Source organism: Balaenoptera musculus, chromosome 14, assembly GCF_009873245.2.
Source record: "Balaenoptera musculus isolate JJ_BM4_2016_0621 chromosome 14, mBalMus1.pri.v3, whole genome shotgun sequence".
Taxonomy (NCBI): domain Eukaryota; kingdom Metazoa; phylum Chordata; class Mammalia; order Artiodactyla; family Balaenopteridae; genus Balaenoptera; species Balaenoptera musculus.
This window is the reverse complement of record NC_045798.1, coordinates 75,281,040-75,353,128: the sequence shown is the minus strand read 5'-3', so window position 1 is coordinate 75,353,128 and position 72,089 is coordinate 75,281,040.

Genomic DNA, 72,089 nt, shown 5'->3' with positions numbered 1-72,089 from the left:
CTAAGAATTGGCTAGCTCCACGATGGGCAGTCTCTCCCATCCAGAAAAGCTTTCTGAGGATGTTAAAACATCATAATACACAGAAAATTTAAAATATGATTACTACACTCTTGAATTGTAATGTGAGACAGAGGAGGAGGAAAAGAATAAGTGGGGAGAGTCAAGTTCTAACATCTAGAAGGAAATTTGAGCGGCTCACATTTTTGGACTCTATAATCTCTGTAAAGTAGGAAAGCAAGTCAGCTGCTAAGAGAGCCCGACTACTAGGCAAGGAGATTTGACAGTAGAGAAGATTGTTTTGAAAAGGGGCTTTGGAGATTAGGGAAAAGAACTGTTGGTAAGAGAAACGTAGTAGGATTGCTGTGCAATCAATAACAAACTTTCTGCTTCCACTGATTATTTGCTTTCTCCTAATCTCATAAATAGCAGGTAGTTTTTGTCAGTCACAGCAAGTATTTTCAGCTTATTCATGTGGGCATCTATTTGCCATCCTTTGCCCCATGATTATTTTAATAAATGAACACAAAACAACACTCCAGGGCAAATCTGCCTCACGAAATCTGAAAGGAAAGTTAAGTCCAAGAAAGTGGTTTATAATGTTGCTAAAGAATAGAGTTCATAGACTCGCAGGGGCCACAAGCATTGCCCAATCCAATTGTCCTCCTATTGCCACCTCAGAGGAATGGTCATCAATATAAGGTGTCTCGTAAAGTGCATCCAAGAGGTTGAATTTCTGAAGTACCAAAATAGCTTATCGAAGGAGATTTCAATATAAGAAGCCCCCTGGCAAAAAAATCTCAGGAAAGTTTCTTCATGAAGTCATGAGTCGTATTTAGTAAATCAACACAAATTCTAGCGGACACTATAATTTAAAACTTCTCAACTATAGCTTTCACTGAAATGATGCTATGTACAAATGGAATTATAAATAAATAAATCATGGAATATAAATATCTATGTCTCATGAAAAACTGCTATAGAAAATCTGAATTTATAAAATAAATGAGTTAGAAGATGGTTATTTATTCTCTGAAATGAAAGCTTGCCTTTTTACAAATCTCCTACAGGTGCATATTCTTTTAGTAAAAATGTGAACATATTGGATCTAATGGACTCTCCTAAGGGAATTTTATCCTCAATCATCCCCTCTCTTTCATCTTCCACCTCCCTTGCTCTTGTTCCCATCTGGCTCCATCCCTTTCTACAAAAAAAACCACAACAGTTCAATTATGACCCATATTAAAATAAAACCAACAAACAAAAAAGTTTGACTTCTATGTAGATCAACAGAGACAGAGAGGTAAGCGGTTAGGTAGAGAGATGAATGGATAAATAGAAGGAGGGATAGATAGATGATACGTAGATAGACAGATAGAGTCTCATATTGTCTTTCATTTACTCATAAGCTACTTTAAAATATCTTTTTCTGCCACCAATTTCTTACTGCCCACTGAATTTCCTCTCTCTAGATTGTTATTGGCCTCCAGATTGTCAAATCTAATAGATACTTTTCCATCTCTACCTGAATCTGACAAAGTTTATCACCATTTCAACAGCGTTTCTTCGCACTTCCAAGATTTTTTTTAAGAATCAGGAGACCATATGCTTCATAATTGCCTCATCCTCTTTAGGAAATCCAATTCCCCTTGACAGTGAGTACTTTAGGCATGGGTATATGATGCAGTTCTGGCCAATGAGATGTGTATTAATTTTCTATAGTTACTTTAACACATTATCACAGACTTAGTGGCTTAAAACAGCATAACATTATCTTACAGTTTGGGAGGTCAGAAGTCCAAAATGGGTCTCACTGAGCTAAAATCAAGATGTTAGCTGGGCTCTATTCTTTCCAGAGGCTCTAGGGGAGAATCCACTTCCTTGCCTTTTCCAGCATCAAGAGGCTGCCTGCATTCCTTGGCTCATGCCCCATTCCTCCATCTTCAAAGCCTATAGCATTGGACCAAGTCTCTCACACTGCCATCTCTCTGGTTCTCCCTATTCTTTCTCCCTCTTCCACTAATAAGATCCCTGGTGATTAAACTGGGTCCACCCAGATAATGCAGGATAATATCTCCATCTCAAGATCAGCTGATTAGCAACCTTAATTCTATCTGCAACTTTAGTTCCCCTTTGCAAAAAACCCAACCTATTCACAGGGTCCAGGGATTAAGACATGGACATCTTTGTTGTATTCTTCCTACAACAAAATGTGAAAGTCTGTTGGGCACTTTCTAGAAAGGTTTCTTTTGCTGATGTAAGAGACATGGGGGAAGAAACACTCCTCTTTCCACCTCTGGAAGTTGATATTTGCATGTGCTATCTAGAACTGTGGTCTTCATTTTAGATCATAAGATGAGCTGGTCTAGGTTGGTAAACCTTCATCATGAGAATAGTATATCATGAATTTATATATATATATTCATGATACTAATGAACCACTAAGTAAACCAACCCAAGGCAATTCTAACTCTATTTCTTGTTAGATAAGATAAAATTTGATTTTGTATATTCGTTTTGACTTGTGTTTTCTGTTTCCTGCAGCCCAAACATCCTGATACTTAACCTTACTACACTTTTCTGTTTGACAGATTTCCTTTTTGCATTTTGAAATGGTCACCAAGCTTCTGTGGGATTACTGACTTCTGATTTCCTCCTACCCCTGAAGCCATTTCATCTGTTTCATTCAAAGCATCTTCTCTAGTAAGTCAGAAAGAGAAAAACAAATACCGTATGCTAATGCATATATATGGAATCTAAAAAAAATGGTACTGATGAACCTAGGGGTAGGGCAGGAATAAAGACACAGACGTAGAAAATGGACTTGAGGACACAGGGTGGGAATGGTAAGCTGGGATGAAGTGAGAGAGGGGCATGGACATATATACACTACCAAATGTAAAATGGATGGCTAGTGGGAAGCTGCTGCATCGCATGGGGAGATCAGCTCAATGCTTTGTGACAACCTAGAGGGGTGGGATAGGGAGGGTGGGAGGGAGGCTCAAGGGGGAGGGGATATGGGGATATATGTATACATATGGCTGATTCACTTTGTTGTACAGCAGAAACTAACATACCATTGTAAAGCAATTATACTCCAATAAAGATGCCAAAAAAAAAAAAAAAAAAGGATCTTCTCTGCTTACACTTTTGAGTGTTGGTTTCGCATGTGGCTCCATTTCAGCTCTTCTCATCTCTATTCTCCCTAAGTGGACTCATTCTCTTCCAAGACTTTAACTATCCTTTCCACCCATATTCATATTTTCTACCTCTATTCTAGAAAATTCTGCTGACTCCGGAGTTGTGTTCCCACCTATCTGCTGCACATGTCTGCTTGGACGTCCCATGGCCTCCCCTCCGCAACTCAAAACGTGACTCTGCCTTTTGCTCCTCCCTGAACTTTCTGATGTATCCCCCCACACCAATGAATGATTTCAAAACTTAATTCAGTTTCCACAGTTTCCACTCCTCCTTCTCACCCAGACACTCTCCATATTAAATTAATTATTAAATCTGTGCCCTCAACCTCCTTAAAATGCCTTTATCTTCCCCCTCTCCATACCTAGAGTCAAGAGTTTGGTCCCACATTTCTCACCCTACAAAAGTCATCTCATCGGCCCTCCCTGTATTCAAACTCCGCAATCCCTCCACCACAGCCCCATGTCTCTATTGCTCATCCAGTGACCCTTCTGCAATTGAGATAAAGTCACATCCCTCCTTGCTTAAAATCCTTCCATGGAGTCCTGCAACTTTTAGGCTAAGAATAAACATCAACAAATGAAAGCAACAGTCGTGTAATGTAGATTCATCATATTATCTTATCTCATTTACTTTTCCAACCATCCTGTGAATTAAGTAGTATTACTATCCTTATTTAACAGATAAAAAACTGCAATTTAGAGAGCGCTTATGACTCTCAAAGGTCACACAGCTGGGAAGTGTGAGAGTTGGGTTTCATCCTAGTCATTCTAACTCCAAAACCCGTGCTTACATGCTGCTTCTGCCTATCAAGAATGTCCTTCCCTTTTTATTTTTATTTTTTTTCATTTTCCTAATTGGTACCTCAACCTTCTACACTCAAATATTTCCTCTTCCTTGCAGGTTTCTGCACTCTCCCTCTAACTAATTTACAAGTTTCCCTCTTCAGTGGTCCCCTGGCATCCTGTACATACGGCTTAAAGTAATAACAGCTACCATTTCTTACCTTCTTTGCTATGTGACAAATATAGCAAAGTGCTTTAGATTCATAAACTTAATTCCCATAGAAAGCTATTAAGATATTTCAGCTTACAGATGGAAAAACAATGCCTGAGGTTATATAATGTTTTGGACAATTTGTTCTGTAGTCTGTGTTTGCTATGGACTGAATGTTTGGGTCCCCCCAGAGTTCATATGTTGAAAGCCCAGTGTGACAGTATTTGGAGGAGGTGTCTTTGGGAGGTGACTAGGTCATGAAGGCACAGTCCTCATACCTGGGATGAATGCTTTTGTAAAAGAGGCCCAAGAGAGCTCCCTTCCCGCTTCTGCCATGTGAGGACACAAAGAAGAGACATCTGTCCATGAACTAGGAAGCAGGTTTCCTCCAGACACCGAATCTGTCAGTGTCTTTACCTTGGACTTCTAGCCTCAAGAACTACGAGAAATAAATTTGTTATTTATAAGTTACCCAGTCTATGATATTTTTTTATAGCAGCCCAAACAGACTAAGATAAAGTTCTACGTTCTTTTTTCCTTTAGAATACTTTGAGAGCGGGAACCATGCCTTATATGATTTTGAAGACCCAGGACCTGGGCAAAAATCAGATTGTTTCCTGAATATTTGATAACTGAATGGACCATTTATTAAGAGATCTGTGACAGCACAGATGTATACGAATATAATAAATATGCTTTTGACATTTTATGTTCTGTTCTGGAAAACACAGAGCATGAAAATTTGATACAATGATGTATCCATTTCTGTCTCCACCATCCCTGCACCCCACTTTCCTGTGAGCTTATTAGTGCCATGAACCATGCCATATTCACCCTGGATTTCAAATGTCTAGCGAAGGTACTCAACGAACAAACCCAAAAGTTAAGTGAATCATCAGAAATCAATGTTGACTTTCTCTCTCCATTTTATTATGCCACTAAGTGCTCAAGACGTAAGAAATCTTCATTAAATCTCCAGTACAACATGCAGCACAGCAAAATTGGAATTACTACTTAGCTAAGTTTATTGTAGTTCATCACCATCCACCACAGTTCATCTGGTTTTTCAGAGGCCATATAGGTGAATTGAACAGGGATATGATCTAAGCACCACTCAATTATCCCAAGGCAAATAACGTGACAATATTAGCACCTTTGACCCAGTTTGGAAAAAGCAAGATAAGAGTTCCACTTCAAAAAATATCAAAAAATATATTTCCCATAATGTTATTTTTGTAGCATTTATTTATCTTTATTTCTTATACTGGCATGCTATCAGGATGCTGATTTGTGAATTTATATCATACTTTGCCAAAATGGTTATTAGCACTTTGATGGAGATCACACCTCATTATGAACTGTGCACACATATGAATGCTGTAAAATTGTTACAGTATTTCTGAGATATTCTAAATGTATACTGGAAAGTGGGATTGTCTCTTCAAGCAGAATCTCTAAAAGGTATCCAAGTTAGAGGCATTCTGAACACCTCAAAAATAATAAATGTTAATTGGGTATCTGGGCATTGTGTACTAAGCAACTTTTAAGAATCCCGAGGCTGGCAGAGTTGGAAAGCAGAACTAATAGCTCTTGAAGAAATAAAAAAACAAAAGCACTTTTTGAGAAAAGAGGCACTGGTTATTGATTTACAGTTAACAGAATTTTTACTTTATTCCAAAGGAGACCAAAAGGGTAACAAATACAGAGAAGGACTTTTGTTCCCAGAATAATGCTGGTGAAGCCGTCCGATAGATAGTGTGATTAGACCTGAAGTCCAGCATTTAGAAAGGTTGGAAGTTTGACACTGAGGAGGCCGTGTGCATTATCACCTTGAAGGTGCAAGATTACACAGGAGCAAGTTCAAAGGGAGTTCAGCAGAGAAAAATGGCTGTAACCTCAAAGGTCTGCAAATTGGTCCTAAGAAGTATCTATCAGTCAGTTGAAACAACCTAAATTGAGGAAAGGAGGCTTGATTGACATTTGATGGCTTTTTTTCTTTAACCTTTCCTTACAGGGAAAGGTCCTTTCCTTTCCTTCTTGTCTCTGCTCTTTTTCTCCAGTTCTTTATTTTTCTCTGCCTCTCTCCCATTTTGCCTTCTCTCTCTCCCTTCTTTTCAATTCACCATCCTTTTTCCAATCTGCATCCTCTTATTTGAACTGTCCCAAGGTACAACTTTAAAGATTTTTAAATAAAATAAATTGACAATGAAATAAATTATACATAAGTGTAAATAAAATAGATTTGTAATAAAATGGAGATTTGTAAATAACCAAAGTTGCATTCATTTAATAGTTTTCACTCTTCATTTAAAAAGCAGGTGAGGGACTACCCTGGTGGCACAGTGGTTAAGAATCCGCCTGCCAATGCAGGGGACACAGGTTCAATCCCTAGTCCGGGAAGGTCCCACATGCCACGGAGCAACTAAGCCCATGCGTCACAACTACTGAGCCTGCGCTCTAGAGCCCACGAGCCACAACTACTGAAGCCCACATGCCTAGAGCCCATGCTCCTCAACAAGAGAAGCCACCGCAGTGAGAAGCGCGCAAACCACAGCAAACAGTAGTCCCCACTCGCCAAAACTAGAGAAAGCCCGCGTGCAGCAATGAAGACCTAACGCGGCCAAAAAAATTTTTAAATAATAAATAAATAAATAAAAATAAAAAGCAGGTGAAACTAATGTATATTTTCCTACCACTAAAAAATCTACAGCAATTTGCAAGTTAAAAAAAATCTTATCTACTTCAATTTAGATTTGAAAGCTCATTTTTTTTACAGATCTAAGAAAATTGATTTTTCTGCTTGCAGACCTTCAAGGGAAATTGCCCTGAATTATCCTGTGTTTTAGTATATGTTATATAACAAAAATGATCATTAATCAACACTGATTTCTTTCTTTGCTCTTTACTTCCAACATGATTGTACTATTTTTGAGTTTGCGTTCTCTTCTTCAATACAGGGAGTTGAGTCTTGAGTTATTAATCAATATTTTAAGTCTATTTAAAACATATTAAGTTGAGCTCTTACAGAATTAGTTCAAATTCAACTTACAGATAGGTGTTGATTAGATTGAAAAACAACCAAAAAAATGACATAAAATATGTGTAATAATTGGCTTACAATTTTTCATGCAACAGGTAAATTTTAAGACCTAATTATCATTCTTTATATATTTGTGTTTCATCAATGAACTTGTAGAGTTATTATCGTAGAGTTACTATTTATTGAACAATTTAATAGGCACGTACAGGAACTTTCCGCTACTTACTCCTGCTCCAGACTGTATAAGGTATTCTGAAGTGATGGCAATCCTGAAAATACCCAATCCTACCCCCAAATCTGGAGAAAAGAAAACTGTACACTTTCTATATCTTTTTTTTCCTTCAGCTTGGGGAAAAGTGTAAATGGTGATGAGGGAGGAAAGTGAGAATGTCAGAAAGTAAACAATGGGGTGACTTTCTCTGAAGGAAACAACAGCTTCAGTAGTATATGCTGTATAAGGGGCACATCTATCACGGAAATGGGACACACTCCATACTAGGAAGTGTGAATTCTGGTATCCAAAATTTTTAAAAATATCATAAAAGAGCATCACTAGAGCTCCTAAAACACAAATAAAATGAAAACAAGTGGCATGGCACCAAAACAATAAGAAAAAACCAAGAGATTGTAAAAACCAAACAACTAGTAGAAAACTGAAAGATATGCAAGACTGACCCCAAAAAAAGAAAGAAAGGAATGAAAAAACATTTGGAAACTTGGTTTCCTTAAGATAAACCATTCAACAAATGGAAAAGAATGTGTATATATTTGAGGACATGATACAAGAAAATTTATCTGAAATAAATAAAAGAGATTTTTTCCTTCTCCTAATCTTTGTAGATTAAAAGAGGACATTGTGACCTATAAAATTTAGTACAAAATGTTCGATGCTAACATGTGTCCTACTTGCACTGCCAAACTTTAAAGAGGAACAAAACATGCTTTACTCTTTCAGGCAAAAATATCAAACCTATAAGAGGAAAAAAACCTTCTCCCTTCTTGGGGAGACCACTTTTCTAAACACTAACTGTTGAAGACAATGGAAAAATCTCCACAAAGATAGAGGTGGAGGGGGAGAGGAAGGGAAGAAATAGTGACCCATTGTTATATCCAGGCAAGACACGATTTAAGAAATTTAACAGCATGAAAAAAAACTAAGAATAAATACTATCCATATATCCTCCTTGAGGAAGGGAGGTGAGGGTGTGACAACTACTGGGTCAAATCAGTAAAGAATTCAGTGTGGGAGCAGCTGTGGCAAAAGCACTGATAGTCAGTAATGAGTCCATTTAAATACTATACACTAAACAACTCTAGGAATTATGGTTCAGGAGCAGTTAACGCTCATATATCTGTACAATGTAAAATATTGATAGAACTACTAAAAAGAGAGGTGAGGGAAGTGGAAATGGGAAAGTATGTAAATGTTAATGACCTGTTTATCAGAGCAGGAAAAAGTTAAAACTCTCTAAAAATGAAATATATGTGAAAAATATTGTCGCTACCTCTCAAGTTCCTCATACATTTTTTCTTAACCTTAAAAGGATCTTTCAAGAAATAATAAAATTAAGAAATAATAATCTTTTAAGAAATAATGATTAAGAAATACTTATTAAATTTAATCATTTCTTTAGCTTTACATAGGCCTTTTTCATTGTGTTAAATTCAGGTAAAAATAAATATAACATTTTATTTAAGAATAGTGTCTTTAACATAATACCATTATTTATGAAAGCATTTCTATCCACTCATCTATCCCTGTGACCACTTCTCTGCATAAATCTCCAGAGAAAGATATCTATGTTGATATACAAGTGATAAAACATGAACAACATTTCTATGTGGGTGGTGAAATTTGAGGGAGTACTTTGTAAGTTTTTACCTTTGTGCTTTCCTGCGCACACACACAGCCAAGTATTCTGCAACATGTGAAGCCCATGTAAAAAGTTCTAAAATGCAAGGATTTAGATGATGTTTAGTCCATGCATCTTCATGAAATAATTGTTGGGGGAGTTTTACTAAGTGACTAAGAGTGAAGCAAATAAATGGGGGAGGGGAGGCTCTAAATAATTGTTGCAAAATGGCTCACAAAAGTGAATGGGGGGGGTTTCCCTGGTGGCGCAGTGGTTGAGAGTCTGCCTGCTAATGCAGGGGACACATGTTCGAGCCCTGGTCTGGGAAGATCCCACATACCGCGGAGCAACTAGGCCCATGAGCCACAACTACTGAGCCTGCGCGTCTGGAGCCTGTGCTCCGCAACAAGAGAGGCCACGATAGTGAGAGGCCCGCGCACCGCGATGAAGAGTGGCCCCCGCTTGCTGCAACTAGAGAAAGCCCTCGCACAGAAACGAAGACCCAACATAGCAATCAATCAATCAATCAATATATAAATTTTAAAAAAAGAAAGAAAGATGAGAATCCTTGGGCGGAGAAATAGATGCCGTCTACTGCAAAAAAAAAAAAAAAAAAAAACTGAATGGGAAGGTCAAAAGCTCAAAAAAAAATAAACTGAAAGGAGAAAATATTTGTATTAACTTTTTACAGAATGTAAAATAAGCGAATCTATAACCATGCATTGTATTTATGAAGGTCAAGAATTTGGTGGTACAGAGATGGGAGAAAGTAGAAGTGAAAATGTGTAGAACACACTTCATCTTAACCAGGTAAATATAGCTATGAATATACAGAAAATGGTTCAATAATTCATCTTGATTTTACAATTAGAGAAAATAATGTGAAATAAAGTTTTGAAATTTTTTGATTTATCACTAACAATTTAAACTGGCATGAAAGTGTAAATTGGGAGTCAATCCAGAATTATCCAAGCAATAGAATTATACTAAAAGGTTTTTTTTCTAACTAAAAATAGAGTTGCCATATGATCCAGCAATCCCACTCTTGGGCATATATCTGAACAAAACTATAATTCAAAAAGATACATGTACTGCTATGTTCATAGCAGCACTATTCACAACAGCCAAGACAAGGAAACAACTTAAATGTCCATCAACAGATGAATGGATAAAGAAGATGTGGTACATATATACAATGGAGTACTACTCAGCCATAAAAAAGAATGAAATAATGGCATTTGCAGCAACATGGATGGACCTAGAGATTATCATACTAAATCAAGTAAGTCAGAAAGAGAAAGACAAACATCATATGATATCACTTATATGTAGAATCTAAAATATGACACAAGTGAACTTATCTATGAAACAGAAACAGACTCACAGACATAGAGAACAGACTTGTGGTTGCCAAGGGGGAGGGTGTTGGGAGGGGGATGGAGTGGAAGTTTGGGATTGGCAGATGCAAACTACAATATATACAATGGATAAACAACAAGGTCCTACTGTGTAGCACAGGGAACTATATTCAATATCCTGTGGATAAACCACAATGGAAAAGAATATAAGAAATAATGTATATATATGTATAAATGAATCACTTTGCTGTACAGCATAAATTAACACAACATTGTAAATCAACTATACTTCAATAAAAACTAAAAATTAAAAAAAGGATTTTTTAAGTGATTCTTCATTTTTTAATTATGCCATTATTTATTATTAAAGAATGCTTTGCTCTCAGGTGTGACACATGAGGATGATGTGATCTGACAGGTTGCATATAACTAGCTGCTAATGTCAATAGCAGCCTGATTCATGAGCTATTCAGGGTTGAAGATAATAGATGGGTCTTTCAGCCGCATTTAAAATTTTAATAGTCTCATAAAGTCCGTGCTACAAACATCGCTTCCAAGTAGAACATATTTCAGATGTACAGTCAGAAAATGAAACTGAAAGAAAAAGTCATCACAAACAAGTACGTATCAGTGATGGATCTTTACAAATGAGCTATTATGTCTACATCTACTTCATTTTCTCTAGATGTTGTCTTATAGAGAATGGACTTGAGGACATGGGGAGGGGGAAGGGTAAGCTAGGATGAAGTGAGAGAGTGGCATGGACATATATACACTACCAAATGTAAAACAGATAGCTAGTGGGAAGCAGCTGCATAGCACAGGGAGATCAGCTCGGTGCTTTGTGACCGCCTAAAGGGGTGGGATAGGGAGGGTGGGAGAGAGATGCAAGAAGGAGGGGATATGGGGATATATGTATATGTATAGCTGATTCACTTTGTTATAAAGCAGAAACTAACACACCATTGTAAAGCAATTATACTCCAATAAAGATATTTTTTAAAAAAAGATGCTGTCCTGAAAACTCTTGATAAATGATTTTGCAACCTCCCTATCTGTAGAACAAAATAGAATTATCAGTAAATAAAAGGGCAATATATTAATATTAATGAAACTGTGCCATTTTAAAAGAAACCAGTAGGCTTTTTACCTTGTAATTTTTCTTGAAAAAAAAATCAGTAAGTAAAATCTACTTGTTGCCTGAAACATGTAAGGATTTATATAATTATTTTCCATTTCATGTAAACTCACATATTTTTAGTTGACATCAAAGGAGGGTATATTCATATTCTGTAATGGATAACTATGATATGTGCAATAATTTTATTGAACAAGCATGATCATGGAATAAATGATAATGCAACTTTGTTTTCATCTCTCATTGTCTCTTAAAATTAATTTCATGAAGGTAGATTTTTCCTGCTATCTACACGAAATTCAGGGCAAGGTCCATGAATTCATTACTTTTAAATAAGAAAAGTGATACATTTGCTTCTACTCACAAAAGAGTTCAGTAATTTTTATGTTCAGTATAGTACAATAATCAAAATATTCAAAATTCATTTAAGTGATGGTGTCTCTCCTCTGATTTAGGCCTGCTGTAGCAGTAAATGTAAATAAGGAGGACGTGGTCGGGTTTTCCTTTTTCTTTCACCTGGCATTTTTACAATCAATTTTTACTCTCTCCTTCTCCATTTGCTATTGCATTTTCTACTACCTGCAGGATGAGAGGAGGCAAGAGAAGGAAAAGAAGCAAAAAGTTCTTACTTACAGATATGGCTGTGAAACGAAGCAAGTCCACTTCAGTCTTTGTTAGTGTTTAAAGCAGTCTAACATGGCACTATTTTAGGGTTTTCCCCCCCTTCCTGCTTTGCTATAGTTCGTTTATATCCAGTTCCTCTGTTGCAGGAAAATGCACATTTCTGACTGATGAATTTTGCCTCTTTCATCAACCATGTTAACAATCTACCTGTATAGATAAAATTTATAAATGGAGGAAAATACTTTTTGGATTTTCTACATGGTGGTGTTGAAAAATCTGCACTTTATTTAAACACATCTACTTTCCTAATGTAGTAGAATCATCAGAAGCATGATTTTTTAAAATAAATTTATTTGTTTTTGGCTGCATTGGGTCTTTGCTGCTGCGCTTGGGCTTTCTCTAGTTGCAGCGAGCAGGGGTTACTCTTCATTGCAGTGCGGGGGCATCTCATTGTGGTGGCTTCTCTTGTTGCGGAGCACAGGCTCTAGGCGCACGGGCTAAGTAGTTGTGGCGCATGGGCTTAGCGGCTCCGTGGCATGTGAGATCTTCCCGGACCTGGGATCGAACCGGTGTCCCCTGCCTTGGCAGGCGGATTCTTAACCACTGCGCCACCAGGGAAGTCCCCAGAAGCATGATATTATCTCAGGTTTCTTTTCACTTATAGTCTTCAGAAAACATGATATTGAATTGTCTATGACTAATGATCTAAATTAAAGGGGCAGAATAAAATGTACTGACAATGAGCTTTTTTTCCTGCAAAATTGACCTGTCACATCTACTTTATAAGAAATAGTTACTCTTCCTGTGAATCCCCAAGAGAATGAAGACATCAGAACTTAGTCTTGTGCTCTTTAAGTTGACTTCAAGAACTGGAACTCTGTTACTAGCTTCCAGTTTTTAAAGTCATATTCTGATAGAAGCTTACTCATGCTAAGAAACACATGGAATTCTCCATGTATTTATTCCAGCTTCTGAGTAACAAGAATATTATCATTAATAATAATGTTGACATTCATCATACTGTGTAAACGTAGCTGGAGTTCGGTCTTTGGCATAAATTATAAATACATCCTGATAATGGTGATAAAACTAATTAGTCAAATTCTTAAAACTCAAAAATAAGAAATCAAACAACCTCATGAAAAAGTGAGTCAAAACCCTTAACAAGACACCTTACCAAAGAAGATACACAGATGGCAGATGGCAAATAAGCATATGAAAAAATGCTCCACATCGTATGTCATCAGGGAACTGAAAATTAAAACAATATCACTGTGTACCTCTGAGAATGACCAAAATCTAGAACACTGACAACACCAAATGGTGAAAAGGTTGTGGAACAATAGGAACTCTCATGCATTCCTGGGGGAGTACAAAATGGTACAGCTACTTTGGAAAACAGTTTAGTTGTTTTCTATAAAACTGAACATACTCAACATACAATCCACCAATTTCCATGTCCTGGCTATTGTAAACAGTGCTGCAATGAACATTGTGGTGCATGACTCTTTTTGAATTATGGTTTTCTCAGGGTATATGTCCAGTAGTGGGATTGCTGGGTCATATGGTAGCTCTATTTTTAGTTTTTTAAGGAACTTCCATACTGTTCTCCATAGTGGCTGTATCAATTTACATTCCCACCAACAGGGCAAGAGGGTTCCCTTTTCTCCACACTCTCTCCAGCATTTATTGTTTGTAGATTTTTTGATGACGGCCATTCTGACCTGTGTGAGGTGATACCTCATTGTAGTTTTGAGTTGCATTTCTATAATGATTAGTGATGTTGAGCATCCTTTCATGTGTTTGTTGGTAATCTGTATATCTTCTTTGGAGAAATGTCTATTTTAGGTCTTCTGCCCATTTTTGGATTGGGTTGTTTGTGTTTTTTTGATATTGAACTGCATGAGCTGCTTGTACATTTTGGAGGTTAATCCTTTGTCAGTTGCTTCATTTGTGAATATTTTCTCCCATTCTGAGGGTTGTCTTTTCGTCTTGTTTATAGTTTCCTTTGCTGTGCAAAAGGTTTTAATTTTCATTAGGTCCCATTTGTGTATTTTTGTTTTTATTTCCATTTCTTTAGGAGGTGGGTCAAAAAGGATCTTGCTGTGATTTATGCCGTAGACTGTTCTGCCTATGTTTTCGTCTAAGAGTTTTACAGTGTCTGGCCTTAAATTTAGGTCTTTAATCCATTTTGAGTTCATTTTTGTGTATGGCGTTAGGAAGTGTTCTAATTTCATTCTTTTACATGTAGCTTTCCAGTTTTCCCAGCACCCCTTATTGAAGAGGCTGTCTTTTCTCCATTGTATATTCTTGCCTCCTTTATCAAAGATAAGGTGACCATATGCATGTGGGTTTATCTCTGGGCTTTCTATCCTGTTCCATTGATCTATATTTCTATTTTTGTGCCAGTACTATACTGTCTTGATTACCATAGCTTTGTAGTATAGTCTGAAGTCAGGGAGCATGATTCTTCCAGCTCTGTTTTTCTTTCTCAAGATTGCTTTTGTTATTCGGGGTCTTTTGTGTTTCCATACAAATTGTGAAACTTTTTGTTCTAGTTCTGGGAAAAATGCAATTGGTAACTTGATAGGGATTGCAATGAATCTGTAGATTGCTTTGGGTAATATAGTCATTTTCACAATGTTGATTCTTCCAATCCAAGAACATGGTACATCTCTTCATCTGTTTGTATCGCCTCTAATTTCTTTCATCAGTGTCTTATAGTTTTCTGCATACAGATGTTTTGTCTCATTAGGTAGGTTTATTCCTAGGTATTTTTTTCTTTTTGTTGCAGTGGTAAATGGGAGTGTTTCTTTAATTTCTCTCTCAGATTTTTCATCATTAATGTATAGGAATGCAAGAGATTTCTGTGCATCAATTTTGTATCCAGCAACTTTACCAAATTCATTGATTAGCTCTACTAGTTTTCTAGTACCATCATTAGGATACTCTATGTATAGTATCATGTCATCTGCAAACAGTGACAGTGTTACTTCTTCCTTTCCCATTTGGATTCATTTTATTTCTTTTTCTTCTCTGATTGCTGTGGCTAAAACTTCCAAAACTATGTTGAATAATAGCAGTGAGAGTGGGCAACCATGTCTTGTTCCTGATCTTAGAGGGAATGGTTTCAGTTTTTCACCATTGAAAACGATGTTGGCTGTGGTTTCATCATATATGGTCCTTATTGTGTTGAGATAGGTTCCCTCTGTGCCTACTTTCTGGAGAGTTATTATCATAAATAGGTGTTGAATTTTGTCAAAAGCTTTTTCTGCATCTATGGAGATGATCATATGGTTTTTCTCCTTCAATCTGTTAATATGGTGTATCACGTTGATTGATTTGCATATATTGAAGACTGCTTGCATTCCTGGGATAAACCCCACTTGATCATGGTGTATGATCCTTTTAATGTGCTGTTGGATTCTGTTTGCTAGTATTCTGTTGAGGATTTTTGCATCTATATTCATCAGTGATATTGGCCTCTAGTTTTCTTGCTTTGCGACATCTTTGTCTGGTTTTGGTATCAGGGTGATGGTGGTCTTGTAGAATGAGTTTGGGAGTTTTCCTCCCTCTGCTATATTTTGGAAAAATTTGAGAAGGATAGGTGTTAGCTCTTCTCTAAATATTTTATAGAATTCGCCTGTGAAGCCATCTGGTCCTGGGCTTTTTTTTGTTGGAAGATTTTAATTACAGTTTCTATTTCAGTGCTTCTGATTGGTCTGTTCGTATTTTCTATTTCTTCCTGGTTCAGTCTCGGAAGGTTCTGTTTTTCTAAAAATATATTCATTTCTTCCAGGTTGTCCATTTTATTGGCATACAGTTTCTTGTAGTAATTTCTCATGATCCTTTGTATTTCTGCAGTGTCAGTTGTTACTTCTCCATTTTCATTTCTAATTCTGTTGATTTCAGTCTTCTCCCTTTTTTTCTTGATGAGCCTGGCTAGTGGTTTATCAATTTTGCTTATCTTCTCAAAGAACCAGCTTTTACTTTTATTGAGCTTTGTTACTGTTTCCTTCATTTCTTTTTCATTTATTTCTGATCTGATCTTTATGATTTCTTTCCTTCTGCTAACATTGGGGTTTTTTTGTTCTTCTTCCTCTAATTGCTTTAGGTGTAAGGTTAGGCTCTTTATTTGAGATGTTTCTTGTTTCTTGAGGTAGGATTGTATTGCTATAAATTTCTTAGAACTGCTTTTGCTGCATCCCATAGGTTTTGAGTCGTTGTGTTTTCATTGTCATTTCTTTCTAGGTATTTTTTTATTTCTTCAGTGATCTCTTGGTTATTTAGTAGTGTACTGTTTAGCCTCCATGTGTTTGTGTTTCTTACAGTATTTTTCCTGTAATTGATATCAAGTCTCATAGCATTGTGGTCGGAAAAGATACTTGATACAATTTCAATTTTCTTAAATTTACCAAGGCTTGATTTGTGACCCAAGATATGATCTATCCTGGAGAATGTTCCACAAGCACTTGAGAAGAAAGTGTATTCTGTTGTTTTTGGATGGAATGTCGTATAAATATCAATTAAGTCCCTCTTGTTTAATCATATAAAGCTTGTTTTTCCTTATTTATTTTCATTTTGGATGATCTGTCCATTGGTGAAAGTGGGGTGTTAAGGTCCCTACTATGACTGTGTCACTGTAGATTTCCCCTTTTATGGCTGTTAGCATTTGCCTTCTGTATTGAGGTGCTCCTATGTTGGATGCATAAATATTTACAATTGTTATATCTTCTTCTTGGATTGATCCCTTGATCATTATGTAGTGTCCTTCTTTGTCTCCTGTAATAGCCTTTATTTTAAAGTCTATTTTGTCTGATATGAGAATTGCTACTCCAGCTTTCTTTTGATTTCCATTTGCATGGAATATCTTTTTCTATTACCTCACTTTCAGTCTGTATGTGTCCCTAGGTCTGAAGTGAGTCTCTGGTAGACAGCATATATATGGGTCTCATTTTTGTATCCATTCAGCCAGTCTATGTCTTTTGGTTGGAGCATTTACTCCATTTACATTTAAGGTAATTATCGATATGTATGTTCCTATTACCATTTTCTTAATTGTTTTGGGTTTGTTATTGTAGGTCTTTTCCTTCTCTTGTGTTTCCTGCCTTGAGAAGTTACGTTAGCCTTTGTTGCAAAGCTGGTTTTGTGGTGCTGAATTCTCTTAGCTTTTGCTTGTCTGTAAAGCTTTTGATTTCTCCATCGAATCTGAATGAGGTCACTGCTGGGTAGAGTAATCTTGGTTGTAGGTTTTCCCCTTTCATCACTTTAAATATGTCCTGCCACTCCCTTCTGGCTTACAGAGTTTCTGCTGAAAGATCAGTTGTTAACCTTATGGGGATTCCCTTGTATGTTATTTTTGCTTTTCCCTTGCGGCTTTTAATATTTTTTCTTTGAATTTATTTTTTGACAGTTTGATTAATACATGTCTTGGCGTGTTTCTCCTTGGATTTATCGTGTATGGGACTCTTTGTACTTCCTGTACTTGACTGACTATTTTCCATGTTAGGGAAATTTTCAACTATAAGCTCTTCAAATATTTTTCAGACCCTTTCTTTTTCTCTTCTTCTTCTGGGACCCCTATAATTTGATGGTTGGTGCATTTAATGTTGTCCCAGAGGTCTCTGAGACTATCCTCAATTCTTTTCATTCGTTTTTGTTTATTCTGCTCTGTGGCAGTTATTTCCACTAGTTTGTCTTCCAGGTCACTTATCCGTTCTTCTGCCTCAGTTATTCTGCTACTGATTCCTTCTAGACTATTTTTAATTTCATTTATTGTGTTGTTCATCACTGTTTGTTTGCTCTTTAGTTCTTCTAGGTCCTTGTTAAATGTTTCTTGTATTTTCTCCATTCTATTTCTGAGATTTTGGATCATCTTTATTATCATTACACTGAATTCTTTTTCAGGTACACTGCCTATTTCCTCTTCATTTGTTTGGTCTTGTGGGTTTTTACCTTGCTCCTTCATCTGCTGCATATTTTTCTGTTTTCTCATTTTGTTTAACATACTGTGTTTGGGGTCTCCTTTTCACAGGCTGCAGGTTTGTAGTTCCCATTGATTTTGGTTTCTGCCTCCCAGTGGGTGAGGCTGGTTCAGTGGCTTGTGTAGGCTTCTTGGTGGAGGGGACTGGTGCCTGTGTTCTGGTGGGTGGGGCTCTACCTTGTCCTCCTGCTGGGCAGGGCTGCAACCTGTGGTGTGTTTTGGAGTGTCTGTGAACTTAATATGACTTTAGGCAGCCTCTCTGCTAATGGGTGTGTTTGTTTCCCTGTCTTGCTAGTTGTTTGGCATGGGGCGTCCAGCACTGGAGCTTGCTGGCCATTGGGTGGAGCTGGGTCTTAGTGCTGAGACAAAGATCTCTGGGAGAGCTCTCATTGATGATATTACCTGGGCCCAGGAGGTTTCTGGTAGTCCAATATCCTGGACTCAGCCCTCCCACCTTGGAGGCTCAGGCCTGACACCCAGCCGAAGCACCAAGACCCTGCCAGCCACATGGCTCAGAAGAAAAGGAAGAGAGAGAGAGAGAGAAAAGAACAAACAGAACCCTAGGACAAATGATAAAAGCAAACCTATACAGCCAAAATCACACAAGGAAGCATACATATACACACTCATGAAACAGAAAAAGGAAAAAAAAATATATATATATATATATAAAAGAGAGCAACCAAACCAATAAACAAATCTACCAATGATAATAAGCACTAAATACTATACTACGATAAATATAAAACCATAAACAAATTAGTCACAGAAAGCAAACCCCAAGTCTACAGTTGCTCCCAAAGTCCACTGCCTCAATTTTGGGAACATTCATTGTCTATTCAGGTATTCTTCAGATGCAACATTTATTAAGTTGATTGTGGGGATTTAATCCGCTGCTCCTGAGGCTGCTGGCAGAGATTTCCCTTTCTCTTCTTTGTTTGCACAGCTCCTGGGGTTCAGCTTTGGATTTGGCCCCGCCTCTGCATGCAGGTCGCCTGAGGGTGTCTGTTCCCCGCCCAGACAGGAGAGGTTTAAAGCAGCATCTGATTAGGGCTCTCTTGCTCAGTCAGGCTCGGGGGAGGAAGGGGTACAGTAATCATAATTGGAATGCGGGGTGAGCCTGTGGCTGCAGAGGCTGGCATGACATTGCAACAGCCTGAGGCACACCATGTGTTCTCCCGGGGAAGTTGTCCCTGGATCTCAGGACCCTGGCAGTGGCGTGCTGCACAGGCTCCCAGAGGGGTGTGTATGGTGACCTGCACTTCCACACAGGATTCTTGGTAGCAGTGGCAGGAGCCTTAGCGTTTCATGCATCTCTGGGGTCCAAGCTGATAGCCATGGCTTGTGCCCGTCTCTGGAGCTTGCTTAGGCAGTGCTCTGCCTTCTGTGGGAACACTGGGAAGGAATCCCCTTTCCTTGTGCACCCTGAAACAAAGGTATCTTGCCTCTTCAGCAGCTCCAGACTTTTTCCCGGACTCTCTCCCGGCTAGCTGTGGCGCACTAGCCCCTTCAGGCTGTGTTCACGCAGCCAACCCCAGTCCTCTCCCTGGGATCCGACTTCCGAAGCCTGAGCCTCAGCTCCCAGCCCCAACCTGCCCCAGCAGGTGAGCAGACAAGCCTCTCAGGCTGGTGAGTGCTGGTCAGCACGATCCTCTGTGTGGGAATCTCTCCGCTTTGCCCTCTGCATCCCTGTTGCTGCGCTCTCTTCCGTGGCTCCAAAGATTCCCCCCCACCCTCCTCCCATCCCCACCAGTGAAGGGACATCCTAGTGTGTGGAACCTTTTCCTCCTTCATAGCTCCCTCCCAGAGGTGCCGGTCCCGTCCCTATTCTTTTATCTCTGTTTTTTCTTTTTTCTTTTGCCCTACCCAGGCACGTGGGGATTTTCTTGCCTTTTGGGAAGTCTGAGGTCTTCTGCCAGCATTCAGCAGGTGTTCTGTAGTTGTTCCACATGTAGATGTATTTTTGATGTATTTGTGGGGAGGAAGGTGATCTCCACGTCTTACTCCCCCGCCACCTTGAAGGTCTCTCTGTGCCTTCCTCTCAATTTTCTGTGAACCTAAAACTTTTCTAAAGAAATGTCTTTTTAAAAAACTAATCAGTCATACCACATAGAAATCGAAATAATAACTTTAGAGTTAACAGCTATAGAAACTTTTGACTAAGTTTACTTATAAAGCTAAATAGCATTATAAAAAAGAATATTTATTGTGCTCCCAACTTTTATGATGATATCTAAATTCAAAATGACAACTTTATTTTTGCTAATAATCACAAATTTATGAAGCTTTATTGATATAGGTAGGTAGATTCATTTATTCATGGAAATTTTAAGGTGAAAAATCTTAGGTGATTTTATAATGCATGTAATATTATAGCTGATATTTTCAGGCTGTGGAAAGCTGCATCTGCAAATAAAACCATTAATCAAGTTGTCCTTGAAAACGGCAAGTTTTACACCTATAGCAGGAATATTTACTCTATTAATCAGTCAAATGTGATCTTTCTTAAAACTATCAAAATATGTTGCAAGGAATACTGTTGTTTGTTTTTGTAAAAATCTGCTTTGTATCATTTTTTTGTTACCTTTTTAGTAAGAATATTTACCATAACATTTTAAAAGTGAACTTGAGTGAACAAAACACTGGAACGAAAATTTTTAAAAATGTGGGGTCTCTCGTTTACATGTTACCTTTGAGGGAGGATCCATTAGACTACAGTCTATCCAAAAAAAGGGGAAAGAAGGAAGGGAGGGAGGGAAGAAAGGCAGAGGGAGGGAGAGAGGGAGGAAGATATGATAATCCCAGGAAATAATCTCCATGTGATAATCTTCATGTCACAGAGTACAAGGAAAGCCAGACCAGATATGACCTGAAGACTCCCATCATACCTTTTGTCTGTGGGAAAATTCACTCATCAATTTCTTAATTAGAGAATATCTCAATAACTAAAATGTTATTAAAATAAAAATATTAACCTAGGAATTCACAAAGAGAAAAATAAATCACAAATAATTCTAGAGTTGTCTCATAGACAGCAGAGCTTTTCCAATTTCATCAGCACACTTAATCTTTATATGCCAATCTCTACTCCTCCCCCATTAATGCTAAAAGTACTCAGGAAAGAATCAAAAGAATGAAGAACAAAAAGAGGGAGAAAGTAGGAGGGAGTTAAATGGAGAAGGTAGAGGGAGAATTTTAGGAGAGGACAGTAGAAAAGAAGGAAGGAAAGAAAGAAAGAAAGTAGAGAGGCTGGGAAGGAGGAAGGGAGAGAGGAAGGAAATGACCCTCCAAGAAGGAAGGAATGGACATCAATTTGGCTTACTCTTTGTAACTCAGAATTTAACTAAACACTTGATGGACTGTAAGGAAGGGAGGGAGGAAGGAAAGAAGGAAATACTAGAAAATCTCTTTATCTTGCAAGTTGTGTCTTATGGAGAATTTAAAATGTAGCTAAAACTTTATAAAGTATTTGAGAGGTCTTAGATTAAAACTAAAATAAAGCGACAGCACCAAGGAGTTTTAAGGGTTATACATCAGAATTTTAAATCAATAGAAATTGCTGTTGGGAATGTATCTGTTGCTCTAGAAAGTAATTACAGCTCTGCGTCATCTTGTCTTATGAAGTACCTTGGAGGATGGAGTCTGAATAAACTATTGTGATTGGGTTTTTATAAAATATGTTTAAAGGTAAATTTTAAAGCAGTAAAATTTTACTTTATTCTAGCGCTCTTAGAAAAATCTTTTTTCCCACAGCCAGTATGCAATCAGCCAGTAAAAATGCAAACATGTACACAATTATTGATGGTTCATTTCCTACCCTTCTCCCTGGCATGCAAGCCACTCAAACACACTAACAGAGGTCAAATCCTTTGCAGTTACCCCAACCCGATGAGCTCATCCTGCAAAATATCTCTCTCTTCCCAACCCAATAGCATAGACACTTAGAATTTAACTTCAGTAACTTAGTAAAAGAGAAATTACCCTAAATGTTTGAGAGATAAGACATTCTTATTGACTATATTTTCCAAATAACTTAGTAGTAACTCAGAAAGTCCTATTTTAATCCAACTCTGTAACTGAAAATCTTCCAAATGTGACACAATATCATGGAAGCACATTGCAAGACATTGCTGTAGAAGTGAAGAGTGTTAGAAATTTTTATGAATCCTACTTAGGACACATTTGCTTTTATTCCCATCCCTGTTAGTTCTTTCCATTGTTTGCCCCTTCTGTGGAATTGAGTCTGCAGGTAACTGAATCTTTATTTTATGAGTAGAAAGAAAGTACTCTGCAGAAAGGGATTTGCAGAGTACAAAAAAGGGGGGCTATAACTGTATTTGTTTGTGATTATTGAGAAGTGAATTGCTCCTTAATGATTTATCAGATCTTATAATATATCATTATGTAATATATCCCTCTTTTTACAGATGAGGAAACTGAGGAACAAAGAGGTATTTACTGCTAATGGATAGCAGTGGGCTTTTCTTCCTGTTCTTTCTACCAGTTCAAAAAGTAAGGGCTTTACATATACACACTGCTATCTATAAAATAGATAACTAATAAGAACCTGCTGTATAGCACAGGGAACTGCAGTCAATGCTCTGTAATGGCCTATATGGGAAAAGAATCTTTAAAAAAGAGTGGATGTACGTATATGTATAACTGATTCAATTTGCTGTACACCTGGAACTAACACAACATTGTAAATCAACTATACTCCAATAAAAATTTTAAAAAAAAAGGAAGGGCATTAGCCACTATTGAAATCAAAGACAGCCTTTTAAAAAGTTTTTAAATAATAATATTAATACTTAATAGTTTTGATTTTTATTATTTGTTTAAAATAGAGTTATTTTGGGTTCCTGGATTCAAATTGTGTGTGGGTGGGGGGAGGGTTTCCACCAGCACCAGCAAGCAATGCTCTGTAGGTATCCTCCAGCTAGGTGTCCTACAATTCAACTCAGTTCAACTCAATTCTGACACTATCTTCCCAGAGATAATGTCAGATCTCACAATTTAAGGGTTCAATCCTATAAGATTGCACGTCCCACTCAGATGCCAATTGCAAGCCCAGATTATTGCCTGTGCTTCTGACTGGCTACTGATTGGAAGTTCCCACTACATTCTCCTTGTTCTTCAGACACCAGTCGCCAAGTCCAGGTTACTCGTACTTCTGACTAATTTCCTAGAGCAGCTCACAGAACTCAGAGAAACCTACGAAATTTGCTTACTACATTACTGGTTTATTATAATGGGGTATAACTTAAGAACAGCCAGATGGAAAAGATGCATAGAGCAAATTATGCTGAATGGGGCATGGAGCTTCTATGCCCTGTTCAGGTGTACCACTTTCCCAGGACCTCTATGTGATCACCAACCCAGAAGCTAACCAAACTCCATCTTCTGGGGTCTTTATGGAGGCAGAATTGATTAAATCACTGGACACTGGCTGCAACCTTAGCCTCTCCCCTTCCGGGAAGTTGTGGGGTGGGACTGAAAGTTCTACTCCTCTAATTATGAGGTTGGTTCTCATGGCAACCAGCCCCATCCTTAGGTAGGGTCCAAAAGTGACCTCATTAACATAACAAACTATGTTGCTCTCTTCACTTAGGAAATTCTAAGGGTTTGAGTAGCTCTGTGCCAGAAATGGAGGCAAAGACCAAACACATATTTCTTATTGTAAACAACAATATCACAATAGTGAATATTATATCTTTTTTTCAACAAGCACACCATAAGCAATTAAAGAATTCAGAAGCAAAGTTTTTTTTTTTCTTGGAAGTTTCAATAGTATATAATTGATTGCAGGTTTACAACTGACACTTTCATACGAGCTATTTAATTTGATCCATTAAATACTGTGGTAAAGTAGGCAGGATACTATTATTACTTTTATTTTACAGATAATGAAACTAAGCGTTTCTGTTAATTTCCTAAAGTCTCAGAATAATTAGGTTGTGAAACCCAGACATAAAACCAATCCTTCTGACTCCACATTCAGTGCTCATGACAATCAACCTGATTCCCTTTTATTTAATGTGAAACTAATTTCCGTGAGAATGCACATGGAAACATTTATAAAGTATTTTAAGTGCTTCAGAAAAAAATGTAGAGTATAGAAGTTTCCTAAGAAGATTTTATACACACTTTATTTCAGCTTTACAGGTTTAAGAGACTAAATTTTCTCCAAACATTTGCAGATCCTATCAATTTACTGGAAAAGAGAAATGTCTACTGAGGCAAAAAATAATAATAATAACATTCAACATTTATTCTTTTCAAAGTATTTGATTTACTGCTTGCCAATCCTTGTAAATAAACAGTTCCTTTGAGTTAAGTGAGGTTTTATGATAGAAACGCATACTATGTTGTCTGAGGTCAAAGAGTCAGAGTTCAACGCAAAAGGAAAGTAATAACTTTCATTCTATAAAATTGCAGTTAGAGATATAAAGCAAATGACAATCAGTCCAAAGCTGTCAAATTCTGTAAATCCTATTGAAAAGATGCAACACCTGGCTTTAGAAATCTGGTGTAGCTTCAAAGAGAAAGAATATAACAGTAAAAACTCTACCTGGATTCATGCTCCAGTGGAATCCATCTCAGACTAACTCTGAGCACTTCATCCAGATCCAGAATTCCTTGCATTAGTAGGAAAGCGGCCAAGATGGCAGAGTACAAGGACCTGAGCTCACCTCCTCTCATGAGCACACCAAAATCACAACTATCTGCAGAACAACCGTTGAAGGAAAAAAAGAAAAACAACCAGAACCTACCAGAAAAGATCTTCTACAACTGAAGACATAAAGAAAGGACCACGAGACGGGTAGGCGGGACGCACTCGCCATAAAATTAAATCCCATACACCTGCAGTAGGCGACCCGCAAACTGGAGAATAATTATATTGCAGAGATTCTCCCACAGGAGTGAGAGTTCCAAGCCCCACATTAGGCTCCCCAGCCTGGGGTTCCGGCACCTGGAAGACACGTCCCCAGAGCATTTAGCTTTGAAGGCCAGCGGGGCTTAATTGCAGGAGCCCCACAAGACTGGGGGAAATAGAGGCTTTACTCTTAAAGGCGCACACAGAATCTCACGCGCGCCGGGCCCAAAGGCAAAAGCAGTGATTTGATAGGAGCCTGGGCCGGACCTACCTGCTGGTCTCAGAGAGTCTCCTGGGGAGGCAGGAAGGGGACGGGGTAGCAGCTGCAGCTGGTGAGGAACATACACACTGGCAGCGGCCATATTGGGGAATACGCAGCCCCGTGAACTCTCCTGGCCGCTGACCTATTGCCTCCTGAGCATCAAGACCTGGCCCCGCCCAACAGCCTATAGGCTCCAGCGCTGGGGCGCCTCAGGCCAAACAGCTAACTGGACGGGACATAGCCCCACCCATCAGCAGACAGGCTGTCTATAGCCTAGAGAGCCCGGCAGCCACCTCGGACACGCCCCGAGACATGGCCCAGCCCACCAGACAGCCAAGACCCAGCTCCGCCCACCAGTGGAAGGACACGGGCCCCTCCCGCCAGGAAGACTGCGCAAGCCTGTAGAGGAGCCTCACATACCGCGGGGCAGACACCAGAGCCTGCCGTGGGACTAGCTGGGCCCTGGCCCTGCCCACTAGCAGGCCAACGCCACTGTCAGAACACGCCGGACCTTATATCCAAAGGTATGAAGAACCAGCCCACCCCCCAGCAACCTGAAACAAGCTCTGGGGTCCCTGGGCCCTGAACAGACTCCAGGACCCCACCCCGCCTGCCTGCAGTCCAGCGCTAATCCCAGGATCTGGCTTCTCCTGCCGGTGGGTGGGCAACACAGTCTTCAGGACACTGACTCCGCCGACCAGTGAGCAAGCTCCAGCCCCTGGGCCCCGGGGACTCTGCAACCAGCCACCTCGTGACCGAGTCCCGCTAAACGGCAGCCAGCAGCTTCGCACAAGGCAGGGCCTGGCAACCCACCAGACTAGGGGCCAACCAAGCCTACCAGACCACCCACATAGTCAGCCCAACCCACCACAACAGAAGGAGCCACGCAGCCCTCTTAGGGGGAACCCCTAGAGCATAGAGCTTGGGTGACGAGAGGGGAGTGCCCTGCTGGGACGCAAAGGAGCCTCCTATGGGGTGCCACTTTTCCAAGTTCCAGAAATGTAACTAACCTACCACAGACATAAAAATACAAATCGCGACTTAGACAAAATGAGGCGGCGCAAGAATATGTTTCAGACAAAGGAACAAGGTAAAGCCCCAGAAGAAGAACTAAGTGAAGTGGAGATAGGCAGTCTACCTGAGAAGGTAATGATCGTAAAGATGATCAAAGAACTCAGGAGGAGAATGGATGCACAGAGCGAGAGGTTAGAAATTTTTAACAGATCCAGATAAAATTTCAAATATGACTCCAGGCTAATTTTATACATCACAGAACAACCAGTGATTTGTGTTTTGTCACCTGTGAATTTTCAAGTCATCTGAGTATTGGAATTTTATATTTTACTTATCTTGTCTATTATGCATTATGTATAAGAAAAAAATTATGGGATTTTTATAAGGCATTTGTCTTAATCCATTTGGGCTACCATAACAAAATACCATAGACTAAGTAGTTTACAACAGAAATTCATTTCTCACAGTTCTGGAGGCTGGGAAGTCCAAGATCAAGATGCCAGTAGATTGAGTGTCTGGCAAGAACCTGTTTCCCGGTACAGCCTTTGCTGTATCCTCACATGGCAGAAGGAGCAAGGGAGCTCTCTGGGATTGCTTTTACTTCATCCCACTTATGACCTAATCACCTCCCAAAGGACCCACTTCCGACTTCCATCACACTGGGAATTAGATTTCAACATTTGAATTTCGGGGAGACAAAAACATTCAGTCTATAGCAGTCTTCTAAAGAATTATTCATGAAAACACAAATTGTGAGTCTACCTTTTGATTTATTTCATTTGAGAAGCACAGATTTTAGAGCCAGAATGACAGTGTTCAAATCCCATTTCCACCACATACTAGCCGTGTTACCTTGTGCTTCATGTGTAAAATGGGGGTAAAATAATAGTGTCTAATATAGAATTCTTTGTAAGCTTTAAATCAGTTAACATTTGTAAGTTACTTAGAGATATAAATTTTATATAACTGTTTGTTAAGGAAAATTGTCTCCCTAAACTGGGGACTGATAAGAATCACCAATACTTCAAGATTTACCTCAATCACACCAGTCTGATGAACTCTGTCAAACAGTTTGGTTGAAATAATAATTGGAAGAATGCTCAGAATATAAAAATAGGCTCCATGAGAAACTGCATTATATTGGTATTCTCCTGACTGTCATAACTTAGAAAGCAGGTATCAAAGATGCATCATAAACTGAGGTTTGTTCTCTTTGTAAACAGAATAGTAACTAAAGGGATCTTCAGAACTTACTAAGAATGAAATTTATGTCTGTTATTGAAGTAATAAGAATGGACATTTTCTGTAGATAAAGATTTCATGTTTAAATTTGTCTTAATTACCTCTTTTCACATAAGAATCAAGGATGTCTTTTCAAAAGCTCTTTGAATATTTTATCTTTTAGTTAGTGTAGTATTTCAATTTACAAAGGGTTAAAACTTTCACAATTGAAAACATTTTATGAGTAGTTCTAATTTTACAGATATATAATCTTATCAAAATATCTAATTATTCAATATGTAGATTAAATTGTGTGCTCATAGTAATAGCATATGAATCCGGAATGTATTGTTCTCTGTTTCATGATACTATTCACTACATATGCCTACCACACACAGTGGACATAAGTAGATTGGGACAAATAGAAACAAAAGAGAACATACAGATGTTGAATACCATTTTGAGAATTTGGTAGGATTCAGGAACAAAGAATACAATTTAATTCCCTCGCAGAAAGAAGACATAGAATTTATTTGATATAAAATCCTCAATTAGCACTTCCTTTCCTTAAGTTTCTTGAAAATTCTGCTCCATTCTTGCATTGCTTTGCATGTTAGTTTTGAGAAGATAAGGTCAGGGTAACTCTCTTGCCCTTTAAATCAATTGGTCTTTTAGTTTGAAAACGCTAAAGATTACTTTTCTTTATTTTTAAAGTCTAATGGTATCACTAGGGTATACCTTCTGGTTGATTGTTCTGAATCAATTTTTCCAGGTAACTGGTGAGGCCAATCTAAAAAGATTCAGGTCTTTTATCTCCAGAAAGTTTTCCTGGATTAACAAATAGTTTTAAATATTAATTCTATTTCATTGTTTTGTGTTTTAAATTCAGGGATTCTATTTAAACGAATCATTGGATCTTACTTGCCTTCTTCCATTTCAACCACTTTCTCTCTGACACTTTTCACTCTGTTCTTTGTATTATGTTAATTCTCTCCATGTTTTCCTTCTTTTCTTCAGGGTCCCTTACTGTTACTTGAATGGATTCTACACTGAGCACTTTGTAATTACTTTGTGTTTAGTCGTTATTTCTGATAGAATGTTTTTCCTTTGTTCAAACAACTCTCATTGCCTTTCTCCCTGTTCTTGGTTTTTTTATGATTTTAGTTTTTGAATTAGTGATTTAAGATATCTTTCCTATCCCCAAATTTCTATATGAAGATATTTAATTCAATGTTGCATTATATTTTTCCTCTGTTTCATGATTGCTTTTTGGGGAAATTTTTCATCAGTCGAAATATTTTGATTCACACTTTTGGTTTTCTTATTCTTTTGAATCAAATTGGTTTACTTTTCCCTATGTCTAGGCCTTTGTAGGACACAGTCCCAAGTTCAAGAGAACTCTCTTCACTCAGTTAAATGAAATTCAGTTTCTTGAATAAATGATTGTAGTGGCAGTGGTTATAGGAGGGGAAAGAGTTGGCATGTCATGTTACTCATTTATTTCTGCAAGATCCTTAATGATTCCCATATTTCCTTCTTTACTTTTGCAGCCATATCTCCTCTCTATTTTTATGATTCTCCCCCCAAAACAATGTTTTTCAAGGCTGCAACTTCCAGGCCTACTTATTTTCAAGCTCCTTCCCTGTAGCCAATGATTTAAACTACAAAGATCTAGAACTGCATTAAATACTTGGGCATTTATTCTTAAACTTTCCCTTTTGAACATAATTTATCTGTGCTTCTTATGAGAGTTTTCTTTCTTATGCCTGCTTATGATCAAAGCTGATGTTTATTTCTTGATTTATAAGTAATTTGAAGGTTGTGGTATTTTCTGCCTCCAAATAATGCTAAAGATGTTTGTCAGATGTGGTTATATTTGTGCTCTTTGTTGATTTTTTATTTGGGGGAGGGGGAGTAGGTGATGTTTGAGAAGATTTGGAATAAGACGGCCACCACTGTAATCCAGACTCCAACGTCCTACCGTAGAATTAATTTAAGAGAGAAAGGAATTGTTTAATATTAGATTTTTAAAATATATTCTTTTGCTTCTAGATTCTATTTCCCAAATGTCCCCCAATATCTTCTCTCCATTCTAGAATTTCCTGCTGAAGTCTAGATGCAAATTACATCTTGACTGTACCAGTGCAACAGCCTCCTAATGAGTTTATTAGAACCAGCTCTTCCAACCCACACAGCCTCTTCCACACGGCCACCAGGGTTCTGTGCTAAATTATAAATGAAGACATGGTCTTCTCCAGCTTAAAAACTTCCAACTGCTTAGGAGTAAAGAAAAAATAAAATCAGTAATGTGACTTTGACCAAAGCCCAGAGCTCTTTTTCAGTAATTGTATCACTGTGCAATATACTCTGTCAAGTCTGTCTCTAAAATGTAAGTTTTCAAGGCTTACATAGACAAAAAAAATAGAGTTTTACAATATCCTCACCATTATTATTTTCTCTGACGTTACAGTACTGTAATTTTATCACATGTTGAGAAAGTGGAAGGCACATTTTCAACAGGGAGAGAATAAATCAGCTTGCCACTACAGCCTTCTCCTTTGCCCTTTGATAATTTAGCTCTAATGAAGTGATCTTTTCCTCCCCAGGAGATCATATTGGGTTGAAGATGGTTTCTAAGTTTTCACCGTATAGGTGTTAGGGAACTGTTGACCAAACCACCCGCCTTGGCCAGGCCTGCTTGCCTGAGTTGTCCTACAACAGGAGGTCCCGATAAGGAACATGGTGCTTTACTCTCTCTGACTTACTTCACTCTGTATGACAGACTCTAGGTCCATCCACCTCACTACAGATAACTCAGTTTTATTCCTTTTTATGGCTGAGTAATATTCCATTGTATATATGTGCCACATCTTCTTTACCCATTCATCTGTTGATGGACTTGCTTCCATGTCCTGGCTACTGCAAATAGTGCTGCAATGAACATTTTGGTAAATGTATCTTTTTGAATTATGGTTTTAATACACACATATGGATTCTAAAAAATGGTACTGATGAACCTAGTGGCAGGGCAGGAATAAAGACACAGATGTAGAGAACGAACTTGTGGTCACAGAGGGCAAAGGGGAAGCTGGAACGAAGTGAGAGAGTGGCATGGACATATATACACTAGCAAATGTAAAATAGATAGCTAGTGGGAAGCAGCTGCATAGCACAGGGGGATCAGCTCGGTGCTTAGTGACCACCAGAGGGGTGAGATAGGGAGGGTGGGAGGGAGACGCAAGAGGGAGGAGACATGGAGATATGTGTATATGTATGGCTGATTCACTTTGTTGTACAGCAGAAACTAACACACCATTGTAAAGCAATTATACTCCAATAAAGATGTTAAAAAAATAAAAAGGAACATGGTGCTGCCGCCTAAAACTACCCGGGAGAATTTGGGAGGGGCCAAAAGAGGGAGGACACAACCAACCTCCCAGAGTCCTTCCTGCTGGAATCCACCTTGGCCAAGAGATGCACACGCCACCAGGAAGGACCGCGAGTCAGACTATGGCCCGAGCAAGATGACTGGCCAGAGACAGCCTGGAAACTAACCCATTACCATAAAACCTGAGACTGCGAGCTACGTAGTAGGGGAGTTCTCCTGTTTGCCTTACCCTGCTGCTCTCTGCCCGGGCTCCTCTTCCCAATAAAGTCATTTGCTTTGTCAGCACGTGTGTCTCCTCAGATAATTCATTTCTGAGTGTTAGGCAAGAGCCACTCTCGGACCCTGGAAGGGGTCCCCCTTCCTGCAACATAGGTACTTTGGAACCAAGCATATTCAACACTCAGAATAGCAAAGAACTTTGTAGTTGGCTTCAGTCTCCCATTGTCAGTCAGCCCCAGAGCATTTCGCTGCCACAGGACAGAGGATTTGTGTTTTTATCCTCACATAAATTACATTTTAGTGTTACAAATGCCAAAGGTTTAACAAGTGACAGATTAGACTTATTCATGGTTATAAAGTGCCCATCCCTCCAAAAAAGAACAAGGACTCTCTATCTCAAATGATTGAAACCTATAAAGAAACATTTCAGCACATTAGTAAGAACCCTAGAATGTCTATTTATACTAGATGTATGAATACCAGTCAGACTTTCATTCATAATATAATAGAATGACACAAATAATTTTGTGGACCTACTATGTAAATATCTGTGCTAACACCAATCATACAACAAAAATTATGAGGCAAAAACCATATTTGTCATTGATCTTATTTTTTAATGTGTTAAAATTCCAGAACTAACCCCCATCTTACAATTTAATATGTAGGGAATTGTGAATCAGTAAGTATTCTCTTAAAGACAGAATCATTAAATATATTTCTTTAATCAAAGTACAAGTATATTTTATTTCCAGTGTTAAAAAATTCAGTTAAAACTAAAAAAACTTATATTTGGCCATACTCATCAAGAAAAAAAGGGAGAAGACTCAAATCAACAGAATTAGAAATGAAAAAGGAGTAGTAACAACTGACACTGAAGAAATACAAAGGATCATGAGAGATTACTACAAGCAACTATATGCCAATAAAATGGACAACCTGGAAGAAATGGACAAATTCTTAGAAAAGCAGAACCTTCCAAGACTGAACCAGGAAGAAATAGAAAATATGAACAGACCAATCAGAAGCACTGAAATTGAAACTGATTAAAAATCTTTCAACAAACAAAAGCTCAGGACCAGATGGCTTCACAGGTGAATTCTATCAAACATTTAGAGAAGACCTAACACTTATCCTTCTCAAACTCTTCCAAAATATTGCAGAGGGAGGAACACTTCCAAATTCATTCTATGAGTCCACCATGACCCTGATACCAAAACCAGACAAAGATGTCACAAAGAAAGAAAACACAGGCCAATATCACTGATGAACCTAGATGCAAAAATCCTCAACAAAATTCTAGCAAACAGAATCCAACAGCACATTAAAAGGATCATACACCATGATCAAATGGGGTTTATCCCAGGAATGCAAGCAATCTTCAATATACACAAGTCAATCAATGTGATACATCATATTAACCAATTGAAGGATAGAAACCATACGATCAACTCAATAGATTCAGAAAAAGCTTTTGGCAAAATTCAACACCCATTTATGATAAAAACTCTCCAGAAAGTGGGTATAGAGGGAACCTACCTCAACATAATAAGGACCATATATGACAAAACCACAGCCAAGATCGTTTTCAATAGTCAAAAACTGAAACCATTCCCTCTAAGATCAGGAACAAGACAAGGTTGCCCACTCTCACTGCTATTATTCAACATAGTTATGGAAGTTTTGGCCACAGCAATCAGAGAAGAAAAAGAAATAAAAGGAATCCAAATGGGAAAAGAAGAAGTAAAAGTGTCATTGTTTGCAGATGACATGATAGTATACATAGAGAATCCTAAAGATGCCACCAGAAAACTACCAGAGCTAATCAATGAATTTGATAAAGTAGCCAGATACGAAATTAATGCACAGAAATCTCTTGCATTCCTATACATTAATGATGAAAAATCCGAAAGAGAAATTAAGAAAACACTCCCATTTACCATTGCAACAAAAAGAATAAAATACCTAGGAATAAACCTATCTAAGGAGACAAAAGACCAGTATGCAGAAAACTATAAGACACTGATGAAAGAAATTAAAGATGAAACAAACAAATGGAGATATATGCCATGTTCTTGGACTGGAAGAATCAACATTGTGAAAATGACTATACTACCCAAAGCAATCTACAGAGTCAAAGCAATCCCTATCAAGTTACCAATGGCATTTTTCACAGAACTAGAACAAAAAATTTCACAGTTTGTATGGAAACACGAAAGACCCCGAATAGCCAAAGCAATCTTGAGAAAGAAAAATGGAGCTGGAGGAATCAGGCTCCCAGACTTCAGACTATACTACAAAGCTAGAGTAATCAACACAGTATGGTACTGGCACAAAAACAGAAATGCAGATCAATGGAACAGGATAGAAAGCCCAGAGATATACCCATGCACATATGGTCACCTTAGCTTTGATAAAGGAGGCAAGAATATACAGTGGAGAAGAGACAGCATCATCTTCCATAAGTGGTGCTTGGAAAACTGGACAGCTACATGTAAAAGAATGAAATTAGAACACTCCTTAACACCGTACATGAAAATAAACTCAAAATGGATTAAAAACCTAAATGTAAGGCCAGACACTATAAAACTCTTAGAGGAAAACATAGGCAGAACACTCTATGACATAAATCACAGCAAGATCCTTTTTGACCCACCTCCTATAGAAATGGAAATAAAAACAAAAATACACAAATGGGACCTAATGAAACTTAAAAGCTTTTGCACAGCAAAGGAAACCATAAACAAGACAAGAAGACAACCCTCAGAATGGGAGAAAATATTTGCAAACAAAGCAACTGAGAAAGTCCAAATCTCCAAAATATAAAAGCAGCTCATGCAGCTCAATATCAAAAAACAAACAACCCAATCCAAAAATGGGCAGAAGACCTAAATAGACATTTCTCCAAAGAAGATATACAGATTGCCACGTGAAAGGATGCTCAACATCACTAATCATTATAGAAATGCAAATCAACACTACAATGAGGTATCACCTCACACTGGTCAGAATGGCCATAGTCAAAAAATGTACAAACGATAAATGCTGGAGAAGGTGTGGAGAAAAGGGAACCCTCTTGCACTGTTGGTGGGAATGTAAATTGATACAGCCACTATGGAGAACAGTATGGAGGTTCCTTAAAAAACTAAAAATAGAGCTACCATATGACCCAGCAATCCCACTGCTGGGCATATACCCTGAGAAATCCATAATTCAAAATAGACATGTACCACAATGTTCACTGCAGTACTATTTACAGTAGCTAGGACATGGAAGCAACCTAAGTGTCCATCGACAGATGAATGGATAAAGAAGATGTGGCACATATATATGGAATATTACTCAGCCATAAAAAGAAACGAAACTGAGTTATTTGTAGTGAGGTGGAGGGATCTAGAGTCTGTCATACAGAGTGAAGTAAGTCAGAAAGAGAAAAACAAATACCATATGCTAATACATATATATGGAATCTAAAAAATAAAATGGTTCTGAAGAACTTAGGGGCAGGACAGGGATAAAGACACAGACTTAGAGAATGGACTTGAGGACACGGGGAGGGGGAAGGGTAAGCTGGGATGAAGTGAGAGAGTGGCATGGACATATATACACTACCAAATGTAAAATAGATAGCTAGTGGGAAGCAGTCTCATAGCACAGGGAGATCATCTAGGTGCTTTGTGACCACGTAGAGGGGTGGGATAGGGAGGGTGGGAGGGAGACGCAAGAGGCAGGGGATATGGGGATATATGTATACGTATAGCTGATTCACTTTGTTGTACAGCAGAAACTAATACAACATTGTAAAGCCATTATACTCCAATAAAGATGTTTAAAAAAATAAAAGAATTAAGTGTTCAATACTCCAGATGAAAATATTTGTATTTTGAACATTTACCTTTGTCTCTAGAAGTGTGTCTTCAACAGTGCCTTTAAACTATAAAAAGAATTTGGAATATGCTCCAGTTTGAAGTAAAATGTGAAATATTTTAAGTTCTTTACGACAGTGAGTAATAGCTAATGTAAGCTAATTTATGGTTAGATTTCATGGCTGTGCCAGAATGAAGAGGAGATAATGGCTTGCTATTTTTTAAATTGCAAATATACTAATAAATCAAATTTTTATTATCCCTTTAGTCTCATTGCTGATAAAGACAAATTAAATTCATACATGCCAACGGTATGGTATTATCTTATTACCTTATGTTGTATGCTAATAACCACATATAGCTTACTATTTGGGGTAAAATTCCACTGGTGGAATCAATGGCATTTTTAATTACAATGCCCAGTCAACCAAAAAAATTAAGTGCTGCATACCTTTCACAGTTAAATATGGTGAACTGTCAATCTTCACTAATTGGAGATGATTTTAAATGGATTAAAATATTTTCCCTTAGTAATCCATTGAGGTATTTGAATTTTTTTTTTCAGTGCAGTATCTTCCATTGATTGAGATGATGTGGCAGACAAATAATTTAGTTCCAAATGACACCGTTTTAAAAAGTAATATCATAAATATTGGCTTATGAAAATTGCAGTCTAAACCAGCACAAAAAAAAGGTGAGAAGAATTAGATATTGTAACTTCAAATAACTATTCCATCTCAGATCTTGACCATAGCTTATCTTAATTTTATTTTGTAATTGTAAACGTGTGGTGTTAAGTAGTTTTCAAATTTTCTGGAGACCTGGAAGCAATCTCAAGGGTTACTGTCTGGATAGTGTGACAGAAAACATCTTATCCACGTTATCGTCAGATTCTACTTTGAAAACATTGCTTAATGAGATGCAATCGGAAATTTCTGGAGACCACTTATATAGGGAGAAAGAATAGTTTGGGGAGGAAAGGAGGGTGCTGGAATGGTTATATTGAGCAAAAAGAATCGCATTCCAAATAGGTGAGAAACGGGAAGGCCAAGCGGAAAAGCAATGAGGAGGATCTGATATAATCAGTGTTTGGTGCCCCTCTGTCCCTTCAGTTGGGAGGAGCGCTCATAGATGGCAAGGAGACGACATAAGCAGCAGAGCAGGTGAAACACCAAGGGGTTCAGCTGAATAAGGTGCAAGCAACCTGGCATTACTGAGAACACAGCAGCAACCAGATAAGAATCCTTATGCCATCCAGAAAACATAAAACAGGACATTTATTTTACGCTTGCTCTGGGATTGGACCATTCACTTGAGCAGTTCATATGTTTCTATGTTTCTTTGTTTATAAGTAGGGATATAAACACCACCTAATTCAGATTTATTGTAGAAAAAAACACAACAGATACAATTGCAAAACATTTTGAAAATAGGTGGAAAACCAGTGTCCTTTCCTGGATTTTCTAAGTGATAATAACCAAAAACTTTCCTTCTTCAAATATTTCTATTAAATATTAATGAGCCAACATTTATAGTACATCTAATAGGTTTTATGTTATACTCTGTGTATTCTAAGGCACAGAAGTAGGAAAACATAAAAATGTCCCTCTCTTTCCTTAAGGCTTGAAGTGCATGAAGTCCCTTGCACATATTTGTCATTCCATGAATATTTGCTGAATTTCTCCAGTTTTAGTAGGAAAAGATTAAGAAGCACTTGTAAGGAATTTTTATTAAGCAATCAGGGCAAAATCATGTACTTCAGACTGAAAGCAAGGAAGCACTTCATTGATTTTACAATGTAGAAGGTACAGTAAAACAAAAGAAAGATTCAAAGAATGTTTCTCCTATACTCCAAGGAACCAGATACGAACCAGGGTAAAGCACAACCTTCAAAAGGAGTTTTGTTTCTGGAAAGGTAGACAGAAAAATCGAACTTGATTTTCAACAGCAAAAAGAATTGCAAAATCCAAAATGAGCTTGTGGAAAATTTAACTCCACCTTCAAGAGGAAAATATTTCCTATAAGAAATATTTCAGTGGTAATTAGAATCCAACTTTGCATGATTAAACAAATAAAATTAAATAGATTTTCCTTTGAAAATTAAATATGTTTTATCATTTGGGAGCTATAATTCTACACTTCATCACTCAACTTGATAAATTGCCAATTAAAAAGTAATAACATAATGGGTCATAATTATAGCCCCACAAGGTGATTTTTCATGTTTATTATCACAGTACTGAGCACATTCTGTTACATTGAGCTAATTAACTATAAACTACCTAAAGGGCTACTCTAAAGATCAAAGTTCCTGCAATGGTTCAGTGTTTTGTTGTCATGGCATGGGTGTATTGCTCTGTGCCAGGGCTGAGGGCACACACAGTGTGTCAAAGAGCCAGTTGTATAGTAAGTTGCATAAGTGACTGGGGTGTGGTCTTTTTCCGAATGGAGGCTGACAACATAACTCTGTGGGCTGAGATGCAGACAATGAATGGAGAGGTGAGAGAGGGTAAGCATTGTTTGACCAGAATATGCCACAGCTAAAGCTAGAGAAAAAAGCAGCCAAGAAAATCTGGATCTGGGATTTAATAATCTAGGATGGTTTAGATAGCCTCAAGTCAGCTAGTGATGAAGCAATCTGTGAACTGCTTTAAATCGAAGCTAGACTGTCAGGACCCAGTGGCCATGTCCTAGGCTGTAGCTGGGAGCTCGGACGTGTGGCAAGAAGGTGTAATTCTCCACAGGGGCCAGGTGCATTCTTCTAACCTTTGGCATCTTATTTGTTCATCAGAAGCCCTGACAGCCCCAAGGACTATGGCCAGGCCTTGAAAGACCTTGAAAGCTGGATATCTCACCAGGGAATTGAATCTTCCCTTCTCACATTCCCTCACACTCCAACTCCATCCAGGCTTCCCCACATGTCATCAAAGCAGGTTGACCACCCTATTATGGGCGGGCCTCATCCAAACAATCCAATCCAATCAACTGTAGACCTGAATAGAACAACAACAACAACCGAGCCAAGTGAGGGGGAACTCCTCTCGCCTGATTGCCTTGAGCCTGTGGCATTAGCTTTTCCTGCCTTTGGATGTAAACTGAAACATCAGCTCTTCTTGGGTCTGGAGCCGTTGGCTTTCAGACTAGAATTGACACCATCTGCTTAGTCAAGAGAATGTGACCACCGACTGACCCTCAAGCTGAGCTCTGGCCATTGGAGGCGCCTCGCCCCCTCCTGTCCTTGGAATGGCTGAGTGGATGGAATTTGGATGGATGGAATTTCAAGTTCAAAGTCTATCACTGATAAGCCTTGTGACATTGGGTAAGTTTTTTGTTTGTTTTTTAAATTGAAATGTAGTTGATTTACAGTCTTGTGTTAATTTCTGCTGTACAGCGAAGTGATTCAATTATACATATATATACGTGAATCACCTCAGGTCTTCATTTTCTTCACTTGAAAAAGTGTGATGATGCTGATGCAGTAATTCTTGCTCCACACACCGCACTGGGTTTTCACAGAAATTAAATGAAATGAGGAGAGTGAGGTTGAATCAGCCAGTCATAGGCACCCTTAATAGTTCAGCTCAACTGCTATTTTCCATGATAAAACCTTCTCTGATCCCTTTGTTTCCTTTTCCTATCTCCCATGTATGCTCTCACTCTTCTGATTACTGAGTTTTTTTTTAATCCCTACTTTTCTCATGGCAACTTTGTTCCTTCCTGTTAGAATAATTATACATTTCTGAAGATAGAATTAATGTCTGTCATCCTTCTGCAGTGTAAAATATTTATAAAAAATGTCTTATGTGTATAAGTGTTCACAAAGACCAATTGGGGGATTAAGCAAACCTGATTCCCAGTGAATTTAACAAATAATCAATTCATTGATTTATTAGAAATCTGTTTCTTCATCAATAATAACCTATTTATAAAATTTTTTTTTTGACGAGATGATTTCCACATTTTTTTCAAAAAAGTGTACGCTTGGATAATGTGCATTTTGGGGTTATCCGGTGTCACCAATGAAAAGAGGAAAACTATCCCCCCAGGCTAGTTTGCTTCTTGAAGGAATCCTTGGAACTTTGCATAATGCTGGGGCTAGAGAAATGATCCCTCAAAAGATTGAAATGGCGTGTCTCTCTACCTAAGGCAGTTGAAGCACTGGGAGGAATTTTAATTTTTTGAAAGAAACTAAAGGAATGAGACATTTCTTGCTCTCATGAATCTGTTGGACCCTGGAGTTGCAAATTCACAACTGCTGTTTATGGAGTTCAAAACTCTGTAAGTGAAGGAGCGTGGATGCGTCCATTGAGCTGATGTAGGGGATTCCCTGTAAGCACAGCTGGAGAAGTTTCGCTCTGCAGCACAGCTTTGGCATCCAAGATGGTCATCCATCCAGGTGGACAACTATTCCACTTGGCCTGACCACAGAGGGCACAGAACAGCCTGCGGGGACAATGAATTCCTGAAAAACTAGAGCTGTGGCTCTGATTTTACTGCACATTAGGATCACCTGGAGGTACTTCAAAACTCCCGATGCCCTTGGGAGCACGGCATACCAATGAGATCAGAATGGTTGGGCACAGGAGTCAGGTGATTCCAATGTCCAGCAAAGCCTTGGGAACCATTCGTTGCCTTAGACCGTCCCTCTGTTTCTGAACCTCCTTCCAGTGTGTTAAGATTTTGGTTTTTTCCCTCCAGTTACTTTGTGGACATAGACCTTGTTTTGGCTTCTGGAATAACTTTCTCTATAACACCTCCTCCCAACTCTGTTTCTTAACACCTGTTTTCCCTGGTAACTGATGAGCCAACCTGACATCAATTCCCCGGTAAACGGTAGCCTCCTTCTCCCATGAGGAGTGAAGATTGCTGCTTAGTCCGTCCTGCCGGCCTGCCTGTCTGCCTGCCTGCCATCAGCTGTACAAGGTGGGGTGTTGCTCCAGGACGTTTTGCTGCGGACCTGTAAGATCCCCTATCCAATAAACCGTTGATGTCTCTTAAAAAAAAAGTAACATCAGACCCTGCTTCTTCTTAGGCCTCCTGCCCTGTCTGGGCTTGAATTAATTAATTAATTAAAACTCAGTCGTATGGAGACATTTTCTGAAATGTAGGACCTGAAGGATGATTATATTTACTGAAGTAGGAAGTTTAACTTTTGGCCAAGGAACATCTGGTCCTCCATTAAGTTTCACCAATGCAATGGAGTATCTTCTTAGAACAGTGGTGCCTAAACTTGTCTGTGCTTTGGAATCACCTGGAGGGTTTAAAAAACTACTGATGCCAGCGCTCTGTCCCCAGGCATTGTGATTTAGTTGGTCTAGGTTGTGGCCTGGACTTTGGAATTTTATAAATATACTCAGGTAATTTTAATGCACAGACAAGTTGAGACCACTGACTTAGGAGTAATGACCCAATTTTTCATTTTAGTTGCAAAAATAATATAAAATTTTTTATGATGTTACAAACAATGAAAAAATGTAAATGCTACAAAAATGGAGTTCGGTTACTCTATATGATTTATATTTAAGTCTTTTTTTTTAAATTGAAGTATAGTTGACTTACAATATTAGGTTCAGGTATACAATATAGTAATTTGATATTTTTATAGAATATACTCCATACAAAGTTATTATAAAATATTGACTATATTCCCTGTGCTATACATTATATCCTTGTAATTTATTTTATACCTAGTAGATATATGTCTTTATTATGTCTTTAAATAGGACTGTGTGTTTTTGGGGGTGTGGGGATGTGTATTTTCCTTTTCCATTTTGTGTATCTGGCTTTTTTACATATCTGGGTTTGTCTTTTGTCTTTGCTGTATTTATCTTTCCCATTCTTTTTTGTGTTCTTCTGTTTCTCAATTCTCTCCTTTATTTTTCAGGTCTCACATTTGTGAAACTTTCCTCTTTAATTTTCGATGATATAGAACTTAACATTCTTTTATTATTGGTTTTTATAAACCTTAAATGTTTTAAAAAAAATCATTTTAAGGTTAAAAAATCCAAGGCACTGGGGACTCTTGGTTTCCACTCTGATGTGTAAAGAGCTTGGGGGTTGTCACTCTTGTCCTTATGACAAAGAAAAGCTGAAAACTTGAAGATCAGTAATTCTTCTTAGACAAGTTAGAGAACTGAGCCCACAGTGTGTATTAGTTTGTTAGGATTGTTGTAAGAAAGTAGCACAAATTTAGTGGCTCAAACAATAGAAATTTATTGATTCACAATTCTGAAGGCTAGAAATCTAAGACCAAGATGTTGGCAGGATTGGTTCCTTCCGAGGGCTGTGAGGAAGAATCTATTCCATGCCTCCCCCCAGTGACTGGTGGTTGCTGGCAATATTAGAATTGTTTGGCACGTAGAAGTATCACCCGACTTCATCTCCACATGGCATTCTCCCAGTATGCATGTCTGCCTTAGTCTATTTATACTGCTGTAACAAAATGCCACCAAGTCAGTGGTCTCGACTTGTCTGCACATTAGAATTACCTGAGGATATTTTTAAGATCCCAAAGTCCAGGCCACAACCTAGACCGACTAAATCACAATGCCTGGGGACAGAGCACCAGCCTCAGGAGTTTTTTAAACCCTCCAGGTGATTCCAAAGCACAGACAAGTTTAGGAACCACTGTTCTAAGGTTTATAGGTTGTTTATGGGCAGCCTATAAAAAACAGAAATTTATCTCTCACAGTTCTGGAGGCTGGAAGTCCAAGATCAGGGTGTCAGCCTGGTCGGGTTCGGGTGAAGACCTCTCCTAGGCTGCAGATTGCTGACTTCTCACTGTGTCCTCACATGGTGGGAGGGGCAAGGTAGCTCTGTGGGGTCTCTTATAAAGGCAGTAATCCCATTCATGAGGGCAATGACCTCCCAGGGACCTCCACCTGCTAATACCATCACCTTGGAGGTTAAGATTTCAACATATAAATTTTAGGGGGACATAGACATTCAGACCATAGCAATGTCTGTGCCCAAATTTCCTCTTTTTTTAATGAGGACTGGGGATATGGCAAAAGTCCCTGCTCCCATAATTTTACTTTGTAGTTGAGGAGACAGATAATAAACAAAGCAATGCAGTGATGTGCTAGGTGGCAATAAGTAAATCCAGGTAAGTAGGACAGAGAATAACATGGGGGAAGGCCGCTGTTATACACAGGGTGGCCAGGGAGGCCTTCCTCTTAAAAGTGACAGATTCTTGTGGGAATTGAGAGAGCAAGCCATGTGGGTATCTGGGGGGGGGGGGGGGTGGATTTCCAAGGAAAAGAAATTGCAAGTGGAAAGGTGCTCAGGTGTGCACGTGCCTGGTGTATTGGAGAAACAGCAAGATGGCCAGTGTGTGTATGGAGGAGAGTGAATGGGGATGGACTGAGTGGAATTCCTGGGGCAGTGTGGGGAGGCAATATAGGACCACTTGTCAGGGTTTTGCATTTGATCCTGAGGGGGAAGTGACATGATATGACATGTTTTAAAGATTTTCTCTAACATGGGGAGAATAGATTTTTAGAAATAGCAAAGCCAAAAAATCTTGCTGGTAAAATCTCACTTATGTAATTTCATATTTTCCTAAAATAAGAGCTGCAAATACACTTGACAGACCTTGATTTTCATCCCGCAGAGTAAATGAAACAATACAATTTCATTTTAGAACCAATCAATTTTAATTTCCCTATCTCCTTTACATAACACCGCATTTGAAGTAACTTTCTTTTCTACCATATGTGGTGCATCCACATTGCCATGTATATTCAAGTGTGCAGATATTGTTTCCAGCAGGATTTAAAGTTGCTCTTACTGGTGAAACTAACATAAAAGTGGACTTTAACATATGTATGTTGATTCAATAGAGTACAAGTTAATGTTGCAAAAAGAAAACTAGCAGATGAAACAGGTTATTGTTTTTGCTTCTATGGCCACATTAATCATTTTTTATTAAACTAAAATTTTAAGCCTTTATTACATTGATATCAGTTACTAACATACATCTGTATACATTTTTATGTAAATAACAATACCAACTAATTAGCGCTGGTTATTATCTGTGTGGCCGCTAGCAAGTCAGTCTTCCTAAACCTTTGGTTCCTCACCTACAAATAGGAAACTAATAATTGCTGTACAAGTTTCTTAATGAATTAAAAATAACGTATGTTTGGCACAAGCTTAGCACACAAATGCAATGATTTGTATGTAACTCTTATTCACAGGTGGTTAATATAGGAATTGGTAACCACTGTCGATTAATTTTAGCATTTTCAATTTCCAAGACCATACTTAAAATCTGCCTTGTTTATAAAAGAAAAACAATTTCAAATAAATTCTCAAGATCTACTTGGGTTAAGACATAATTTTTCTTTGTGATGAACTACAGAGTCTGAACTGGATTCACTAATTTACAAATAACATTTTCTAGGTTTACAACCATAAATTATTCCAAGTCCTTTTATTTAGACATGTTTTGCATGGAGATCACAGATTTTGAGAAACGTTTCTGAGAGGTAGTATTTTAGATTCTGTGGTTTCTTAGTCGTACTGTTAGTAAAGGGTTTTCTTTATCTGTTGTTTATCCTACATTGGATTTCTGTGGGCAGTAATCATGCCTTCTTTATTTTATGGATTCAGTAACTGCACCCTTCAGTGTGCTTTTGATTAAGAATTAGAGAATCAGAGCAGGAAGAGAATATCTGATGTTCTACCCCCCATGTAGTCCCCCCTAAACATCTCTTGAAAGACTTTCAAATCTTTTGGTATAATGCACCTCTACATAGAAGGGATTCACTCTATTCCTCAAACCTTGGTAACTAGATGACCTCTCAAAGATTGCAGTTATCTAATTTATAGTTTTTATTTGATAATGAGTTTATTTATACAATTTTCTGCTACTTGAAGTCTCATATTTAATTAATTCTGCTTTTCTGTAATTTTTTCTGACTAATTCTGCTCCCTCACATTTAATTTGGTCCAATTTTGGTCCAATTATATACATAGTCTTTTCCAAACTAAACATCTCCATTTTCTTCAGTGATAAGACCAGTAAAAATAATGAAGAATATTTAAAGACACCACTCACAAAAATTAACTCAAAATGGATTAAGGACTTAAATGTAAGACCTGAAACCATAAATCTCCTAAAAGAAAACAGAAAAAGCTCTTTGACATTGATCTTGGCAATGATTGTTTGGATATGACACCAAAAGCAGAAGCAACAAAAGCAAAAATCAGTAAGTGGGACTATATCAAAATAAAAGGCTTCTGCACAGCAAAAGAAATAACCAACAAAATGAAGAAGCAACCTAAGGACAAGGACAAAATACTTACAGATGATATATCTGGTATAAGGTTAATAACCTAAATAGATAATGAATGCATATAACTCAATAGCAAAAGCAAAATGAAACAAAAGCAAATAATCCAATTAAAAATGGGCAAAGGAACTGAATAGACATTTTTATAAAGATATACAAATGGCCAACAGGTACATAAAATGGTGCTCAACATCACTAATCATCAGGGAAATGTAAATCAAAACCACAGGGCTATCACTTCACACCTGATATAATTATCAAAAAGATGAGAGGTAGCACATACTGGCAAGGATGTGGAGAAAAGGGAACCCTTGTGCACTGTTGGTGGGAGGGTAAATTGGTGCAGCCACTATGGAAAACAGTATGGAGATTCCTCAAGAGATTATGAAATAGAACTACTGTATGATCCAGCAATCCCACTTCTAGTTATATATGCAAAGGAAATGAAATTACCATCTTGAAGAGATACATCCTGTTCCGTTTCAGTGAACTAAATTCTTGTTTTCTAGTGTAATTTGAGCAGGAAAAAAAAAGCCTACTTGCTTCCACACATTTATCCTATTTTCAGGCTCATCCAGCTCCTAAAATTCTCAATCTCGATCATTTCTTTAGTTTCCATCATTTCAACCAGAGGTTCTCCCTTGAAATATGTAACCTACAATCATAAAATTAGATCCAGCAGCATCCATTCACAAAGAAAAGTACAGACTAATCAGCAACTAATAATAATAACTATGGTTGGTTCAGTATTGACTATGTTTCAGGCACCTAGCTAAGTTCTCTTCATTTCATTTATTCCTTGTAAAAACTGAGGAGTTATTAGCACATTACACAAATGAGGAACTGAGGTGCATGAATTTAAGCAACTTGACCAACCTTCACTGGCTCTACTATATGTTGGAGAAATCACTAAAATTCAGGTCGGCTGACTCTAAAACCCAGGACCATTACCATTTGTTATCTGATTGTGCTATCCCGACTATGAGAAAAACCTTGACAGCGGCAAGACAGAATAGGTATTTTGAGACCAGAAGGATATTGAACAGTTTAGGATACAGGATTCTGGCCAAGACCTTGTAAGGAAGACAGTGATGAGAACTCTGCAATGCCCAGGTCCAGCAGGAGCAAGCCCCAATCACACAAATAGTCAGAACTCTGAAAAACAGCGATCTGGATATTTAGATGTTTTCTCTGAGGCATAACCAATTAATTTCAAAATTAAATAAGCATTAGAGGCATTAAAATTCCCATGCTGTAAAGCTTGATGTCATATTTAACTGTTCAGTTTCTATAGCTAAGAAGGAAGACTGTGTTTGACAACATTTTAGTTTTAATGATATGGATGACATGATTAATAGCACTAATATGTGCTAGGTAATTACATTGTTAAACCTAATATTAGTGTAAGAGAGTAGTGAATTTTAATGCACTGTAGAATAAGGAAGTCTGAAAGAACATTGCATAGGCAATTGATTATAATTAATTTTATGTAAGATATGTAACGGCATTAATAGAGTGTGGTTTACTAGTCAAGTTTCATCTAAGAGTGTCTGAAGGATGCGGTGAGAGAGCAAACCCTGTGTATTAGTCTGCTTGGGCTCCAGTAACAAAATCCCACAGGCTGGTAGCTTAAACAACAAGACATTTAGTTTCTCACAGTCTGGAGATTGTTGCTAGTGAGGCCTTTATTCCTGGCTTGTAGACTGCTGCCTTCTTGTGGGGTCCTCGCACGGCCTCTTGTCTCCCTGCATATGGAGTGGGAGAAAGCTCTGGAGTGTCCTCTTCTTCTCATAAGGACGCCAGTCCTATTGGGTTAGGGCCCCACCCTTATGACCTTTTTTAACCTTAATGACCTCCCTAAAGACGCTATCTCCAAACACAGTAACGTGACAGGTTAGTGCATCAACACATGAATTTTAGGGGGGAGACAGTTCAGTCCATAACACACTGACGCCCACACTGAAGTCAAGACCAGCCCTGGTATTGGAGTGTTTAGGAGCCAGTGCCCTGGGGTGAGATCATCTGGGTTTAATTCCTGGTTCCCTGGGGAAGAGAGCTCCTGACCCTTCCCTTCTTAAAACACTCTTTCTTGTGCTTCTAAATGGGAATGCTAATACAGTACCTATCTCACAGGATTGTTGTGAAGAGTAAATGAAAGAAAAGATCAGAAGCACATAGCACAGTGCCTAGCACTTAGGCAGGCCCAGAAAATGTTAGTTATTATTATTGTTGCTGTTGACAGGTTTTAGCTTTTGGCAAAAAGCAGGCTTGGGTTACATACTAGAATTTGAAAGAAAATCACAGTGTTACAGGAAGGTAGAATTGACATTAGAGATATCAAAAAGATCTTATGGCACAAAGAATTTATTTAAAGCATAAAAGTCAATTCATTTACCTCTTTGTTCCCCAAAAGTAAGAATAAATTGTTAAAAACAATGTGAGAAAAAAATTCATTTTGCTAATAGCTGCTTATTTGAAAAATGTCAACTTTATAAAAAATTTACAAGGATGCCATGACAATGCACTAATTATATCATGAAAAATGCAAATAGAGGTCAATATTTAAAGGTGTGAAATTCTGGATGGAATGAACATTTCTCATGAAAGTAGCAAATTGTTAGTTATAATTTTTCAGGAAAGCTATAAAAATACAACAGGTGTAAAAACAAAACTTTAGAAAAACTAAAGGCGTGGGATGATAAAATTACCTCTGATTTTGTTCAAATCACAGTAGGCTTCTGCAATAAGCGAATACCCCCTAATGAAGTGGCTCATAAGGATATCGCTGGGGCTGAGTTAAATGGTTTATTGAAAGGAATGATATTAATTAATCATCAGAGTTTAGGATTCAGACTAAGAAGAACATATTATTCTATTCATGGGTATATAGCAGTATGTTGCTGCTTAACAGATTTTCCCCAAAATTTAGCAACTTAAAAGAATAATAAATATTTGTTATCTCACACAGTTCATGTGCTTCAGGAATTTGGGTGTGGTTTAGCTGGGTGGTTCTGTCTTGAAAATTTTCACTAAGTTTCAGGCAACAGGCAGTCATCTGAAGCTTTGGCTAGGCCTGGGGGATTGCCAAGACAGCTCACCCCCAGGGTTCTGGACAGGAGCCCTCAGTTGCTTGCTGGCTTGTTGTAGGAGGCCTCAGTTCCCTGCCTCATGGACCCTCCACAGGGATGCTTGAGCATCCGCACGATATAGCAGTTAAAGGCCCAGATAGAAGAGAATAAGGTGGAAGCTGCAATGTCATTCATGACCTTACCTTGAAAGTCACACACCATTACTCCCCCTGTATTCCATCAGTCAATATGATATTGATATAGGAAGTAGATTCAAGGGAGAAGGAAGCTGGCAGAATCAGAATTCCTAGAGCTCAACAGGGCAGGTTTGGGGGGGGGGGGGCTGGGCACGGGAGGGAGGCAGTCTTGGGGTGGTAGTAGAAGGGAGTTCAGTGGGGACTGCGTGAAGTTAGAAAAATAAACCAACAATACAGCATGCCCCCGCTGTATTCCTAATCACCTTACTCCTAATTGCCAAACCAGGCCAGAGTTAAATCCTATGAGTTTAAGGGTCTTAGCTCTTTTTAGCTTTGTATCAGGCCCATAGTATATAAAACCTTCATTCCATACAGGCCCTGACTTAGGGCTGAAATATACTCCCAGCTAAAACCTATGAGAAGGTATTTATCATTGGGTCAGAGAAGAAAATCAATGAAAGAAGTTCCGTGTAATAACAGAAGGGTAGAAATGTGCTTCCGATTGTGAGTGTAGGTTGATACTCATGAAATATATGACTTACTGAGAAAAAAGTAACTTTGGGGGAATTTTAGCACTCTCAAGCCAGTCATGCATTGTTATTGTGTTGCAAAGCTTAGGCAGGGCAATAAGAGGGATTGGATTTTCATGGGCAGTTATGAATTCAAATTTTCTCTCTTGCTGTCAGGAGCTCAGTTGAGCTGGAGAAAGCTGAGCTCCCAGGTGCTGGAGTAGCGATTAAGAAAAGAAGCCAAAGTGATATTAACAGCCAAGGCTTTAATCACTCACTGCAAATAGTATAAGCAAGAGGCTAAACCAGAGAAGTCTCCCTGTTCCATTTCCTCCAAGTACAGTGGAGAGTCAGGTGGATCAACCTAGTAGCAGGGGAAGAGTGGGAAGATCTGCCAGTAACTATCAGATTTTATTTGTCTACATTTGATTTGGAAAATACGGTCCCTGCAACTCTGGCTTTCTAATTGGGTTCCTTTTATTGCACCTCTGCAAAGTTTTAGCTTATACTGACTTTCTAATCTAACATTGTTAAAGGCTTTCCAATGAGGCACATATGATGAAAAAACAAAGGATTTATTAACAAATACAAGAAATAAATCTTTGTAAAAAGTACTGAACCTACACTAATGTTTGATGCTTCTGGAATACATATTTCCTTCTTGGTGTGGAATTTTGACTCCATGTTTGTTTCTTCCATCTCTGTGCCCACCCTGATGTTCCAGAAGGGCAGTGACCTCATGCTGCCCTCTAGCCTTTCCAACCTCACGATTCATTTTTCCACATCAAACTGCTTGTTACCTAAGTACCAAAGGATCTCAAATATTTCTTTTTGGTCTATCACCTGGGCATCACCACCCGCTTCAACACCGACTTATAGGTTGGTGTTAGAAGGAAAACATGTTGGTTAAATCAATTCATACTAGGATATGTATGATTAACAGTCTGCCAAGTCTCATCAGTGTATTTGCATTTTTTTATTGGGTTGTTTGTTTGTTGTTGTTGTTTTTTGACCTAGAGCTGCATGAGCTATTTGTATATTTTGGAGATTAAACCCTTGTCGGTCGCATCATTTGCAAATATTTTCTCCCATTCTGTAGGTTGTCTTTTTGTTTTGTTGATGGTTTCCTATGCTGTGCAAAAGATTTTAAGTTTAATTAGGTCCAATTTGTTTATTTTTGTTTTTATTTTCATTACTTTAGGAGGTGCCAATGCCTTTTTTTTTTTTTTTTTTGGCTGCATTGGGTCTTCGTTGCTGCACGCAGGCTTTCTTTAGCTGCAGTGAGTGGGGGCTACTCTTTGTTGCAGTGCGTGAGCTTCCCATTGTGGTGCCTTCTCTTGTTGCGGAGCACGGGCTCTAGGCACGCGGCCTTCAGTAGTTGTGGCACGCGGGCTCAGTAGTTGTGGCTCACGGGCTCTAGAGTGCAGGCTCAGTAGTTGTGGCCATGGGCTTAGTTGCTCCACGGCATGTGGGATCTTCCCAGACCAGGGCTCAAACCCGTGTCCCCTACATTGGCAGGCGGATTCTTAATCACTGTGCCACCAGGGAAGCCCACCCATGCGTTTCTTAAACATTGAAATCTAGGATTCTCACACAATAGGCTAAACTAATTATTTTTAAAAGTAATATAAGGCAAGAGAAACTAATGAAAAATTAAGTAGTGATTGGATATGGCACTTCAATTTTATTCAGAGTTCTTTAATTGATTTTTTAAACTCATATAACATTTTCTTGGTCTGGATAGAAAATGTAGTGCCAAATTTATTGAAACATTTTACCACAGTTTCACTCGTTTTTCTTGGTACAGTACTTATTTTTCTCAGTACACAATATTAATTTTGCTCTTTGGGCTATGTTATTTCTCCCAGTAGTGCCGTACCTCCTGCAGTCTGGCTGTTATAAATGCTAGCGGAGCACGACCCTGTGAATATTTCGGGTTGGGAGCTCATTAAAGCTGTCCTCAGAAGGTTGATCACTGTAAAGTAACAAATGAAGGTAATGGCTAATTTACTAGGACTCTGGGGAGAGGGTGTAGCCAGGAGAGAAGATGTTCCTGACACCAGGCACTCCAGGAAGTCCCATTTTCCCTGAGCTATGGCATGAGTGGTTTTAAGAGGGAACAAGGCAGCCCTTAAATGTAGGAACCATTATTCCACCTGCACTGAGGCTCGGGGCTACAGGTAGAAATCCTTTTTTACAGTCATAGCTGTTGAAAGCCCCAGAAAGAATCAGTTCAATTTCAGATGAAGCTCTTAGAGGATCCTGGAACAGTTTCAAAAAAAGATCTTCTTCCCGTAAAATTCCCCCATTTTAATAGCAAAATTGTTTAATTAAAAATATATTTCATTTACTTTCTCCCAGTCAATACTTATGATAAAAATCATATCATTGTACCACTGATGACATTTATGTTTCCTGTTTGAATGATTTCAAAGTTATTGTGAAAGAAAGTGCCAGCAGTTTTGTACATATCTGTTCAAGTCTTCCTGGCACTGCTTTGTTACTTCAACAAAGAACAGATGGAACATCAAAACCAGCCATGAAAATGGTATTATATGTGTTCCTTTATCTATTTCACTCTTTTCTATTTGAATTTACTGCATCTCTGTTTTATTACCATTAAATTCAAATGTAGAATTTCATATTTTGTTGCTGTTCCATGAGTATTTGAATGTCTCCTCTTTATCTAGAATTGCTGTCGTTATAAAGGGAGTCTAGATACCATTTTCTCGGGTAGCCGCTAATATACATGCTTATAAGAAAGGATCAGAGGAGCAAGAAGAAAGTAGGTGACTTTAACACAAAATAACCACTATGATTAATAGATTTCGTCACATAAGACGAGACATGTGTCAGATAAATATGGACTGATGTAGTTCAGTAATGTTTTATTGAGATTTTGGTACTTAAGAAACACATTGAAGGGCTTCCCTGGTGGCGCAGTGGTTGGGAGTCTCCCTGCCAATGCAGGGGACACGGGTTCGAGCCCTGGTCTGGGAAGATCCCACATGCCACGGAGCAACTAGGCCCGTGAGCCACAACTACTGAGCCTGCGCGTCTGGAGCCTGTGCTCCGCAACAAGAGAGGCCGTGATAGAGAGAGGCCCACGCACCGCGATGAAGAGTGGCCCCTGCTTGCCGCAACTAGAGAAAGCCCTCGCACGAAACAAAGACCCAACACAGCCAAAAATAAATAAATAAATAAATAAAAAATCCTTCCCTAAAAAAAAAAAAAAAAGACATTGAAATATAGCTCATAAGTTATTAATATGGAGCTTTACTATTTTATATACATTATCTCTGATCCTCACTAATACTTAGTAATAAAGATAGTCATAGTTATTTTTAATACTATCTTGCAAAGAAGTTAAGCAATTTGCCTGAGTTAGTAAATGACACAACTAGAATTCAAACCTTGCACTCCTATGTACAAATGTTGAATTCTTTTCATTATACCAAAGCGAAAAGTAGAGAAAAGCTGGGTGATGCATGTTAGGGAACCAGTACAGAGAAATTCTCATCACAAGCCCAGTGTCAAGTGGCTGTTAATAGGGTACTATGCTGGCACTAGAGAATAATGATATCAATGATATCATTTCAAGAAATGATTATTCAAAATCTATAATAAAAGACCCTTTATCCAGAATGACCTGTTTTAGATTGGCAATATTTCGAGAATTAGACTGGGCTGTTGTATGTATATGTGATTTAAATTCAATGCTTAAAACCCTTCTTGCCTCTCAAAATACTACCATCACCAAATTTATGCATTAATAGCAAAACCATGTTGATGTCCTTCACACTGTGTGTTATCCACACCAGCTTAACTGTGCATCCAGGCGGACAGCAGGATTATCACCCATGGGTCATTTACAGCCAAGTGAATAACGTCCTCATAAAGGAGGACAGAATGGGCCAGTTTGTCCACAAGGTGGCCAAGGTACACAAAGGGGGACACAAACTCTGTTTTCAAAGGACTTACCACTTAGAGAAATGAGAATGGAGGGCTTTCAGGAACGCTTGGGAAACATCCCCTCTGGGTGAAGTTGCTGTGTTGAAATCGTAAGGCCCTGTGGGAATAGTGAAATACTCAGCATCACGTGGTACTCTTTCATTCTAGGGTCATAACACTTTCTGTAAATGTCTTTTGTTCTCTTAGAGTTGCCTCTTTGCTCTGGAGGCCTGACGATCTTCGTCCTCGCCTCTGCCCCAGCTCTCAGTTTCTCTTCTGCATGATTTGCATCGTCATGGCTCTCGGAGGCCCTTGGGTGAGCCCCGGCTCTTCACCCAGTCAGTGTTCTTGGATGGGTGCAATGCGGCATCCACAGGAGTCACGCAGACCTGGTTTACATTTTAGTTCCCACACTTCTAATCCATATCGTTAGCAAAGTTATTTTTCCCCTCTCCATTATCTTCATTTACTCTAAATGGGTTATCCTGTGCTTTTCCAGTTAGTTGGAGAAAGAGCTAAGAACAATCATTTGAAGCATCACCTGCCTTTTCACGCTCTTAACTCCTCACTACCTGCCTGATTTTAAGTCCCTACCTACCTCACCTGCTGCCAATTTAAGTCAGGATAAAGGATGCAAGAGAAAATGCTTATTTAAAAGCAAGAATATGAAGAAAACCCAGGTCTTTTGAATTAGCCTTAATGCTTCTTTTCAATCGTTTCATCTTGCTAGCTATTCCTTTTTTCTTACCCTAGGTATGTTAGAGTTTACCTACTCATCAGCAATTAATAGTTTGAAATTCTAATGGCAGCTACAGGCCAGCATGAGTTTCTGTCTTGGCTAAGGTGTGAACTTTCCATAGCGTCCACTGAGCTGGTAGACGGGGTCGGGACCGTTCTTGCGGGAAAGTATATCCTCTTAGAAGCGTCACCTTCTGCTGGACTTCTCTGATGTTGATGATCAGTCGTTTGGGGTTTTGCCGTACTGCTAGATGTTATCCTAGTTGTGGTTCTGGGCTGTGTCTGAAGTGGGGGAGGTGGTGCAGGAGAGAAGGAGGTAATGGGAGCCAGGCCAGGGAGGGGACGTGGACAAGTCTGACCCACAACATACATTATAGAATTTAACTCATAATATCTTTTTTTAAAATTTTATTTTATTTATTTTTTTATACAGCAGGTTCTTATTAGTTATCCATTTTATACATATTAGTGTATACATGTCAATCCCAATCTCCCAGTTCATCCCACCACCCACCCCCCACCAGTTTCCCCCCTTGGTGCCCATACGTTTGCTCTCTACATCTGTGTCTCAGCTTCTGCCCTGCAAACCAGTTCATCTGTACCATTTTTCTAGGTTCCACATATATGTGTTAATATATGGTATTTGTTTTTCTCTTTCTGACCTACTTCACTCTGTAGGACAGTCTCTGGGTCCATCCACGTCTCTACAAATGACCCAATTTCGTTTCTTTTTATGGCTGAGTAATATTTCATTGTATATATGTGCCACATCTTCTGTATACATTCGCATAATATCCTTTTAATATAGATAACATTGTCTACACTTTAAAGATGAGGAAACTGAGTCTTGAGAGCTTAGTTAGCAGAGGTCACACACTGGATTCAAGTTCAGGTTTGTCTGACTTCAGAACCCTTAACCACCAGGCTAGGGTGTGACTGCCTCCAGCTGGTGAGCCTGCTTGGTCTAGGACTCTGATTATTAACCCCCACCTGTCCGTTCTGACTGACCCTGGCTCATCGGCTTCATTTTGGATGCTGGATTCTCTCCTTGTCTTCTCACCACCTCACTCAGGACGCTACAAACTTATATCCTCTGATAATGGCTGTCCTGGCTGCCCTTGACCAAACTGCTCACCAAAGAGGGTGTTCCTATCTTATGTTCACACAAAGACATGAAAGAGGGCAGCAGTAGCCCAGGTGACTGCTCAGTTGTATTGGCACTAAGGTTTGTCTCTCTCTTTTAATAATGAATTAGGGATGACTATTTATCCTACATGGAAACAGAAATTAAAAGAAAAGTTGCTCCCCCTAAAGTTCCTCCTCTGCCTTCATTATGTGATAAAAACATCCCAGGGAGAACATTTCATCTGGAAAAGAAGATTGTCTTTCTAACAGTGGTCGCAGCAATTTAGTGAGCTGGGGTTCCCTAAGTGTGGGCCCAGGGCCAGGAAACTTCTCATCATCTGGAACTTGTAAGACATTCCAGTCCCAGGCCTACTGAGTCAGAAACTTGAGGGCGGGGCCCAGGGATAGAGTTTAACAAGCCCTCCAGGTGATGCCAGTGATGCTTACTTAGTGTGACGCCACAGAGCTTAGTTAAGGAGAATCTATGTAAGCTCTGTTGGGCTTAACGCTGACCAGGACTTGGACGCTTCCTAGAGCAGTTCTACAGAAATACGTTAAGAATTTTGAAATTATCTTTGTCACCATGCCAGGTAAGTGACCATCTCTGAATGTCTTATCGTTTGGTGACATTGCTGGAAAAGAAATGTCCTTTTGTGCTTTGGAGAAAATAAGATTCAATGTTAGTTACTGCCTGGGGTACTCACAAACCTTGGTCTCCTGTGTTAGTTTTCTAGAGCCGTCATAATGAAGTACTACAAACTGGGTGACTTAAAATAACAGAAATCTATTATCTCACAATTCTGGAGGCTAGAAGTTTAAGGTCAAGGTGTTTGCAGGGTTGGTTCCTTCTCAGGGCTGTGAGGAAAAATCTGTTCCACGTTCCTCTCCTGGCTTCTTATTGTTTGCTGGTCATTTTCCGCGTTCCTAGGCTTGTAGGTGTATCACCTGATCTTTGCCTGCATCTTCACATGGCATGCTTCCTTTTGTGTGTATGTCTCTGTGTCCAAGTTTCCCCTTTTTATGAAGACACGGATCATATTGGATTAGGGGTTACCCTAGTGAATTCATTTTAATTTGATTGACTCTGTAAAAACCTTATTTCCAAAGACGGCCACGTTTTGAGGTACAGGGGGTTAAGACTTCAACATAGCTTTTTGGGGGGTGGAGGTACAGGGGGTTAGGACTTCAACATAGCTTTTTGGGGTGTGGGGGACACATTCAACTTATAATGCCTACCCAATTGAATAAAGGAAGTGACCGTGAGCTTTGACTCATAGTGCTGACAGAGAAGGTAAGATGCTAAAGACATTTTTTTAAAGGTATGAGCCTAGAATTAGGCAACAAAAATTAATAAGCAAGCTACACTAATATTTATTAATATTTATATCAATAACCAGGCTGATAACCAGTATGCCTTCACTCATCGGTAAGAGGTAAGAATGATAAAGTCTTTGAGGAAAGCAAACTGGAGTCCTGGTCTGCATTTTCTGGCAACGCTTTGCAGGTAAGGAGTCCTGTGTGGGAATATAGGTTTCATCTGGGGCCAACGGCAACCTATTGGCGGTGAATTCCTGGAGTACTGTCTTGTGAAATGTCTGTTACTCCTCCCGAGCTCCTAGGGTAAGACCACTGTGAAGTGATGGTGTAGCCGTGTGCCGTAGCTGGGAGACGTGAGAGAGAGTACAGTGCTATACGTTTGCCACCCCAGTGTAAGAATGGATATAGTTCTCCGTATCCACGGTTTGAGTCATAGATCCTTGCCCTGGCCTCTGGAAAAAACCTGGCAATGGAAATGCAATTTAATAAATGTTTGTACGCAAGGAACTCTGAGAGACATTGTTAACGTGAAGGCTCTGTTAATGGTTTTTTTCTAATTGCATTTTCTGAGTTGGATAACAGAAAATGCAATTTTCTGTGACATCCTGTGACAGAGTTTGATCTTGTGACAAAACCACCTTTTTCCATTGACAGTGTCCTGTCTTAACCCTCACAGGATGATCCTTTCCTTGAGTTCATTCTCAGTACCCCATTTCTTCTTGAATTGGAATCTGAACCCTGCTCAGGAGATGTACTTAACCCTGCTCAGGACCTTAAGTTCTGGGGATGGGTCTCTGTGTCCTCCTGCCATTGTCTCTCTGTCTCTCCGTCTCTCCATGCTGCCTTCTGCCTTTTTCCAAGACTCCGTTTTCCACCTAGCACTGACTGTCTCAGATGCTGAGTTCTTGTCTGTTGGACTTCCTCATTTTGCCTGCTCCTGATACCTTCTTGGCCATCCTGTCTAGGTCCAATAGTTCTTTATTTTGCCAAACCTGCCCCAAAATATACCCCTGTTCTCACACAAGACAGAGAAATTGTTAAGCAAAGAGTTTTCAAATTTCTTCAGCAAGACTAGATCGCAATCGCCCCAAACCAATCTCACATTAAGTGCTGTAGCAAGTCTGACCTCATGAAGCTCTTATGGAATAAGGGCAAATGGTCTGAGTAGAATTTGTAGAAAGAAAAGTCCAAGAGAATTTTGTCGGAAGAGAGAACAGATGAGGGCAGAAGGCCATGATAAAGTTTGAAGGCTGTCAGTTGGTAGATGGCCGATTAGACAAACAAGCAATTATTTTGAGAAACAGAGTTTATAACAGTTGTTAATCATATCGAATTTATTAGTTTCCTATTTCAGAGTTTTTAGCACTTATACTAGCTCTGGAACTTTTGGTTTATAAGAATGAAAGTTACATTTCTGTTCTGATATTCTGTCCATTGTCTCTCTTTAGCATATTGAATATTGCATATTTGTTCCTCTCTCTTTCTATGCTGGAAGTAAAATGGAATGGTTTTCTGTTCTACCCTAGTCAGTACTGGCAGCCATGTGAAGTACTTACTAAAAGTTGTAAAATGGTGTATTGTAGCAATGCAAAGTCTTAAGTAGAACTTTTTTTTCTGGTATCTTAGCCACATTTTAGTGACATATTCCAGGATAAAAATTCACTATTTACCCTTATAGGATTACTGTGTTTATGTCATTAAAAATAAGTATATACATGGATAAATAAAGTGATATCTTCATATTTGACTTATTCCTATTGGATAACATCCTGGTGATTTTTGAATAGTGGTAGTGAACAATGATTGAATGTTATCCTCAGAAACTATCCAGGTTATAATCCTAGGCATCTGTTTAGGGTATGATGCTAAGTGTAAATGTACATACTATTGGGGCCATAGATGGAATATACAAACACAGACTTGGTTTCAGAAAGTTAGATATAATGGAATAAACCTAATGAGTAGCCATATGAGAAAGTCAGGGATTTTGTGTTTTAAAACAAAGCTTCCCTAAAGGAAAAACTGAACAGATTTTCAGTTTGTCAAGTGCCTGAGTGTGTAAAAGCAAAGCCAAAATAATTGCACAATCTCAAATAAGCATAAATCCAGAAAAGGGACTAATTATTTTCCACTAGGATGGCTTCAAAGTGAGAGTAATTTAAATTTTTTTTAAAGCTTAGTTTAAACTCAGGGTTTTATCCCTATATTTTGCTTGTTAGCAGTGTTAATAGCAAGTATAATTTAAAATAAAATGAATAATTTCTTGCATGTGTTCTTTGGTATTTTAGAGTAAAAAATTTTATGTTATTTTTCTCCCTATAACAACAGCACTGAAGTATGAAAAGCATCATTATTCCCATTATAAAAAGAAATATAAACAGAGACTAGACTGTTCTAGGTTGTTTTATAGGTATTTTCATGGGTCTCTGCTCCATCGTCTGGTCTTGGCTCTTTCTGACTGACCCAGGTTGGGAAAGCCATCTGAGGAAAATAAAGAGAGTGAGATTAACAAAAATCCATTAAGAAGCCAGAAAACTTAGCCTGAGTGAAATTGGCTTCTAGCAAGTAGACCAAATGCACAGCTGATTGGATATTAGAGCCCTTGTCAGGTGAGCAGGTCTGTGCTCTTGAGCCAATGTCCTTAATTCAGAGGCAGAGCAAGGGGTCTACTTCCAATTCCTGACTTAAGTAGTGTCAAAAGCCATTTTACAAAAAAAAAAAATCAGTGTTGCCTTTTCTAGCATGTTTTATTCTTGATATTATTCATTCCTTTCATTCATTCCCTGAGGAGTAATGTCAAAATAACATTTCAGGAGTGAGAGATAAGAAACATTAAATTGTCATCAGTTGCAACACCTTGGCTTGAATTACATTCAACCTCAGAACCAAATTGTATATCTCATTATACAGTCACTTATATAGAGTGAGACATGAGGCAAGTACATTTGGGGAAGGAAGAAAAAGGAAGGCAAAAGTTGGAAGAAAGGGACATTACAGAGTCCCTTGGGGAGTTTAGGCATCTTGCTGACATGTCAATTAGAAAGTGCTAAGCAAAGTTATCTGAAATCTGATAAAAAAACAGACATAAAGTTCCATGGATCTGCCCAGAATTTCTAATTCAATTTGTGCCTTTCTCAGAAGCTATCATTTTCTTCCATCTTTTGGCAAAATGAGAAGGAAATAAGAAGTTTATATGAGTAGATAAAGTCTAGGGCTCCATGTGAAAATTTCAAGGAGTATGTTTGGTAGTGGTGCTGTAGTTGTAGCTATTTAAATAATTGTTGTTTCATTATATCCATGTATAATAAAATAATAAGAAAATATTTAGAAGTACAAACACTTAAAAAGTACAAAGTATTAAATACTTTGGTGTTTAATGATTACATGCTTATTGAAGTATTTGATCAAACTTTAAAAATAATATCACAAAAGGCAACAACATAACCCCAGCAAATGAAATTATTTAAAATTAGTTCATGGACCATTGAAAGGGCAATTTAATTTTTTTACTATAGAATTAAAGTATTTCTGAGACTTTAGAGTGCCTTCTGGTATTTGACGGATAATTATGTGATTCCAGAAAAGTTTTAGTTATGGAGAAGGCACCTTCCCCTTACCTTGATAAATAGAAATGGCGTTTATGGCTTCCAGAATTCCTAGGCTTCCAGAATTCCTTGGCTTCCAGAATTCCTTTGCTTAATCTTTTTTTCTTCTTTTGAAAATTGAACAAACCTGAATAAACAGTAATTATATAATTTCCTAATGCTTCAGTTAAATAGATTTATGAGACATATTTTTATTCCACTGTACAAACTGGATATGAACAAACAGTATAATCATCGAAGAGAATCTAGAGATCATCTAGTCCAACTCCATCTTTACAGGGAAACACTTCTCCTAACATCTCAGTGTTTCTTTTTATGTCAGAGGAACTCAATTAATATAACCCCTGGATTCTCTTTACTCATTCCAGGATCATTTATTTGGTTAGTAAATTTGGAAGAATAATTGCAGTTTATGCAATTCATTATGTGTTTACTGTAACATTTCAGGATTTTGCATTCTTTCATATGGAAAACAAGAAAAACAAAGGGAATAGATGAAACTCATAGGCTGTGTTAAGTACAAATAGTGAAGCTACCAACCTATATGGCATGTTTAAACCAGATAAAATAAATGGAACACATGTGGCTTGAACACAAAGAAGGATGAAACAAATGAGAATTCTACGTCCAGAAGGAAAGGAATGGAACGACGGAGTAAACATCAAATATTAATAAAGCACACGTCATGCCACAGCCAGATTGACAACAATATCATCCCCAAATTAGCCACTCATTCGTGACACCAAGCCTGGCCCCAAGTACATGCTGATGCAGAAATTCAGAAATAAGGCATGGCTACTCAGCAGGTTATTGATGGCTAGAACTGTGGGCGGGTATCCTTGCCTCTGCATTTCTCCATTAGAGCAAGTGTGTGTTGGCTCAAGGCACCATCCACCTGTTGGGTGCCTTTGTTCCATCTCAACCCTGGTCTTTGTCACCACACTGTTAGGCAAGGCAGATAAAGCGCAGAGAAATAGGACATATGAACAGTGCATAATCCAGGATTTAGCTGTGTGGTCCTTCTGACTGCACCATATCTTACCTGGTCTGTTTCTTCTGTTTCTTGCTGTATGTTTTAAAATTGGTGCAATAAATTATGTGATTTACCATCTTAATGTAATCCATAAGACTTTTGATTCTGTTTCTTCTGGAATAGCTTACCTGATAATGTACTTGGAGGCTACCTTTGCAGCAAGGTAAAAATTCCCCCATGACAGGTAGCTCACTCAGCCATGCCCTCTTACTATGGGATTGAGGTGCTCAGAAAGGGCATCCAGTCTACGGTTCCGCAGGAGTAAGCCCTTCTGCTGCAGAGGAGGCCTGCTCGACTTGCCCTCGGATGTTGCCTGTGATGGAATAGGGAAGTCTATCTAATCCTGGACCATTTGGCTCTCACAAGAGGCTGGGTTCCGCATGTTAACCTTTATAGATAATAAAGGTAACCTTAAGATCTCCCACCTGTTACTACTTAATTTTGTTTCTCAATTTCTTCAGCACCTGGGTGCAAAAGAGGGCTTCTGTTTATTGGACCCTCTCAGACTCCCCAGCCCTCCTCACCTTACAGTCGGGGTAACTGAGGAACAGGGAGTCCACGGAACATTTAGGTTGGCCCTGCTACCAGGGTGAGTGTAGTAGAATTCTCAGTTCCAAATACTGAGGTATGGGCCCTGGGTGGTCCCCTCTATCCATCAGCTGTGTTTCATATGCGCTCTGTAAAATTGGGAACTTGGTGGTCTTTCCTGTTACTTTAGCCTCTGGATATGGAAGATTTTTGCCCAGAATGTCTAGAAGAGTCATTATCTCCTTCATTCTACCTGTGTGCCCAAAACCAACCACAGTCTGAAACCCATGCACCCCTGTCCAGACATATGGACATGTGTTTCTCATTAGCCCTTAGGGCGGATTCTACCTATGTGAATCCTAGCTCTGAGTTAGTACTTAGACTGAATCCAACTGTGTCTCCATTTCCTCGATAGCTGACGATGAAACCCTTTGATGTTATACTGTTGTTATACCCTCCTTTGACCCTTCTCTCGGGTCAGCTTCATGCTTGGACTGTAACACTTCACTTGTCATTTTTAGACATGTGGCCTCCTCCATCAGGCTACTTTCTTTCTTTTTTTTTAATTTTTAATTTAATTTTATATTTTTTTATACAGCAGGTTCTTATTAGTCATCAATTTTATACACATCAGTGTATACATGTCAATCCCAATCGCCCAATTCATCACACCACCACCCCCCACGCCCCCGCGGCTTTCCCCCCTTGGTGTCCATACGTTTGTTCTCTACATCTGTGTCTCAAATTCTGCCCTGCAAACCAGTTCACCTGTACTATTTTCCTAGGTTCCACATATATGCGTTAATATATGATATTTGTTTTTCCCTTTCTGACTTACTTCACTCTATATGACAATCTCTAGATCCATCCACGTCTTAACAAATGACCCAATTTCGTTCCTTTTTATGGCTGAGTAATATTCCATTGTATATATGTACCACTTCTTCTTTATCCATTCGTCTGTCGATGGGCATTTAGGTTGCTTCCATGACCTGGCTATTGTAAATAGTGCTGCGATGAACATTGGGGTGTATATGTCTTTTTGAATTATGGTTTTCTCTGGGTATATGACCAGTAGTGGGAGTGCTGGATCATATGGTAATTCTATGTTTAGTTTTTTAAGGAACCTCCATACTGTTCTCCATAGTGGCTGTATCAATTTACATTCCCACCAACAGTGCAAGAGGGTTCCCTTTTCTCTACACCCTCTCCAGCATTTGTTGTTTGTAGATTTTCTGATGATGCCCATTCTAACTGGTGTGAGGTGATACCTCATTGTAGTTTTGATTTGCATTTCTCTAATAATTAGTGACGTTGAACAGCTTTTCATGTGCTTCTTAGCCACCTGTATGTCTTCTTTGGAGAAATGTCTATTTAGGTCTTCTGCCCATTTTTGGATTGGGTTGTTTGTTTTTTTAATATTGAGTTGCATGAGCTGTTTATATATTTTGGAGATTAATTCTTTCTCCGTTGATTCGTTTGCAAATATTTTCTCCCATTCTGAGGGTTGTCTTTTCATCTTGTTTATGGTTTCCTTTGCTGTGCAAAAGCTTTTAAGTTTCATTAGGTCTCATTTGTTTATTTTTGTTTTTATTTCCATTTCTCTAGGAGGTGGATCAAAAAAGCTCTTGCTGTGATTTATGTCAGAGTGTTCTTCCTATGTTTTCCTCTAAGAGTTTTATAGTGTCCGGTCTTACATTTAGGTCTCTAATCAATTTTGAGTTTATTTTTGTGCATGGTGTTAGGGAGTGTTCTAATTTCATTCTTTTACATGTAGCTGTCCAGTTTTCTCAGCACCACTTATTGAAGAGACTGTCTTTTCTCCATTGTATATCCTTGCCTCCTTTGTCATAGATTAGTTGACCATATGTGCATGAGTTTATCTCTGGGCTTTCTATCTTGTTCCATTGATCTATGTTTCTGTTTTTGTGCCAGTACCATATTGTCTTGATTACTGTTGCCTTGTAATATAATCTGAAGTCAGGGAGTCTGATTCCTCCGGCTCCGTTTTTTCCCTCGAGACAGCTTTGGCTATTCGGGGTCCTTGGTGTCTCCATGCAAATTTTAAGATTTTTTGTTCTAGTTCCGTAAAAAACGCCATTGGTAATTTGATAGGGATTGCATTGAATCTGTAGATTGCTTTGGGTAGTACAGTCATTTTCACAATATTGATTCTTCCAATCCAAGAACATGGTATATCTCTCCATCTGTTGGTATCATCTTTAATTTCTTTCAACAGTGTCATAGTTTTCTGCATACAGGTCTTTTGTCTCCCTAGGTAGGTTGATTCCTAGGTATTTGATTCTTTTTTGTTGCAATGGTAAATGGGAGTGTTTCCTTAATTCCTCTTTCAGATTTTTCATCATTAGTGTATAGGAATGAAAGAATTTTCTGTGCATTAATTTTGTATCCTGCAACTTTACCAAATTCATTGATTTGCTCTAGTAGTTTTCTGGTGGCATCTTTAGGATTCTCTATATATAGTATCATGGCATCTGCAAACAGTGACAGTTTTACTTCTTCTTTTCCAATTTGTATTACTTTTATTTCTTTTTCTTCTCTGATTGCCATGGCTAGGACTTCCAAAACTATGTTGAATAACCATGGTGAGAGTGGACAACCTTGTCTTGTTCCTGATCTTAGAGGAGATGCTTTCAGTTTTTCACCATTGAGAATGAAGTTTGCTATGGGCTTGTTGTATATGGATTTTATTATGTTGATGTAGGTTCCCTCTATGCCCACTTTCTGGAGAGTTTTTATCATAAATAGGTGTTGAATTTTGTCAAAAGTTTTTCTGCATCTATTGAGAGTATCATATGGTTTTTATTCTTCAATTTGTTAATATGGTTTATCACATTGATTGATTTACGTATACTGAAAAATCCTTGCATCCCTGGGATAAATCCCACTTGATCATGGTGTATGATCCTTTTAATGTGTTGTTGGATTGTGTTTGCTAGTATTTTGTTGGGGATTTTTGCATCTATATTCATCAGTGATACTGGTCTGTAATTTTCTTTTTTTGTAGTATCTTTGTCTGGTTTTGGTAGCAGGGTGACGGTGGCCTCATAGAATGCGCTTGGGAGTGTTCCTTCCTCCGCAATTTTTTGGAAGAGGTTGAGAAGGATGAGTGTTAGCTCTTCTCTAAATATTTGATAGAATTCACCTGTGAAGCCATCTGGTCCTGGACTTTTGTTTGTTGGAAGATTTTTAATAACAGTTTCCATTTCATTACTTGTGATTGGTCTGTTCATATTTTCTATTTCTTCCTGGTTCAGTCTTGGAAGGTTATACCTTTCTAAGAATTTGTCCATTTCTTCCAGGTTGTCCATTTTATTGGCACAGAGTTGCTTATAGTAGCCTCTCAGGATGCTTTGTATTTCTGCGGTGTCTGTTGTACCTTCTCCTTTTTCATTTCTAATTTTATTGATTTGAGTCCTCTCCCTCTTTTTCTTGATGAGTCTGGCTAATGGTTTATCAATTTTGTTTATCTTCCCAAAGAACCAGCTTTTGTTTTATTGATCTTTGCTACTGTTTTCTTTGTTTCTATTTCATTTATTTCTGCTCTGATCTTTATGATTTCTTTCCTTCTGCTCACTTTTGATTTTGTTTGTTCTTCTTTCTCTAGTTCCTTTACGTGTAACATTAGATTGTTTATTTGAGATTTTTCTTGTTTCTTTAGGTAGGCTTGTATAGCTATAAACTTCCCTCTTAGAACTGCTTTTGCTGCATCCCATAGGTTTTGGATCGTCGTGTTTTCATTGTCATTTGTCTCTTGATATTTTTTTTATTTTCTCTTTGATTTCTTCAGTGATCTCTTGGTTATTTAGTAACGTATTGTCTAGCCTCCATGTGTTTGTGTTTTTTACGTTTTTTTACCTGTAATTCATTTCCAGTCTCATAGCGTTGCAGTCAGAAAAGATGCTTGATATGATTTCAGTTTTCTTAAATTTACTGTGGCCTGATTTGTGACCCAAGATATGATCTATCCTGGAGAATGTTCCATGCGCACTTGAGAAGAAAGTGTAATCTGCTGTTTTTGGATGGAATGTCCTATAAATATCAATTAAATCTATCTGGTCTATTGTGTCATTTAAAGCGTCTGTTTCCTTATTTATTTTCACTTTGGATGATCTGTCCATTGGTGTATGTGAGGTGTTAAAGTCCCCCACTACTATTTTGTTACTGTCGATTTCCTCTTTTATAGCTGTTAGCACTTGCCTTATGTATTGAGGTGCTCTTATGTTGGGTGCATATATATTTATAATTGTTATATCTTCTTCTTGGATTGATCCCTTGATCATTATGTAGTGTCCTTCCTTGTCTCTTGTAACATTCTTTATTTTAAAGTCTATTTTATCTGAGTATTGCTACTCCAGCTTCCTTTTGATTTCCATTTGCATGGAAGATCTTTTTCCATCCCCTCACTTTCAGTCTGTATGTGTCCCTAGGTCTGAAGTGGGTGTCTTTTAGAGAGCATATAGATGGGTCCTGTTTTTGTATCCATTCAGCTAGTCTATGTCTTTTGGTTGGAGCATTTAATCCATTCACGTTTAAGGTAATTATTGATATGTATGTTCCTATGACCATTTTCTTAATTATTTTGGGTTTGTTTTTGTAGGTCCTTTTCTTCTCTTGTGTTTCCCACTTAGTGAAGTTCCTTTAGCATTTGTTGTAGAGCTGGTTTGGTGATGTTGAATTCTCTTAGCTTTTGCTTGTCTGTAAAGCTTTTGATTTCTCCACTGAATCTGAACGAGATCCTTGCTGGGTAGGGTAATCTTGGTTGTAGGTTCTTCCCTTTCATCACTTTAAGTATATCATGCCACTCCCTTCTGGCTTGTAGAGTTTCTGCTGAGAAATCAGCTGTTAACCTTATGGGAGTTCCCTTGTATGTTATTTGTCATTTTTCCCTTGCTGCTTTCAATAATTTTTCTTTGTCTTTAATTTTTGCCAGTTTGATTACTGTGTGTCTCAGCGTGTTTCTCCTTGGGTTTTTCCTGTATGGGACTCTCTGCACCTCCTGGACTTGGGTGGCTATTTCCTTTCCCATGTTAGGGAAGTTTTCAACTATAATCTCCTCAAATATTTTTTCTGGTCCTTTCTCTCTCTCTTCTCCTTCTTGGACCCCTATAATGCTAATGTTGTTGCGTTTAATGTTGTCCCAGAGGTCTCTTAGGCTGTCTTCATTTCTTTTCATTCTTTTTTCTTTATTCTCTTCAGCAGCTGTGAATTCCACCATTCTGTCTTCCAGGTCACTTATCCGTTCTTCTGCCTCAGTTATTCTGCTATTGATTCCTTCTAGTGTAGTTTTCATTTTAGTTATTGTATTGTTCATCTCTGTTTGTTTGTGCTTTAATTCTTCTAGGTCTTTGTTAAACACTTCTTGCATCTTCTTGATCTTTGCCTCCATTCTTTTTCCTAGGTCCTGGATCATCTTCACTATCATTATTCTGAATTCTTTTTCTGGAAGGTTGCCTATCTCCACTTCATTTAGTTGTTTTTCCGGGGTTTTATCTTGTTCCTTCATCTGGTACGTAGCCCTCTGCCTTTTCATTTTGTCTCTCTTTCTGTGAATGTGGTTTTTGTCCACAGGCTGCAGGATTGTAGTTCTTCTTCCTTCTGCTGTCTGCCCTCTCGTGGATGAGGCTATCTAAGAGGCTTGTGCAAGTTTCTTGATGGGAGGGACTGGTGGTGGATAGAGCTGACTGTTGTTCTGGTGGGCAGAGCTCAGTAAAACTTTAATCTGTTTGACTGCTAATGAGTGGGGCTGGGTTCCCTCCTTGTTGGTTGTTTGGCCTGAGGCAACCCAACACTGGAGCCTACCTGGGCTCTTTGGTGGGGCTAATGGCAGACTCTGGGAGGGCTCACACCGAGGAGTACTTCCCAGAACTTCTGCTGCCAGTGTCCTTGTCCCCACTGTGAGCCACAGCCACTGCCCGCCTCTGCAGGGAACCCTCCAACACTAGCAGGTAGGTCTGGTTCAGTCTACCCTGGGGTCACTGCTCCTTCCCCTGGGTCCCGATGCACACACTACTTTGTGTGTGCCCTCCAAGAGTGGAGTCTGATTCCCCCTGTCCTGTCAAAGTCCTGCAATCAAATCCCACTAGCCTTCAAAGTCTGATTCTCTAGGAATTCCTCCTCCCGTTGCCGGACCCCCAGGTTGGGAACCTGATGTGGGGCTCAGAACCTTCACTCCAGTGGGTGGACTTCTGTGGTATAAGTGTTCTCCAGTCTCTGAGTCACCCACCCAGCAGTTATGGGATTTGACTTTACTGTGATTGCGCCCCTCCTACCATCTCATTGTGGCTTCTCCTTTGTCTTTGCATGTGGGGTATCTTTTTGGTGAGTTCCAGTGTCTTCCTGTCGATGATTGTCCAGCAGCTAGTTGTGATTCTGGTGTTCTCGCAAGAGGGAGTGAGAGCACATTCTTCTACTCCGCCATGTTGGTTCCTAATCCCCCATCAGACTACTTTCAAACTCATAGTTTCTGACTGAGATGCCACCATTTCTGCCATTCCATGTCCTTCCACTTAGGGAAGTTCTAGAATTTTATTTCTGAATTTTATAGGAAAAAACAATTTCCCAAATATTTAATCATTTTGATTAAACTAGTTCATTCACTAGCAACAAGGAAATCAGTACCTTCTCTTACACTTAATTTCAACGCTGTTACCCAACTTCAAAATTACTCGATTTCTTTGCCCTTTATGTAGGTTCATTTTGCTTCAAGATCCATCGCTATCACTGAGAATATATATATAATGATTGCCTTTTATTTACTCATGATTTCTGGGGCCTGGCACAATTCCTGGGAAATAAGGAGGAAATATATCATAGTGACTAAGAGTTGTTGGAGTCCAATCTTTTTTTTTGCCTTTGTTTTGTCACTCAGTGTCTGCTTTTCCTTTTCTAAACAGCACCCTAACATTTCCATATGGGAACAATTCTTGCCCCAATTGGATACAACCCGGCAGGATTGTCATACATGGTGCCCAAGGTGTGTGTGTATGACCCAAATTAGGTCAATCATACACTCTTTCCCTGTATTTCAGAGATTTAAAAAAAAACAAACCTGAAATTTGTTGGCGGTGATTGGTCACAGAGGCAGCATCCTACAGAGACAGATGTCCATCCGTTCTTTTTTTTAAAAAAATTTATTGAGGTGAAATTTACATAATATATAATTAACCACTTGAAAGCATACAAGTCAGTGGCACTTAGTACACTCATAATGTTGTAAAACCACCACCTCTGTCTGGTGTCAAAGCTTTTTCATCACCCCAGAAGATAACCCCAAACCCATTTATCACTCACCATTATTCCACCAGTTCTAGCCACCTAAATGCCTGTTATTTCTAGTCTGTAGTATTCCCACCAATTCTGTGAGCTGATCTATGTCCTTGTGACAATTTCTTTTCTACTTCAGTCATTCAAAGTCATTTTCTCTTTCTTGCAACCAAGTAGTTCTAACTAATACAAGACCAAGAGCTTTAGAATCAGAGAAGTTTCCTTGGCTGTAAATAGTAATTGATCGTTTTAAATGAGATAATTCATGGAAAGCAATTGTCAGTACGGAGTACGTACTAAATAAATGATACATATTATTATTGCTACTACTAGGTGTTAGGTGAACATTTAATGAGTGAATTAATACTTAATAAAGTATGATTTTTATTAAGTGTTTGCAGTAGTTTATTGATGTATTTGCAGCAAATGAACTTGGTCAAGTCTAGATTTGGGTGGATGAGATCACTAGGTACAAAGACAAGACATGGTTATATGTGTGCTTGGCAGTGAAGGTGAGGAAAATGGCTATATGAATAAATACTCAGAAAAGTATTGGGCAGTGTGGAACATTTTTTCCCTCTATTCCTGGATGTTTCTTTCCAAGTTAAGGGATATCAATTACTATACCCCTCCTGGCTTCTCTTCACCCCTCATTATTTGATGGATGAGTTTGGGAACAGACATTGGGTATGTAACTCTCTTCCTCTTTCTTTTTCTTGGAAATGAGCTTCCTGCAGGAAGTAAAGCAAAGGGCCTGATCTGATTTGAGGAGTGAGATTTGGGAGTGTGGAAAGAGCTGCAGTGGTCCAGAGCTGCTTCGATTGGTGGGTGATTTCCTTATTCATTCCTGGATTCCTTTGGATTTCTTATTATGGCATTACTCCTTGCATTGTTGTCACTTGGGAGAAAAAAATCTGCATTTTAGTCAGTAACTAGAGAAAGAAAATACCACTAAGACAGTGGAGATTGCAGAGTTGGGAGATGAGATGAATAGGAGTGGACAAGGATGCTAGTTTTTGTCAAATCACTGGGCACTTGTGTGTTTATTTGCTGGAGGATTGACGTGAAAGCCACACCCAGGTAAACCATAGAAAAACATACCTCTCTATAATTTAGGGGAGCTAGCTGATGGAACTTTATTCACCTGCTTTGCTTAAAATTACTCACGTTAACTTATGAAGCTATTGTTAAGTAGATTGTGAAGCTTAACTCTCTTTTGAAAGTTTGATTTAAAGCCAGTGGTTTAATTCTTCTGCACGGCAAATTAAATAAAGCCAGCATAGCTCTGGGCTGTGATTTCTCAAGCTACTCTATTTTCTTAGCTGAGACAATCATTTGTTAAGCTAATGGGAAATAATTGCCCAAGTACATTAGAAGAGACATAATTTCTTCCAGAATTAATACTTTGTTCAAGATTAAGTCTTCTTTGGCAAACCCAACGTCAAGAACTAAGTTGGGGAAGGGTCAGAAGATGAAGCAATTCACTAGAAAAAGTGGATTTTGCAGAATAGACCTATACGATGATAACAGTGTGGGTCAATGTAATAATACTTAGCAGCTTCACCAAACTTTCTTGAAAAAGAATTCTTTGGCTTGGGTTATACTTCAAGTAGAAAACATCACTCTTTTTGGAAAAGAACTCTCCTTTTAAACCCAATAAATATGCAAGGAGAGTAGGTGAGAGCTGGAAAAAAGAAGATCTTGAGTAATTCAGTTAACGGAGTTGACATGTGGTATGAAGATTGATATGTAACTCAGTAAATCAATGCACTCTCCTACTGGGTCATTAAGTACTTAAAATATACTGACTATGTGTTGAATAATATGTTGAATATGCTTAGAATAAAGTCATAAATATGGCTTTATTTCCCCATAACTAATGCACAAGATACTCTTTCCACTATTTCTATGTAGACAAAAATTATGTCATGGTTGCACAAAAAGAAAATTGGTCCTTATAAGAACAGTGCGAGTTTTAAAGCATCTATGAATTTTAGTGAAGCAAAAAAAATGAATGATGTAATATGAGTGGTGAAGGGCCACACAAAGGGGAGTCAGACACTCAGGTTGCTTTCTCCAGTGCTTTCTTGTTAACAGGAAGCCGAGGATCAGTCTTTAACACATCCCAATCCCAGGAAACTTCTTGCTGTTGTGCACACATACATTGTGCTCGCCTGCCCCGCACTTTCAGTTTATGCTCTTCACTATGCCTAGGAGATTCTGAGCACTCACTTTGTTAAAAAAAATCTTGGCCAGCTTTTAGGAAAAAGATTAAAGGCTGCTTTGTCCACGAAGTCTTCCCTGAGTACCATGGCCAGAAGAATTTCATTTACGTTATCAGGCTACTTAACTATATTTCTCCATGCGTTGAAGATACTTGCTTGTCCACATTTGCTCTTTCTAGTCTGGGAGTTTTCCAAGGTGGGAGGATAACTTTTTCATCTCTATATACACTGAAAATTCTTGGTACTTAAAAGTATCAGTCATTCAATAGATGTTTACTGAGTAAGGTTCTGGCCTGAGTGATTAGCCTCATTTATGAGAGAATGAGAACTTGTCTTTGTGAATTACAAAAAGCTGATACTACTCAGTGTTGGAAAAGACATGGAGGACCAGACACTCTCCTAGGATGTTGGTGATAACTAACTTACTGCATCCTTTTTGGAAAGTGATTTTGCATTAGTCATCAAAGTTTGTAGCGCGTATCCACTTTGATCCAGCAACTCAACTTCTTATACATAAGAAGATAATACTTATAAGAGCATGCATGCACATGAGACTGTTTCTTCCTATAATGTTTATAAATAACAAAACCCAACTAATCAGCAAACAAGAAACTCAAAGAACTAAAATTCATTAGGAGACATGAACAGGACTTTAACTTCCTGTGTATACATTTGTGCAATTTGATTTTTCACAATGAACATGTATTGCTTTTATATAGAAAAGAGAAAATCTCATTATTTTCCTCATTCAAAGAACTTCTGCTCTTCTTTGGAAAGGATTATTGCTGAGTAGGGACATACCCACTTCCCATTTTATCTCTTCATTCCATTTTGACAGAGAGGGCAAGAATATTCTCAGAATCTGGTTTGACACATTTTCTTAAGTACTGTATTAGCCATTTACATATTTTTCAACAGTTACTCTTAATCTTGACGTTGTTAATGGCTCCTTATTTCCAACAGGATAAAATCTGTACAAAGCCCCTTATGACTGTGTCTTACTTACCCTTCCCTCTCTGCCTCTACCTCTTCTCTGGAGCTTCTCTACTTCTGAAACTCACCTTCTATTTCAGGCTTTCATGCTTTTGGCTTTCCACTCCCTTCTTCTAGAATACTACTGCCTGCATGGGAGCCTCCCACTTTCCTTCCGTGAAGTCTCTGCTCACGTGTCCTTTTCTGTGCTATTCTCTCTATCACGTCTCAGGAAATCCTTCATTCATGGTGCTCTTGTCCCCTTCATCTCACTCTAAGGCCATCACATGTTTATTCTTTTCTACCTGAAGAATGCCCACTGAGGACGCATCTTTATTCATCTTTGTAGATGTTTGCTTGAATTTTTATGGATGGAAACATGTTATTACTGGAAATTACATTTCACTTCAGAATCACTATAAGCTGATGGTCATGGGCTATTGTTTTATTAAAGAACATTTTTTGCTCTACCATGATTTTAACCATATGGTACCAAGGCAAAGGCTCCTTTCTCCCCTTTAGTTACCAAGTTGATTCTTTATATCTGGACATGTGTCATGCATTTTCCTTTGAAGCTGCTGCTTTCTTCATCCAATGATTTCAAGACATGGTGTAAATCCTCTTCTAACTCTGTTCCATGAGGACTTTTTCTGGTCGGTCTCTAGACCATCTCTTCTTTTATGCTCTCCTGGACCCATTCGTTACCACTTGTTTCTCCCCCAGGCAGGTCCTTTAAAATGTCCCAGCCCTCAACCAGCCCTTTAGTATTCAGGACTGTATTAAAACCTTTACAGAGGCTGAAAAGATGGTGGTACCTCTATCATTATGTCAACTCCAAAATTACTAAATTGTAAAACACAAACTTATGTATATGCCAAGGTTAAATAAACTTCTCCAAACTTTTCTCATTCTAAAAATTCATCAAAGCTCTACTTATTTTTCTTCCATGCCTTTGCTTTGCTGTGTCCTAACTCACATTTTAGTCTCCCAGTGTGGTGATCTATTGCATTGGTAACCTATTGCAACAAAGGATTTTGTGAGATTTGCTTTAATGTTACATATCCAAATATTTATTTTCATTACTCTAGGAGTTGAGAGGGTTTATTAATATTCAATGGTTGTTATAGGTATATGTCACTTTGGTTTTGAAAGAGATTTTTAATGTTCGTCATTTTGGCACACAGATTGCAAAGATACACTGAGG